A 67,119-nucleotide genomic window follows, 5' to 3' on the forward strand; every position below is an offset into this window, starting at 1 on the left:
GATCTCAGAGTCCTGGGCTCGAGCCCCACATCAGGCTCTCTGCTCAGCGGGGAACCTGCTTCCTCCTCTCTCTCTCTCTGCCTGCTGCTCTGCCTACTTGTGATCTCTCTCCCTCTGTCAAATAAATAAATAAAATCTTTAAAAAAAAATGTCCATACTATTCAAAGCAATCTACAGATTAAATACATCCCATCACAATACCACAACATTGTTCACATAACTAGAACAAACAATCCTAAAATTTGTATGGAACGACAAAAGATGTTAAATAGCAAAAACAATCCTGAAGAAGAAAAACAAAGTTGGAGATCTCACAATCCCAGATTTCAAGATGTACTACAAATCTGTAGTAATCAAAACAGTTTGTTACTGGCACTAAAACAGACATATCAACCAATGAAGATCAATGAAACAGAATAGAAAGCCCAGAAATAAACTCACAATTATATGATCAATTAATTTTCAACAAAGGTGACAAGAATATGCATTGGGAAAAAGTCTCTTCAAAAATGGTGTTGAAATAACTGGACAGCTACATGCAAAACAATAAAACTGTACCATTTTCTCACACCATGCACCAAAACAAGCTCAAAATGGATTAAGGACCTAAATGTGAGACCTGAAACAAGAAAACTCTTCTAGATGAGAGCATAGGCAGTAATTTCTCTGACATCAGCAGTTACTGATGTAGTCTTTCTAGATATGTCTCCTGAGCAAAGGGAAACAAAAGCAAAAACAAACTAGTGAGACTACATCAAAATAAAAGCCTTCTGTACAGCAAAGGAAACAACCAACAAAAGTAAAACAGAACATACCGAATAGAAGATATTTACAAATAATATATCCAATATGGGGTTAGTATCCAAATATATAAAGAAATTACATAACTCAACAGCAAAAAAAAAAAAAAAAAAAAAAAAAAAAACCACCCAAATAATCCAATAAAAATGGGCAGAAGACATGAACAGACATTTCTTCAAAGATGGCACATAGATGGCCAACAGACACATGAAAAGATGCTCATCACCACTAATCATGAGGGGAGTATAAATCAAAACCACAATAAGATATCAACTCACATCTGTCAGACTGGCGAAAATAAAAAACACAAGAAACAAGTGTTAGCAATGGATATGAGAAAAAGGAATCCTCCTGCCCTGTTGGTGGGAATGCAAACTGGTGCAACTGCTGTGTAAAACAGTATTGAGGTTCCTCCAAAAATTTAAAATATAATTACCCTATGATCGAGTAATTACATTATTTGATATTTACCCAAGCATTACGAAAACACTAATTCAAAAAGATACATGGCTTCCTGTTTATTGCAGCATTATTTACAATAGCAAATTATGGAAGCAGCCCAAGTGTTTATCAATAGATTAATGGATAAAGAAGTGGCAATATATATAGGGGAATATTATTCAGCCACAAAAAAGAATGAAATCTTGCCATTTGCAACAACATGAATGGATCTAGAAGCATAATCCTAAGTGAAATAAGCAAGTCAAAGAAAGACAAATACCATATGGTTTCATTCATAGGTAGAATTTAAGAAACAAAACAAATGAGCAAAGGGAGAAAAAAGAGACCAAAAAAAAAAAAAACCTTCTTAACTACAGAGAGCAAATGATGGTTACCAGAGGGGAGTTAGGTGGGGGATTGGATGAAAAAAGGGACTAAGATACATTTATCTTGATGAGCACTGAGTAATACATGGAATTGGTGAATCACTATACTGTATATCTGAACTTAATGTAACACCATATATTAACTATATTGAAATTAAAACTTAATTTTTTAAAAACAAAAAAGAGAAACTTTCAGCTAATCCATACAATTGTGAGAAATAATAAATTACTTTTTTTAAGCTACTATATTTGGTGTAGTTTTTTATGCAGTGGCATGTAGCTGAAACAGATGATATCTGGAGTGGGAGAAACAGAAAAACTATGGATGGGTTTTATTTATTTTTTAAAGATTTATTTTATTTGTTTATTTATTTATTTATTTGGCAGAGAGAGACAGTGAGAGAGAGTGAGCACAAGCAGGGGGAACAGCAGAGGGAGAGGGAAAAGCAGGCTCCCCACTGAGCAGAAAATCCCATATAGGGCTCAATCCCAGGAACCTGGGACTATGACCTGAGCCAAAGGCAGACACTTAAATGACTAAGCCATCCAGGTGCCCCTATGGATGGGTTTTAAATGCTTGGCTTTGGCATGGTTAAAAAATAGTGACACTGTGTTGTGGAATACTGAGTGGGGAAGAGTTTAGAGGTGAAAAATTAGTGTTGTTCACCTATGTTGAATTTGGAAATGTATGTTGGCCATGCATTTGAAGTGGAGTTTTATTTTATTTTATTTTTATATTGTGTTATGTTAGTCACAATACATCATTAGTTTCTGATGTACTGTTTCAAGAGTCATTGTTTACATTTAATATCCAGTGCTCCATGCAATATGTGTCCTCCTTAATACCCACCACCAAGCTCACCCATCCCCCAACTCCCATCCCCTCTAAAACCCTCAGTTTGTTTCTCAGAGTCCACAGTCTCTCACAGTTCATCTCCCCCTCCAATTTCCCCCGCTTCACTATTTCTTTCCTTCTCCTAATGTCCTTCATGTTATTCCTCATGTTCCACAAGTAAGTGAAACCTTATGATAATTGACTTTCTCTGCTTGACTTATAATCTCCAGTCCCATCCATGTTTTAAATGCTTGGCTTCAGCATGATTAAAAAATAGTGAGTTGAGGAAGACTAAGGGGGGAGGAGTTTAGAGGTGAAAAAATTACAAGTTTTGTTTCACTTATGTTGAATTTGGAAATGTCTGGTAGCTATGCATTTGAAGTGAAGAAGCCTACAATGGATATAATTTTGAAATCCACCAGCATATAAATAGCATTTAAAGCCATAGGAATAGATAAGATCCACTCAATACTACAATACAGATAATAAAGACTATAACTGAACTCTAGAATATTCTAACTTTTGAAGATTAAGCAGAAAAGGAAGAAATAAAAAGAACAAGACAGAGAAGCATCATCAAGTGGGGAAAGAGAATCCAGAAGGGAGATATAGTCCCATGAAAGCCAAGAGAAGATAGTGTTTCAAGATGAGCATATTAAAAAAAAAAAAAAAAGATGAGCATAATAAATGATGCTAAGAGGTAGCCAAGTGACCACAGGGTGTGTTAACATGGCAGTCATTGGAAGATAGGAGCATCTTCAATGGAGTGTAGACTGTCCTACAGACTATTCCTCTTAGGAGCATTGCCATGCCTGTGAGGAGCAGAGAAATGCTGCAGTTGCTGAAAAAAGCTAGGGAGACTTAAGTCAAGGAATTTTGTTTTGCTTGTTTTGTTTTGCCTTGTCTTCTTTTTAAACCCTTCTAACCCCTAGTCATGTCATGGAATCGTAAAGCTGAAAGTATCACACTTTCCTGTTATCCTGCTCAATTTACAGATTAAAAAACTAGAGAGACACAGAGAAGGCAATTACCCTGTCTATAATCACACAGTAAGCTACTGGCTGAATTGTAATTGACTACGTATTTTTTTGTTTGAATACGGACTGGATACTAGAGAATATCATCAAACTACTATTAATTTAACTGCAATAATGGAATGGTGGTAAGTTAGGAGACTGTGTGTCCTTTTTGAAATTTTTTTAGTGAATTTATACTTCCACCTCCTACCCCCTGCCTCTTGCAAGGACCAATCTGTCCTCTGTTTCTACAAGCTTGGTTTTTTTGGTGGTTTTTTTTGTTTTTTGTTTTTTGTTTTAAGATCCTAAGTTATAAGAGAAATCATATGGTATTTATCTTTCTCTGTTTGACTTATTTCACTTAACATAATGGCCTCAGATCCACTCATGTTGTAAATGGCAACATTTCATTCTTTTTGATGGCTGAGTAATACTCGTGTGTGTGTGTGTGTGATTGTGTGTGTGTGTATCACACCTTCTCTAGTCATTCATTTATCAATGAGCACAGGCTGTTTCCATTTTGGCTATTGTAAATAATTCTGCAATGGACATAGGGTACATACATCTTTTCAAGTTAGTATTTTCATTTTCTTTGGATAAATACCCAAAAGTGGAATTATTGGATCATATAGTAGTTCTATTTTAATTGTTTGAGGAAACTTCATACCATTTTTCATAGCAGCTACACCATTTACATTCTAAATTATGTGAGGGTTCCCTCTTCTCCATATCCTCACCAGCATTTGTTATTTGTCTATTTAATAATTGCCATTCTAACAGGTGCAAGATGATAATCTTATTGTGATTTTGACTTGCATTTCCCTGATGATTGATGAGGTTGAGAATCTTATCATGTACCTGTTGGCCATCTGCATATCTTCCTTGGAAAAATATCTATTCAAATCCTCTGCCCATTTTTGAACAAGATTTTGTTGTTGTTATTGAGCTGTGTCGGTTTATATATATATATTTTTAATATATATATTTTGAATACTAGCCTCTGATCAGATATTGATTTGATAATATTTTCTCCCATTCAGTAGTTAGCTTTTTCATTCTGTTGATTTTTTTTCTTCTGAGAAGAAGCTTTTCAGTATGATATTCTCAAATATTTATTTTGCTTGTATTGCTTTTGCTTTTAGTGTCATATTTTAAAAAATCATCGCCACAACCTATGTTAAGGAGCTTACTGCCTATGTTTTCCTTTAGAATTTTAATGGTTTCATGTCTTACATTCAAGTTGTTAATCTATTTTGTGTTAAGTTTGTGATCAAGTTTCATTCTTTTGCATATAGCTGTTCAGTTTTTCTAATACCATTTATTGAACAGACTGTCCTTTCCCCATTGTATATTCTTGGCTCTTTTATTGTAAATTAACTGGTTTATATTATGGGTTTATATCTAGGCTCTCCATTCTGTTTCATTGATAGGTATCCATTTTATGTATTTTATATTTTTATAGTTAACAGTCTTTTTCTCCCTATGTTCATCAGTTTTGTTTCTTAAATTCCACATATGAATAAAATCATATGGTATTTGTCTTTCTCTGACTTATTTTGATTACCACAGCAATCTCTAGCTCCATCTACATCATTGCAAATGGCAAGAATTAATTCTTTTTATGGCTGAGTAATATTCCATTGTGGTGTTTTTTTTGTTTTTTGTTTTTTCTTGTTGTATCCATGTCTTAAGTCAAGGTTTTGGTATCAGAGTAAGGCTGGGTTCATAAAATGAGTTTTGAAGAATTTCTTGCTGTTATACTTTTTAGAAAAGTTTGAGAAATCTGCTATTCTTTTTCTTTAAATGTTCAGTAGCATTCACCAGTGAAGCCATCCATTCTTAGACCTGTGATTCTTGGGAAGTTTTCGATTACTGATTCAATCTCCTTATGAGTAATTGGTCTGTTCAGATTTTCTATTTCACCATGACCTAGTCTTGGTAGGTTATGTTTCTAGAAATTTATCAATTTCTTCCAGGTTTTGCAATTTGTTGGTATATAATTGTTCATAGCAGTCTCTTACGATCCTGTGCATCCCTGAGGCAGAAGTTATAACATCTCTTTCATTCCCAAATTTGAGCCCTTTCTCTGTTTTTCTTGGTGAATCTAGCTAAGGGCTTGTCAATTTTGTTTATGTCTTCAAAGAACCAGCACTTAGTTTGATTTTATCTATTGTCCTTTAGTCTCTATTTCATTTATTTCTGCTCTGACCTTTGTTATTTTCTAACTAGATTTAGAATTTTCTGATTAGATTTCCCAGCAACTGTTCATTAAAAATTATTGATTCTCCCAAAAGAACCCATAACATACACCAAGTTCAATAATTACCTGCATAGTTACTGAATTATATACTTAAAGGAGCATAATGCTGCCCATTAACCATATAACGGAATCCTACAAATGCCTCTATAATCACATCTATGGTATATGAACTTTTCCACTGAAAGTATTATCTAGCAAAAGCCTATTAAAAGAAACAGCTGGCTCTCTCTGAAGTAGAGCTTTTTTACTTATTTTTATGTTTTTATTTAAATTCAATTAGCCAAAACATAGTTTTTTTCACATAACTGATTTTTATTATGTTCAGTTAGCGATGGTATAGTACATCATCATTAGTTTTTGATGTAGTGTTCAATGATTCATTAGTTTCATATGACACCCAGTGCTTATCACTGCACATGCCCTCCTTAATACCTATCACCTGGTTACCCCACTCCCCCACTTGCCCCCAAAACCCTCAGTTTGTTTCCCGGGGTCCATACCCTCTCATGGTTCATCTCCCTCTCTGATTTCTCCCCCTTCTGATTTTTCCTCCCTTCCCTTATGGTCCTCCAAGCTATTGCTTATGTTCCACATATGAGTGAAACCATAAGATAATTGTCTTTCTCTGCTTGACTTATTTCACTTAGCGTAATCCCCTCCAGTTCCACCCATGTTGATGCAAATGATGGGTATTCATCCTTTCTGATGGCTGAATAACATTCTATTGTACATATGTACTAATCTTCTTTAACCATTCATCTGTTGAAGGGCATCCTGGCTCCTTCCACAGTTTGGCTGTTGTGGACATTGCTCAATAAGCCAACATATAGTACATTAATAGTATTTGATATAACATAAAATGATTCATTAGTTATGTACAACACCCAGTGAAGTCGACTTTTTAAAAAGCGGCTGGAAACCTACTTTTCTTTTTCTAAATCACTGATGATTGTTAATCCTTAGTGGAAAGATAATTTTTATCTGCAGAGAAAAGCTAAGCACAATTATCTAAGAATAAAAGATGGATCCATTACAATAGGACAACGTTTCATTCTCTTTTCATCTATAGCCTTGACAAACTAAAGTACTACATGTCCTATAAGATATACATAAAATAAATATCTAAATAAGTCAAATAATAAATACTCTTACAGCACCCTTTAAGAACAAAACCTCTAGAAAAGGGTTCCACCTTTGGTGATATATGTGAGGCTGCTAGGCTAGAGAGCCCTGGATGCAGCCATGATATGCCTCTGCGGTTTCTGTTCTACAAGATTCTCTGCTCTCATTCCATCATATCTCCACAATAGCTATGTCAGACACAGCCAGTATCTTTCAAGGCTGAATGACCAGAATAGTAAACATGTCTGTCACAAAGAATACACAAGTCAATATTTCTTCCAAGTTTTCCTTAAGAGCCTGGGGTGCAAGGTTATACTAAAAAAACCAAACTCTAATCTTGCTACAACTAACATTAATTCAAAAAGCATTTACTAGGACTCTACTCTATGATATATGCTGCATGATACAAAATTTAGTAAAATAGGAAACCATCAGAATAAGCCCTTACATCTTCTTTGTTGTCCATACACAAGTGACATCCCTCCAGGGCTTGTACCAGGATCCTATTTGTTTCCACTTCCAACCCTTATTTCACCCTAACAGCAGCTTTCTTTTATACTCATCCTCAGCCACCCAAACATTTGTTTGTTTCTTCTTCCACAAATTTTTTAAAATAAATATTTTTTTCTGGATATGTTATCCTTTACATTTTTGTTTCATATTGTCTACCAAAGAGCAAAGAAAATCTTATTCAAGTTATTTTTAACCGTGTTAATTTTTTTAGAATTCAACATGATATAAAAAGATGATTGACCTTCAGACAAATAAACTGGTGGGTGTAATGTCAGCTCTTCCTTTCTTACTGACCTAAAGCAGATAACTTTTCTAAGCCTCAATGTCCTCTTCTACAGAGTAATAGAATAATAATACAGCAGTCCTCCCTTACCCGTGTTTCTGCTTTCCATGGTTTGTTACCCGTGGTCAACCATAGTCCAGAAGTACATGATCCTCCTTTTGATATATCATTAGAAGTTCAATAGGAGCCTAAAGCTATATTACAATGCCTATGTCATTTACCTCAGTTCCTCTCATCAGACTTTCTCACCTCACAGCATCACAAGAAGGATGAGTACAGTACAAGATATTTGCAGAAAGAGTCCACATTCATATAACCTTGATTATACTACACATTTATAATTGTTATATTTTATTACTATTATTATTAATCTCTTACTATACCTAATTTGTAGATAAAATTTTATCACTGACAATGTGTATATAGGAAAAGACATACCTAGGGTTCAATACTATCCATGGTTTCAAGCATTTACTGAGAGTCTTGGAACATTTCCCTCATGGATAAGGAGTGGGGGGGACCTACTGTACCTGTCTTATGGGACTTCAGGTATTAAATAATATGCATTAAAAATCTTGTACAGTGCTAGTATTCAATAAAAGTTTCATTCCAATCTCTTATTTTTGATGTGGCATTCTTACAGTTTTGGCAAGTGAACACCAACTATAACAATTATTATATAGCTTTACTTATTTCTTCCTTAGAAACAACTTCCAATACTTCTTTTTCATATACTAAACAAGTTCCATGCTTTTAGATATTTTCAGTGGGTCTCTTGGTAACTGGAGACTGGAGAAAGTTCTTGAGCCTATTGTGTTTGCCCTGCAGCCCTGCTTTTCCTAGGGAAACCCTGAAAAAATATTGCAATAGTAATTGTGAGATGCCTGACCATCTACTATGTGCCTGCAATCACTAACATGTTTGGTCCACGTCTTATCCCTTGGTTTGTGCTTCAAGGCAGGAAAGAGAGTCCCCTAGCTACCAAAAGCTTAGAATACTTTGGTAAAAGCCTTTGAACTATAGGTTAAATCTTCTGATCTTTATATAAATCTCTGTGCAGAGGAGTAACCAGATCAAAGCCCCAGTAATAATTTGTACATAAAGCAGATAAGCAGGTAAGTCCAGAGACAAACAGGTGGCATTAATTCAGGTGAGAGCTGTGCAATGTAAGTCTCGTGTTATGAAAAGGAAACAGTGCAGATATAATCACAATAGGGTTTAGCAACAGATAATATGCACTGACCAAGAAGCATTGGTAAGCCTCCTTCTTGATTCTAGAAATCATTCACTGGGGCACCCGGGTGGCCCAGTCATTAAGAGTCTGCCTTCGGCTCAGGTCGTGATCCCAGGGTCCTGGGATCCAGCCCCGCATTGGGTTCCCTGCTCAGCGGGAAGCCTGCTTTTCCCTCTCCCACTCTCCCTGCTTCTATTCCCTCTCTTGTTGTGTCTCTCTCTGTCAAATAAATAAAACCTTTAAAAAAAAAAAAAAAAGGTCATTCATTTCTGGTCCTTACACTTCAGATGATTTAGTTATGGAAGAAAGGAGCAGAAATTCCTTCCCCTTGCTTATTTTTATTTTCAGTAGTAATGATACATTTAGTTTAACTTCTTATGTTAAGTAGGTAAGGACAGAAGAAAAAATGTAGGAGTAGATAGATACATTTATATGTTTCCTGTTCATGGAATGTGGTTTGACTCATCAGACACATATTATAGCTCAGTGTCCTGCTATACAGAAAAGGATCTGCGGACAGTGATGGAGCCCTCAGGGTGAGGCAGGATACCCAGCTCTGGAGGAGACATAGTGACAAAGGCCAGGTGAAGAGTATCCACTCAATGGTAAGGTCAGAAAAGCTCCTTCATGAGCTAATTATGGTTTTTAAGGTCTCCAGCCAGTAAGAAAAGATGATCCATTTGCCCTCTTCTGCTTAATGGACCTCTATAAGGGAAAAGAAATTGGCCTCGCTAAGCTCTGGCTGCTCTTGTAAGGAAACAACATATCTTCTTTTCTCTAAGTTCACCTCCTTTTTTCTGTATATTTGTTATTTTTCTTTTACATAATGCTTCTATATGGTATCAAAGAAATCATCTACATAACTACTTATTCACCATTCTGAATTATTTTTCACTAGAGGATTTTTTCAAGAACAAAAAAGTGTCCCCATTCTTCTAGGAAAAGATTGATTGTTCTTTAGCTGTGGTAATAACCAGCAGAACTGATTTAACTTGTCTAATTGATCAATGACTACTTCAGTAAACAAATCTCTGAAAGCCAACCGTGTAGTGATATTCTCATGCTTTGAAGGTCAGCCAGTAAGCAGCCAACTTACTTCAGGATACACCTTTCTAACTCTGATGTCAACACACTGTCAACCCATTCTCTTGTGTAAACAACACAACCATGCCTCTTGGACTGATATCAGCTTTTTCTTTCTTCTGAAATCAACACACCCTAAACAGACTTTTCCTCAAGTCCATATATAACCTTAGCGATTTGCTGTACTTAATAAGACTGCCTGTTCCTTCTAACTCTTCCTTACTAGGTAAGCAATAAATTTAGCTTTGGTTTTTATTTTAGATTTTGAGTCATGGCCTCATCCATCCATAGTCTCCACTTGAAATGTTCCATAATGACACCTCTGTTAGGAAACCTACAGCCTTGAAAAGAGTGTTAGATTTGGTTATTGATGGTTTAAGGTTGTAGAATTTACAGTGGCAATAATTTGTTGTATAATGTTAGACACATCTTTCTCCCACAAACATGCTTCGTCATCTGAATACAAGATGACTCAACTTCCTTTTAGCTTAAATATTGCATGATTCTATTTCTTTCTTTTAATTTATTCATTTGAGAGAGAGAGAAAGAGAGAGCATGCACAAGCAGGGAGAGAGGGAGAGGGAGAAGCAGGTTCCCTGGTGAGCAGGGAGCCCCATGTGGGGATTGATTCCAGGACCCTGAGATCACGACCTGAGCCAAAGGCAGACACTTAACCATCTGAGCCACTCAGGTGCCCTGCATGATTCTATTTCTTATAAAGCCCAATAAGACTGGATTTTTTTCTCTACTCCTACATGCTTGTTTATAAAGGCTGATTTTAGATACCTTAACATCAACATACGTCAATAATGGACATCTTAAAGTAGTAGCAATAGCTCACACATATTGAATACTTATGTAATACTTACGTGTCAAACACTGTTCTAATTAAATACATTATATGTATTTACTCATTTTATTATTATAAAAACCTTTAAAAACTATAGTAATTATTCCCAATTTATAGATGAGGGAGTGGATACATAAATAAGAAACTTGCCCCAAAGCATGTAAGGAGTAACTGGTAAAATCAGGATTCAAGCCAAGCTATCTTGAATCTGTCTAGATTCAGAGCCAGATTTATTAAAACAACCTAAAGTATAAATATAGAGAATGGTGCTTAACTATAGCCTACAACAATATACATTTTTATTTTATAATTTTTCTGTTGAGCATTTTTGTCTGTTGTTCCCTGCTCTCTTCTTGAAAAATCAGTTAATGTCCACTATTATCACATATTAAGTTTATTATTTTGTATAATCTAATTTAACCTTTAAATACTTGATTTATTTAATAAGTTTATTCTTAAATTAAGACGTGTGTGTGTGTGTGTGTATAATTACATGGTCTCCAAACCAACTGCAGAAAAGAATGAACAACAACAAAAAGGCATTAACTGAAGAAATCAGTGTCTCTAGATTCCTTTTCAAAGCCTTCAAGCAACAGTTTAATATGTGAGGCAATTCATTCTGAAATAGCTTTTCTTTCTAGTTGTCTGTGCTACAGGAATGTGAAGTATAGCTAATTTGCTTTTAATGAATGGCATGATAACATGGGGAGAAAAAAAGTCAGCTTGCTGCAATAAAAATTTCACATCATGATCAGAGCACAGTATTCTTCCAACCTACTTCATTCTTCAATCAAAAGGTAGCTTTGAAAGTAGCACTAGAAGTTTAGTAAGATCAGTATATTCTGTCCCAACTCCTACCCTAGCTCATTTATAAATTTAGCTTGCTGTTTTCACTATTTCAGAGAAATCTTTTGGCAAACTTATTAATGATTTCTTCATGTAAATTATATAATAGGGCAATGCTATTTATTAAAATAATCACTATATAGAGAGAGGAAAATTAAACACTGTGGTTACAATAACTGAAACCTTGTTTCTCTCTTTATAACTCCTCTGAATTATCTCAACACCACGTATTCTTTTAAATTTCAAACAAAACTGCTAACCAGTACTATCCCAGATAGTTTTCTCTGTGACCTTAGAAATGCAAACTACATTCCCCATTAGCCTAAGCAAACAATGAACACAGGTGAAAACATAATATACACTTAAAAAAAAAATAGAAATTAGTCTAAGGGACTTCGTAAAACTTAAATTTAGCATGATAAGCCTGTGCAGAATGTATGTCAGATGATTTCTTTTTCTTAATCAGACATTTTAAAACACTGAAGTTAGTACATAATAAAGACCAGGTGTGTAACCTCCTGGGTTTATATCTGAAACTCAGTCTAAATAGAGTAGCACACTAGGGGGATGGAGTAACTCAGTGATGGGCATTAAGGAGGGCCCCTGAGGTAATGAGCACTAGGTATTATGTGCAAATGATTGATCACTGAACTCTTCCTTTGAAACGAATATACTGTATATTAATTAACTGAGTTTAAATGAAATAAAATTTAAATAATAAATAAAGTAGCATACTGAATTCATCGAATCTAAGATGCCATTGTCAAATATATTCCATCTTCAAGGACGTTAACATATACTTTTTAAGATGTATTTTAAAAATGGATGAAATCCAGAAAACAATGTGGATCATTCAAAGGGCTGGGACAAGTGTCACACTTACAAGATATTTCTATCAGATGGATCACTGCTGAGATAACTTCTTGATCTATTAGGAAATTATTCCATGGTTCTCCCTACTTAAAAGAGCTGTACCTTACCTGGGCCATAGTGATTATTACTATTATTTTATGAATGTCATGAATGATATAGCTTGCATTTCTCTCTTTAAGGAAAAAAAAAGTTAAGAACTGAGCATGTGCCCCAGCCTGTTGAACCCCTCTTTAGTAACCTCACATGTGCCTTGTGAACTATACTCACTTAATGACCTCCTTTGGCTTATATATCCTTTCATTCTTTTTTTTTTTCCTTGTGGCATCTTATGTCTTTGATATGCCTTCTGAAATCTTGTATTGTTACAACATGAGATATAAACAAAGACATACACACTAAGAATATATTTTACTTATAATGAATTGTAAATTTTGTGAAAAAGCCTCCAGATGCAAACATCAGAAATGAATGGAATAAATACATAAGCCATTATGAAAATGGAAACAAATGTTCTCGTTCATTTTCTATTCTATTATTTTCTACCTGTTTCCCTCCTTTTCAACACACACACAACCCAACACCCATACTTAGAAAAAGCAGCAAAAGCCAATTAGAAAATCCTATTTCTTAAGATTTTAACAGATGTAGAAGAATTAACTAAATTTTCTTCAGTAATTAGAGAGTTAAAAGCAATTAAATTGCTTAAAATCCTCCCCACAGGAAAAAACTTAAAAGATTCTCTGAATGTAAATAACTTTCTCAGCATGCAATTTATAGAACTGTAGAAATTCTTTCCATATGAAGATTCATAGATTAATCTGTATAATAATTTTTGCGTTTTATGTTCATCTGGAAAAAACTGGGAAATCAAAGAGTATGACATATAACTAACAAATATTGGATACATATAAGGTATGAATGTTTTACATACATAATTTAATTCCTCACATCAAGCCTATAGGGTTGTGACTATTGTTTTCATTTCACATATAAGGAAACAAGTGTTGAGGGATTAAGCAAAATTACATAGATCACATAGTTAGTGGGTAATTGTAAAACATTTCAAACCCATGCCTGTTTGACCCCAAATCTACATCCTTTGTTCTTCAGCACATATAGCCAGTACCATAACTGTGTCAACTTCCAGGAGGAATCTCTAATTTGGCTTCATTTTTCTTAAGAAACATACATTAAGGGGCGCCTGGGTGGCTCAGTGGGTTAAAGCCTTTGCCTTCGGCTCAGGTCATGATCCGAGGGTCCTGGAATCGAGCCCCACATCGGGGTCTCTGCTCAGCAGGGAGCCTGCTTCCTCCTCTCTCTGACTGCCTCTCTGCCTACTTGTAATCTCTGTCTGTCAAATAAATAAATAAAATCTTAAAAAAAAAAAAAAGAAACCTACATTAAGGCATAAACCATTAGTCGGCTAGCAGATCTTAGGAGATTTTGTTGATGTCACCGTGCCCGTAACGCTAAGAAAGTTCCTGGGCAAATTCTCAATTCTTTCCCAGCCCAGAAAGACAAAAATTCTCAGAGATGCTACAAACTGAATTCTGCTAGTTTCCTTGCAAGATCGGGGGGAAAGGAAAGGAAGATTATCACGAGAGACTAGATACCTTAGATTTCCATAGACCTTTGGCTTCTATCCTGAGTGACTTTCCATGTGATCATGCAGGCAAAGGGACAGAGAACTTTATTTCTTCTTAATTTTTTATTCTGAAATATACACATATAGGGGTGTCTGGGCAGCTCAGTGAGTTAAGTGTCTACCTTCTCAGGTCATGATCCCATGGTCCTGGGAAGGAGCCTGCTCTCCCAGAAGTCTGCTTCTCCATCTACCCCTCACCCTGCCCATTACCAGTATCTTATTTTCAGGGCTATAAGGTCATCACTGCTTTCAAACTCAGTCAAGCCAGATAAACAATCAAGATACCTATCTGTGAGCTTATATATTTTGCAACTACATCTGGCACCAAATCAATCAAGGATGAGCCCAGAAAAAAACAGGTGGAAATTTTTTTTTAAGCTGAAAGGAATTCACCACAGGGAATTGTTTGCATGAAGGGCTGGAATCACAGAAGTTAGGTGCTGCCATTGGACTATTGGTTTCAAAAACATACTACTATAAACTGCAATCTAGAAGTCATAAAACTACTATTTCTTCTGCCACCACTGCTACCTCTATAACTAGTTCTTATTCCACAAATCTAGTAAAGTAGCACTGAACTTCTTGAACTACTTGCAAGCACATATTAGTAATACATTGTTCACCTCACTCCCATATCCCATATCTTAGTAGTGTGTATCTAGTTGCAGCTGAGAATAGAAAATAGATTTTACCTTACCACCATCTCCAAGTAGAAGGATAAAATAGAAATTGAGAAAGTCAATCCAAATATCTATTATAGTCATTAAAAAAAGCAAAAATTCTTCAGTTTTCTCACCTTTACCTCTACTTTCAAGTGGCCACCTATGATTCCAAGCAAAACTCAGCAGAGAAATTCAAACATAATTAGCTGGAAATGCAATTTTAATAGAAAAGTTATTATGCAGATACATGGGTATTTGCAAACTGGCTTGAAGTTGCCCAGTTAAATGAAATTTTTTTCTAAGCTTATTTCCAAATTCATTTTAATATCAGACCTCTATGTAATGGATATCAGGTCTCTATATGGTTATTAATGTTATTTCTTGTTAGCTAAGATTTAGAAGATCCAAAGTTCTACCTATCATTCTATCACAATTGTTTTTGGCTCCATTTTGGAATATGAGAAATAAAATCTTTAAAAATTAATGGCAGCCTGGATAGGAGGCAAGGAAATGTAATTAACAATATTTTTTAACTTAACAAATTCAGATTTCTCTCCAGGCAGGTTATATCTTCTTGAATTATTTAATAATCATCTGGTAATAGTTTTTTTAACAACCAAATATCCAAATCTCTTCTCATTTTTTTTTACCTGACAAAAAGAAGGAAAGCATAAATAAAAAGTATTAGAAATGACAAGAGGAGTTTAACTGTAGACATGGCAGAAATTAAAATAGTAATAGAAAACCACCACAAATAAATTTACACCATTATATTGACAAACTGAAGTAAATTTGGAGAGATCTCAGAGAGATAACTTAGTGTGATAATGTAACCAGTGTTCACCAACACCCTTTTTTCTACTGCATAGAGGAGAAACATTTGTACTCCTTGAAGACAGACATGCCTATGTGACTACTATTACCTAATGAGTTATAAGCAGAAGAGGCACATCACTTTCAGGCTGAAGCATTTAACTGACACTGTTCTGCTCTCAATTTTTCTTATCTTCTGCCATAACAATCATGGAAATATACATAATACCCCAGGTAACCATGACAGGCAGAAACTCCTACCACCTGTGTTTGACTTGTAACAGGAATGAGAAACAGACCTTTGTTGATCCAAGACCCTAAGATTTAAAGGTTGCTTGTTGCCACTTCTAACCCATTTTGCCCAGAGTCAAATAATCCTGTTACACTTGAAGACATAAAATCACCTGTTAGATATTTCTCTGTATAACATTACACCTAGTATGTGTTCAAAGGAAAAAATCATTTCAATAAGTACAAACTTCTGCAAGGCATAATAAATTGGACAGTACTCCTCAATTTATTCTATGAGATGTCTAACCTCATACCCAAACCAAAAAGAACTAAACTTATCTCCCAACATCTAATGCAAACTCTTTCTCATCTTACTAAATGACATCCTCATTTTTCGTGAAAACTTTGGGTCACCAATAATCCTTCAGATAATATTATTAGACCTACCTTCAAAGGACATCAGATTCTGACTCGTTACCACCTCCGCTACACTGAATCTGGTCCAAGAAACCATCACTTTCACCTGGATTATTGCAGTAGTCTCCTTATTTTTTCCTTACTTCCAAACTTGGCCACCTCTTTCTACTCTATTCTACTCTAAACAGAACAGCCAGGGTGAGATTGTTAAAATATATGTAATATACTTGCTTCTGTATCCAAAGTCTGCAATATTTTCCAATTTACTCCAAGTAAAAGCCCTAATCATTATAGTGGCTTACTAGGCATGGGGCTATCTGTCCCCCCACCCCCTTGCCATTATGACTCTGAACTCAGCTTAAAATACTTCCATACCTCACTTAGTACCCTATACCAATCTACTCTTCCTCCAATACACCTTGCCTCAAGTCCCCTAGACTACTGACCCTTTCCCTAAATATATGTAACTCCTTCTTTCACTCTTTCAGTGTTTTACTCAATGAGGCCATCCTTATTTAAGCTTACAGACCCATACTCACTCTCTATGTCCCACTTCACCACTTTAGTTATCCCCTCAACACTTACTAGGTTCTATCATATACATATTTTATCTTGTTTATTGTTTCTCGCCTATGATTAGACTTTATGCTCACATGAGCTTTCTGTTTCATTTGTTGCTATATCCACAGCAATTAGAAAACTGCCCATCATGGATATGCATTCAATGACTGATGAATGAATGAAAAAGGAAAGCATTGAAAATAAAATTTCAGGCCAATCTCTTCCCTGCAAAAAAGAAAAATTCTAAATAAAACTTTAAAGAAACTTGTCAGTACTGTGTAAAGCTTGGATTTATTCCTGCAATGTAAGAGGGCTTGTCCTTAGAAAAAACAAGTCAATACTCTAGCAAAAAATATATAAATATATTTTATATTTATTTACATTTATATATTTTTATATTTTTAAAATATATATATATACACACATTTATGTATGGTTATCTAAGTAAAGACAGAAAAGCATTTGATTAAATTCAACAATAATCAATAATACACCAAAAAATCCTTTTAGAAAGCCAAGAGGAAATATATAATTTCTTTTTACATATAGAAAATCTCTCAGTTTTCTAAGAGTTTCCTAAGATAATTTTTGTATATTACAGATACATAATATATAAATATACATATAATATATATAATACAAATATAATCTGTTTGCTATTGACTGAATATTTGCCACCCCCCTACTGCCTTGAAACCATGTTGAAATCCTAATTCCAACTCCATATGAGTTCCAAATCCATAATGATATTTGCAGGTGGGACCTTCAATAGGTAATTAAATAATTAGGTAATGAAGGCAGAGCCTATATGAATGGGACTAGCTCTTTCTATGTATGAACACTAGAAGTTGGCAGTCTTCAACGCAAAACAGGGCTCTCACCAGAACCCAACCATGCTGGCACCCTGATCTCAGAGTTTCAGCCTCCAGAACTATGAGAAATAAATGTCTGTTGTTTATGAGCCAGCCAGCCTACTTTGGAATAGTAGCTAAATTTACAAAGAAAGAATAAAATTGTCAATAGATCCTCCAGGTGTCTACCTGCACATATTAGCTAAAAAAATTTATAATTATTTTTCAGTGTAAGCCTTCTACTCATGGGGTATATTCTGTGCTTGACCCTAACGCATGCTGGGAATGGCTACAGGTCAGCTGGCAGTGACAAGTGGCATCTGGTCTATGATGTGGAACTACATCTCATTTTAACACAGTCAGCCCAGTTAAAATCTTTAAAGTTCTTCAGGACAAAGAAAAACTTCTCAGATAGGGAGGATGTGCTCTGAAGGGAGACTCTGCAGGGTTGGGAAGTTGGGACACTCAAGTACAACTGAATTTTCAAAATTACCATCTTTCAATTCTTGGGCTCTCTCTCTTCCCTACTGATGTTACAATTTTCACATAAGAAGTCTGGCAAATTGCTGAATTCATCAGCAATGTGTAGGCTGAATTCATCGACTGCAGGATTAGATTCTGCCTCTGTCAACTCTGGAGCAAAAGGGATATGAGGTTCTTTCAGTGCAACTGTGGAGTCTCACCAGTACTTGAGATCATGCTTTGAATTTAAAACCTTAGCCTTGCCATTTTTTTCAAGTCCTCCAGGAGAGTTAGAAATACATCGGCCACCTACAGTCTTTGTATTCCTCATTCTTATCATAGCGATTCATCTCAGAAACCATTTATTCTGACAAGGCCAATTTTTTTTTTCAGTACCTACTTCATACCAGGTGTTTGAGTACATGCTTTACCACTGTATACTACAGTTTCTGGTGTCCCATCCTCGGATCCCAATAGTAAATGTAAGGCCTTCAAACACAACCAAATCAGAAAACTAGTTTTATATTCACATTTCCTTGAGACTTTGTGGCCTGCCCTATTCTTGATATGGATTATTACGTTTTCAGTGTTCCAACAGAAAGAGTTACGTTCACACTGAAAATGCTTACTGGTTAATAAGTGGCTTATATAATCACTGAGCTAATCAAAGAAACAGACTATAGGCTCACCTTCCAGGAATGAGAAGTCATAACACAAAACTGAACTGACAATGCAGAAAATCACTTCTCAAGTCCATCAGGAGGTTTTCACTATAGCCACCAGCTCCAGAACCAGGCCATCTTTGTACCACAAGGAAACCACATGCTAGATTAGAAAGCCAGCACCTCCAGAAATGTGCAGCCTGTTAAGAGCCACTGATAAAATAGATCTCTCCACTGACCTCAATTCTCAATTAAAGTCCCCTGTGAGCTCTTCTGAATTAGACACCCATACTGGAATTCTGGATGCAAGGAAAACTAGGAAATAAAATTGCCTTCCAAACTCTGCCAAACAAAAAGGCACCCTAAAAGGAAGATAAATAAAAGTCAAGCAAAAGGACCCATAGTATCTGCCCCTACAATTTAGGGGAAAGAACTATTTTAGGATATATGTCCAAAAATGCTCATAGCATTGTTGTTTATAATATCAAAAACTGGAGACAAACAGGAAAATTGTGTCTAAGAGTATGTCCAATTATGTTTGCAGACAGGAAAGATGAATACTCATATAGTAGTAAATCAATGAATTATAGCTACATGCAAATATGGATGATTCTTAGAACATAATATTAAGAGTAAAACAAGTTAAAACTACTATATACAGTATGATAAAAATTTTTATAAAACTCAAAAAAATTATATTATTTAAGCATACATACATACGCAGTATAACTCTAGTTTAAAAAGCAAATAAATGATAACCATCAAATTCATGAGAGACGGAAGAGACTGAAATTGAGAAGAACATATTAGCTTCAATGGAACTGGTAATATTCTAGTTGTTAGGTGGCTGTGAATTTACCAGTGTTCATTCTCTTATGTTTCAAACATGTTATATTCCATATTTATGTATCATATAGTTACGTGCTAAAATTTTTCAAGCTTATGCAAGCTTAGGTTGCATTAAAACCTATATATTTTCCAAAGAAAAGAAAAGAAAAGAATAGCTTTTCTACTTCAGCCGTCAACATATAATCTATAGTCACCTCAGGTGGTAAAGATTAAGTAGGACATTGGCAAGCTATATGGTCTTTACAATAGCGCTTCTCAACCTCGACTGCATGTTGGAGTCCTCTGGGAGCCTTAAAAAAATATTGATGTGAGTGTCCCTCCACTAGAGATAATAATTTAGAGGGTCTGGGATGCAGCCTGGGTCCCAAATTTCATAAAGCTCCCCAGGTTATTACACTTAAGTTGCAAGCTATCACTTCAGAGGAATATACCCAGGATTTGGTGGGTCCTCCAAAGAGGCAAAAAATGAGTGCTGAGCCTTAGAGAAGAGAATCGCTAGACTAGAGGACAACATTGGCAGAGCTGTTGTGTTAAGGGGTTGGAGTAGATTCATTCTACTTGAGACAGTCTGTAGCACCACCTTTCCATGTCTGATGTGTATCTCCAAAGAGAAGTCTCCTAAGAGATTTGAAGGTTCCTGAAGGCCATGTTTTCATGTATCTGGGGTCTTAAAGAAGCCAGATATGCTCAACATATTGAGTTATACATTTTTAAAATTTTACACAAGGATACAAGGAACTAGAATTCTTTTCAGGGCCAGTACCTCTTATCAGCCAGGAGAGCAGACATATGGAGAAAACTTATTACAAATGCAGAAAAAGAAGGGACCCAGCCCTGGGTGAATTTTCTCAAACACTGGCACTTTACCAACCGAACCTAAAGGCCTGGGAGTCTGTGTGTGATTACGAGTTATGCAAAATTTAGAAGACATGACAGTGTACCTGCAGAGAACTGGCAAACCTATGATATTATGTTCTCAAAAGTATCCTTAATGAAAAATATTTTGGGGGGCACCTGGGTGGCTCAGTGGGTTAAAGCCTCGGCCTTTGGCTCAGGTCATGATCCCAGAGTCCTGGGATCAAGGCCTGCATCAGGCTTTCTGCTAAAAGGCCTGCTCCCCCCTCTCTGTCTCTGCCTGCCTCTCTGCCTACTTGTGATCTCTGTCAAAAAAAAAAAAAAAAAATCTTAAAAAAAAATATTTTTGTTATCTTAACACCAGAATAACCTGATATGGTAAAGATATGACTCAGGATTCACTCCTTTCCTTGGACACCCACCTTGCACATATTTACATGCATGTAGATCATCTATATTTTCACTCAGAAAATAATATTAATAAAGTCTAGTCCCAGTCCTGGCTTCCAGGCCCATGTGGCTGTGTTAGAATTTACCTCAAACCTAGCAAATGTGAGCTTCAGACAATAAATAAGGGTAAGTAAAAAAGACAATGTAGTTGATTATTGCCAAACTATTCTCATTGCTGGGAAAGCATGGTAAATTATGTATCTGGTAGACATTGTGGTGGGAGAAGAGTATGACCAATGGACAAAGTCCCATGGTAGAAAGATGCATAAATGAAGCAAAGAAGGTCACAATTACATACTTTGAGGCTTTGGTCCCAAACTTGCGTGCACAAGTCTGATAAACTAAACTGGATCACATGGCTATCTCTGTTACCCAGCAAGTATGGCCAGCCCAAATGAACATTAGAACATGAAGCACGCTCTGCCAATTCCTCCTGCTGACTCCGGCCAAGCCTGAAATCTGACACTCGATGTGGTATTGTGTGGAAGTGCTGCTTCCTACCAGAAAATAGCAGGTGGGAACTAAGCCTAAAAGAGAGAGTAACAAGTTCATAACCCTACCTGTTATGGGGCCTCTTAGGTCAAGGTAAGAGGTCAAACAGGGAGTTTAAGCAGAGAAAAGGAGAAGCCTCCCATTTGTTCCTTATTCTTCCAGACTGAAGGACAGGGAGAGAGAGGCAATATTATACCTCACATGAGATTTTAGCCCCTTCGAAGTCTCTGCCTCGGAAAATGCAGCCTCATCAGAGTTCTTGAACTTGAGCAACTCCCCTCCTCCTTGTGGAATGAAACTTCTTTCTTTGTTTCTGATTTTTTTTTCTTTTTTTTTGTAGAAATGATAAGAGCAGGGGAAGAAAGGCCCTTAAATTCTATCACGTGATAGACATATTCTTTCAAGCATGAAGAACTAGGGGCGCCTGGGTAGCTCAGTCAGTTAAGTGTCTGCCTTCAGCTCAGGTCATGATCCCAGGGCCCTAGGATTGGGCCCCTCATCGGGCTCCCCACTCAGCTGGGAGCCTGCTTCTCCCTTTCCCTCTGCTTACCACCCCCTGCATGTGTTCTCTCCCTCTCTCCCTGTCAAAGAAAGAAAGAAAGAAAGAAAGAAAGAAAGAAAGAAAGAAAGAAAGAAAGAAAGAAAGAAAAGAAAGAAGCACTAATACAATCGGGTATGAACAGAACCATATTATGGGTTGTTTTAAGTCACAGCCTTAAAATAACCTTTAAAGGGGCACCTTTAAAGTGGCTCAGTGGGTTAAGGCCTCTGCCTTTGGCTCAGGTCATGATCCCAGGGTCCTGGGATGAGCCCCCCCCACCCCCCCACCCCCGCATCAGGATCTCTGCTCAGCAGGAAACCTGCTTCCTCCTCTTTCTGCCTGCCTCTCTGCTTACTTGTGATCTCTGTCTGTCAAATAAATAAATAAAATCCTTTAAAAAAAAATAACCTTTAAAGATTCTGTGCTGATATATCACAGCCAATACCAATTTGGGGGAGACAAGGGCAAGAAAATAAAATCTATTGAGAATCTACCTGGGAAGTGATAAGCACTTGCTAAGAGGTAAATTTAACCCTATGAAGCTTGTGCTCATTATACCTCATGTTGCAGATACAAATAGAGGCTCAGAAAAAAAATTGTTTTCCTCCCCATTAGACAGATACTAGCAAAACAAGGATTCAATCAAAGCATGCCTGACCTCAGCACCCAAGTTCTTTCTACTATAGCATGGTCTGCATTCCAAAGCTGAGGTCCTAGAAATAGGGCCAAATGTATGAATATGCCTAAGAGGAAGTAGTGACCTATTTGTCCAAAAGAAAGAGTCCAAAACAATCATAGCCAGAACCAAATCAGAATGTCCATCTCCCAGACACAGCGATCTCTCTTGCAGAGGGGAACAATGGGAGCAGTAGAAATGAAGTTCACTGTCAAAGGCCCACCTAGAGGAACAGATCTGAGACATGCATAGGAGTCAGGAAGAGTAATTTAGAAAATTATAATGTCAGTCATTGGAAGAGAATATATTTAATTTGAAAAAAAAAGTGGATTTAATACAGAAACATGGATGGACGTCCTTCCCTTTGAGCCCCCTGCATCTCACAAAGTCACAATGAAGAGCATATCGTCCCAATAGCTGCTTTTGTTAAAACTCCAACTTCATAAGGACAAGCTATGTGTCACCTTCTAGAAACTGCTATATCTAAAGAGCAGTTTAGAAATTTAGGTTTCTAAAGTGGTTTAGAAATAAACCTTCCAGGCCTTCTGATAGTCATGATTCACTCCGTATACATGAATTATACATGTTCCAACAGACATGGATGCTCTAGCTGCCCTGTTTCTCTTCAAGGCTCTATTTTCATCAAACTGTTCTTCAGGTCCTCTCATTACATTAGAAGGAAATCTTCAAGCATCTTTCGGCTGCCTTTAACAGATATCTTTAGCAACTGGTAGTCTCTCTTTCCATGAGAACATTATGCCAAAGGTACACAGTAAACTGCAGGCAATTGCAGAAGCGGTCAACTGGAGGCAGGAAGAAGAGCAAAAACAGCACCCGCAGGCTGGGAGGGAAGGCATCAACTAAGCTATGGATCCATAAACAAAAATTCCTCTGAATAGAGGATGTCATTTATAGAAAGAAGAAAGGATAGCTACATAATTCATGATAGAAGAAAAATGAAGCAGATTTTCTAAAACTTGAATTTATCCATTACATGTTCCTCTGCAGAACATTAGCTTCCTGAGAGCCCAGTTTGGAAACCTTGGACCTAGACGAGCTTTCAAATGCTCCTCCACATGTGTGATTTCAAGAGCACAGAATGATCCTTTACATTTGAAATTTATGAAGTTTTGTCATATTTGAACATTTATTATGCTGTTATTAAAATACACAGATCAAATCTCATGTGAAAAGTATTGTTATGTCATTTAGGAAAAAACTTTATTCAGATCTTTTGCCTTATCACTCCCACAGCATGACAGGGCGATTCCTCAAAAAACTACAAGCACATTAAATTGTATTTCTTACCCTCTGGAATAAGAATTATAATTCTCTTATTCCAGAGAATAAGAAATAAGATCCAGGAATATTTTTGACAAGATACTCTTTAAGAGCCACAGAGGCCAAAGTAAGACCCTCCACTTAGTTCTAGCGCTGTTGGTGACCACACATTTTAAAACTGCACTTGGTTCCACAGAGGACTCTTGGTAAATATGTTTTACTCCTTCCAACCAATCATCACCTTCTAGTTGTCACTAGCAAAATTTGCACCCAGGGCAAAGTATCAGATAGAAAAGCCAGGTGGAATTCTATAAACAGCATGCAATTCTTCTAGTTTCTAGTGGATAGGCACAAGGCCTTTATCACCAGTTTAAATCCCTCAGAACAATTCACAGTTATTTTCAGACTAAGAGCTCCAGAGCCTTCTACAATATCATATCTGAAAACCCCCTGGATGTCCACCAGCATCTCCAATTCAACAAGACTAAAATTAGCCCATCACCTTCTCACCAAACTCCCCACTTCCTCTGCCTCTGTAATAAATAATAACCTTATTATCTACCCGGTTTCCCAATCTAGAATATTCAGCACATTACTCCTTCCGTATTAAGTACAATAATTTCAGCCTCCAAAGTCTCCCCAATTTCGGCCCCCTTCCTTGTCCACTTCCTTAACCTTAGCCCTCATCCCGTCACCTGGACTATTACAATAGCCACGGAATCAAATAATCTTCCTAAACTGCTTTCTGCCTCCTGCCATCCACCCTCACAGCAACACAAAGACGTCTTTCTAAAACACAAATATGTTTGCACACCTCTCCTGCGTGAAAGCCTTGGTAGAGTCCCATTTTCTTCAGGATTAAGACAAATTCCTGTGCATGTTTGTGGAGCCCTTATAAGTTCATGTCAGTCTGCATTTATCTTCCTTTCCCAGAATTCCAACCCTACATACCTGATTTATGCTTCCCCACAAAAGACTTATTATTCCTCTAACATGCCTATATTTTAGCATGCGCTGTGATATCTGTATAAAGTGCTCCTCTCTGATTCTTTATGTGGCAAATACCTGCTTCCCTTTCAAGTTCTGCTTCTGCATAACTTTCCCTGAAAAATCTTGCCTCCTTCCCCAGGCTACTGGTTGCTCCCCTCTCTGTACCACTATCATGCCCTCTATCTACCTCTTATGGCCTGAATTGTGTCCCCAAAAATATATGTTTGTGACCTAACCCCTAGTACCTGTGAACTTAACCTTATTTGGAATGAGGTCTTGGCAGAGGCAGTTGAGTGGAAATAAGGTCATACTGGATTCAATGACTAATGTCCTTACAAGAAGGGGGAAGTTTGGACACAGACAGATACACACCAGGGTAATCATGTAAAAACTAAGATACAGATGGAGTGATGTGACTCCAAGCCAAGGAACACCAAAAATTTCTGACAAAAGCCAGAAGCTAGGAGACAGACATGAAGTAAATACACCCTCAGACACTCCAGAAGGAACTAACCCAGCTGACACCTTGATTTTGGACTTCTAGCCTTTATAGCAGCCCTAGGAATCCAATAGCTACCCAACCTTAGAGGTCTGTATGTCACTGTTTTTCACTTATACCTGTTTCTTCCCCCCCAAAATAGCAAATTCCTACAAAATAGAGCTTGTACCTTGTTTGTTTTGCACCTTACCCTCTGTTTCCAGCCCTTTCCCTTCCAGTTTGCCAAGCAAAGTTCCTGGCAGCTGGTAGGCTCCAAAAACCACAGAATAAAAGAAAAAAGGGGAAGGATGGGAAGGAGGCTAAGATAAGGCAGTATCATCATGGTAGATGGATTGAAGAAAATGACGTATCTTAACCATTCCATCAAATGCTTCCTGATGTCTTCATTAAATGTTTTTCTCTCAGAAATATTACGATGTTAAGCCTTCTATTTATGGATGACAAGTACTATCTGTCTATATTGATGGTAAAAACTAGTAACCAGGGGTGCCTGGTGGGTTCAGTTGGTTGAGTGTCTGTCTTTGGCTCAGGTCATGATCCCAGAGTCCTGAGATCAAGCCCCACATCAGGCGCCCTGCTCAGCGGAGAGCCAGCTTCTCTCTTCCCAGTTCCCCCTGCTTATTCTGCTTATTTCTCTCTCTTTCTCTCTCTCCCCCTGTCAAGTAAATAAATAAAATCTTTAAAAAACAACAACAAAAAGCTAGTAACCAGTGTTTGGGATCCAGCCTGCAGATATGATTTCTTCAGCCCTCAGAGTATTTGGACCACAAAAAGTTTTCTTTTTTTTTCAAGTTTTTATTAGTGTCTAACCTATTAAACCATACATAAAGTCCAAAGTTGGGGTTTCTTTAGCAAACAATCACTGGCAAACAATGGGTTCTCAGTCCCATGTGTCCACAGCTTCTAGCCTCTAAGTGGTGGTGTCCCCTCAGGTGACACTCACCTTCTCCTACACACCACAGGCCCCTGCACAATGCCACCTCTTTTCCTAGATCATCTTCCTGGAGTCTACAGCCCACCAACTGCCATAGGAACTAAGATGGTAAATGTGTCACAAAAAATTTTTTGAAGAAGTCTTTATTCCAAAATATGGTTAATATTTTCAAACAATAACTATAAAGAAAATGGAAGGATGAATGTGTGCTTTAAGATAAGTAAGTTCCTAGTGTTGTCCAGGAGATTCAGACTATGGGATTCTCATTAATGAAACTGTCATATCACCTTCTACAACCCTAGAGGGTATAACCGTTAGCCTTCTTTCACTCTTCACCACAGCGATCCAAAACTCTGAGGCAAATGAAAGGGTACAGATAGCACCATTGCTATTTTCATAACCTAAGTGGCCTCAAACTCAGGTTCACAGTAAATATTCTTGTGGTATTTATTTTATCATTTTGAAAATAAGTTCAAGAAGAAAAGTGAGTAAGTCTAAAAAGCCCTTTACATCACAGCATTAACTCACAGATACCACAGAAAAAGTCTGTTATAATTTAGATGCACTTTACTTAACTCCACCTTCTCTTCATCATTTCATATTCTTCTGGAGAAAGCAGAAGCACTGAACTAAAGGCTCAGGATGAAAATTAAAGAAAAGAAAACACTTCAAATTAAAAAAAATAGCACTTTCAGTTTTAGTTCCTGACAGGTATGTTTCTGGCATTGAACAGAATTGGTTTTGCCAATTTAAGATTCTTTCTCTATGTTGAGATAGCTCTCCACAAATGTGCACCATCATTGAATGGGGTCATCTCTTCACTTAGCCATTTTTAAGCGAATTTTTGTGGAATAAAAGATCCCCTGAAAAATCATCCTACTCCTGAGGAAATACTTTTGGGAATCAGGATCTCAAAAATCCCTTCATAGAGATGTGACTACTAAAGAAAGTGTTACCTGAGTTCATTGGAAATGCTTTTCATTGGGATGTTAGACCAAGAATCTCAACTTTTTGCACTGAATTGTTGATATAACTTTGTGGGCGTCTTTGAGATTTCCATTTCTTCAGAGAAAAATACAATGATAAGAGAAAGGGTGAATCATAAGAAGGAGGAAATACAGATTTTCAAAATTTGCATCTCAAATGTTTGGACAAGAGATCATTTATGTGTGCCATTCTAACTAAATCCTTTCCAATTTACCCAGTGCTAGTCCTTTCTAAGTATTACTTTCAGTAATGTGCTGATGAATTAAATGAAGCCTGGGGTGTGACTGCTTTATCTGACTTTTAAAGATCACAGTCTCGGGGGCGCCTGGGTGGCTCAGTGGGTTAAAGCCTCTGCCTTCAGCTCAGGTCATGATCTCAGGGTCCTGGGTTCGAGTCCCACATCAGGATCTCTGCTCAGCAGGGAGCCTGCTTCCTCCTCTCTCTACCTTCCTCTCTGCCTACTTCTGATCTGTCTCTGTCAAAGAAATAAATAAAATCTTTAAAAAAAAATAAAAAATAAAAAAAAATAAAGATCACAGTCTCTGTTTATTGAGTTCCCCCAACCAAAATACTCAATAAAAGTCCAATCTCTAATTCACTTTCAGGTATACACAGAAAAATGAAAAAATAAAGGAAATATCAACCCAAATTATTTAAAGCTTCTTTTGGCAAAAGATAACCGAATTTCAAGACATAGAACAGTTACATGAAAAGAAAGCTATTAAAGCATATGTACAGAAACCTGAATGGTGTATTCAGAAAACAGATCACAAGTGGTTATATACAGAAATATGTGCTTCTGGTTCTCTATAGTTTGTATAAACAATAAAGTATTTTTCATTGCCTAAATGACAACTCTTATCAGAGAGATTGTTTTATCTGAAGGAGATGGGGACAGGGATAATTTGCTATTCTCTTTTTATTTTTTATTAGTTTCAGAGGTAGAATTCAGTGACTCATCAGTTGTATACAACACCAGCATTCATTACATCAAGTGCCCTCCTTAAGTCCATCATCCAATTATCCCTTCCCCCACCTATACTCCCCCAAGTAATCCTTAGTTTGTTTCCTAGAGTTTATTCTTATGTTTTGCCTCCCTCTCAATTTTCATCTTACTTTATTTTTTTCCCCTTCCCCCCATGTTCATCTGTTTTCTTTCTTAAATTCCACATCAAATGAAATCATATGGTATTTGTCTTTCTCTGACTTCTTTTGCTTGTCATCCCACCTTCTAGTTCCACCCATGTTCTTGCAAGTGGCAAGATTTCATTCTTCTTGATAGCTGAGTAATAGTCCATTGTATATATACACCACATCTTCTTTATCCATTCATCCATCAGTGGACATCTGGGTTCTTCCATATATTGGCTATTCTAGACATTACTTTTATAAATATTGGGGTGCATGTGCCCCTTCAAATCACTATGTTGTTATCCTTCAGATAAATACCTCATAGTGCAATCGCTGGGTCTTAGGGTAGTTCTATTTTTAACTTTTTGAGGAACTCCCATATTGTTTTCCACAGTGGCTGCACTAGCTTGCATTCCCACCAACAGTGTAAAAGGGTTCCCTTTTCTCTGCATCCTTGCCAACATCTGTTGTTTCCCGAGTTGTTCATTTTAGCCATTCTGACTGGTATAAGGTAGTTTCTTATTGTGGTTTTCGTTTGTATTTCCCTGTTGCCAAGTGATGTTGAGCACTTTTTCATGTCTGTTGGCCATCTGTATGTTTTCTTTGGAGACATGTCTGTTCATTTCTTCTGCCCATTTCTTGATTGGATTATGTGGTTTGGGAGTGTTGAGTCTGATGAGTTCTTTATAGATTTTGGATACTAACCTTTTATCTGCTAAAATATTTGCAAATATCTTCTCCCATTCCATAGGTTGCCTTTAGTTTTGCTGACTGTTTTTTTTGATGTGCAAAAGTTTTTTATCTTGATCAAGTCCCAACAGTTTGTTTTTGCTTTCATTTCTCCTGGCATTTGGAGATGTGTCTGGCAAGGAGTTGCTGTGGCTGAGGTCAAAGAGGCCGCTACCTATGTTCTCCTCTAGGATTTTGATGAATTTCTCACATTTAGGTCTTTCATCCTTTCACTCTTCACAGATGACATGATACTCTATGTAGAAAACTCAAAAGCCTCCACCCAAAAATTGCTAGAACTGATACAAGAATTCAGCAAAGTCTCAGGATATAAAACCAATGCACAGAATTCAGTTGTATTTCTATACACTAACAATGAGACGGAAGAAAGAGAAATCAAGGAATCAGTCCCATTTAAAATTGCACCAAAAACCATAAGATACCTTGGAATAAAACTAACCAAAGAGATAAATGATCTGTACTCTGAAAAGTAAGAAAGAATATCCAATGGAAAAAAGACAGTCTCTTCAACAAATGGTGTTAGGAAACTTGGACAGCCACATGCAGAGGAATGAAACTGGAGCACTTCCTTACACCATACACAAAAATAAACTCAAAATGGATGATAATTTCCTATTTTTAAAGAACTTCATAGATTAGTCTAAATCATGTCTTTGCAACTGGCCTCGACAGAAATGCATCATAGCCTGGAGTGAGCCAGAGAAGTATGCCAATGGGGTGGAGGGCAGTAGAGAGAGATTTAGTCTATGATCTAAGAGTGGGGAGGGTAGGGCAAGGTCAGGCACAAGGGTTTTCTGAAAGACTTGGAAGCTGGGAGTCAAACACATGGCTAAGATTGGGCAGTAAAGAGTAGCAAGTAGCCAGAGGGAGTAGGTGAGGTAAGCAGAGACTGGAAAACAAATGCAAAGAGCAGTGACCAGAGACCCTGTGCAGAAAAACTATAAAAATAACACTGACCTCTAAGAAACGGTAAGATTTCCTTGATAATTGGTAGGATCTGTGATTTTGACAGGCTGTTGGCCTTGCTTGAGAATTTGCAGGGTCCCTGTAGTGAGAAGATGTATGAGCTCAAAAAGTCAACACTGGGGTAAATCTTACATAAATATATTGATTCATCTGTCAATATTAATGCCAGTGCCAAACTATTTGATTATTGAATCCCTATGGGACATCTTGTTGATAGTTTCCCCCTTACTATGCTTCTATTTCTTGAATTTCTTAGGTATTCATATTTTAATTCATATTTTTATGTTTTTAATTCATATTCATATGAATGATGTTCATATTTTTAATGATATTTAGGATAAATGAAGGCTGGAGAGTAACTCCTTTTTAAGACTTGTAAAGATCACTTTCCTATTAGAAATGGGAATTTAGGTCAAATTTCCCCTAAAAACTTCTACTGGAATTTTTCTTGGAATAGTATTCAACTTAGCAATTAACTTGGGAGAAGTTGACATGTTCACAATATTCTTTCTTTCAATTTAAATCTTATTTTATGTGTTTCACTGAAGTATTACTGGTTTTTGTTTTTGTTTTTTTTCAAAATTCTTACTGAAGTTATCTCTTAGTATTTATATTTCCTTTTGCTTTGTGGGTAGTGCTGATTCTTTCTTTTTGCTTTCTAATTGATTTTTAGCAAGTTTATATGAAAACTATTGATTTTTATATACTCACCTTATATATAGCTAGTTTACTGATGCCTTTTAGTCCAGTGAAATTTGAGTCTCTTGGGTTTTCTACATAGACTCTACAATAATGAACATTTTCTTGTCTTCAATAGCTGTACTTCTTACCACTACCCTAATTCATTGAAATTCACACTCTCTATGTTTTGGTGACTCTACTTTTTATATCTGGTCTGTTTCTCTCTCCTTTGTTGCTTTTCTTTATCTTCTGTCCCTTAACTGGATAAATCTGAAGCACATTCTAGCCTCTAGACTGTTGTGAGTCCCTCCATCTCCCTGGTGAATATTTGCTAAGTAATTAACTCTAATCTCTCACATATGCCATAGACTCATACTTCCAAACATTTAAAGATATTGATATGTGGCTGTCTCACCAGTTTCTCAAACCCAATACATTTGATATGGACTTCCTTTTCCAACCATCTTTGTTATTTTTATTGTTGGCAATATCTTCTTTATCCACTTATTCACTGATGGACACTTAGGTTGTTTCCATGTCTTGGCTATAGAAATAATGCTGCAATAAATTTATGATACAGATATCTTCTTGATATTATTTTGATTTCCTCTGAATATGTATCTAGAAATGATATGTCCTATTTTTAATTTTTGAGGAACTTCCATATTGTTTTCCATAGTGGCTCCACCCATTTACATTTCCATCAAGAACACACAAGGATTCCTTTTTCTCCACATCCTCATCAACACTTTTTACCTCTCATCTTTTTGATAACAGCCATTCTAACAAGTGTAAGGTGTAAGGATTTCATTGTCATTTTTGTTTGCATTTCCCTGATGATTAGTGATGTTGAGCACCTTTACATGTACCTGTTGGCCATCTATATGCCATCTTTAGAAAAATATCTGTTCAGGTTCTCTGCTCATTTTTTTTAGTCAGATTGTTTGGTTTTTTTGCTATTGAGTTGTGTGAGTTCTTTATATGTTTTGAATATTAACCTCTTATTTGATATATGGTTTACAAATACTTTCTCCCATTCTGTAGCCTGCTGTTTCATTTTGCTGATTGTTTCTTTTGCTGTGCTGAAGTTTTTAGTCAATAAAATATTTGTAAGCCAAATTTAACAGCACATTAAAAGGATCATACAGCATAACCAAATGGAATTTATCCCTGGGATGTAAGGATGGTCTGACATATGCAAATCAATAAATGTAATATACCATATTAATAGACCAAAAGATAAAAATCACACGATCGGGGCACCTGGGTGGCTCAGTTGTTAGCATCTGCCTCCAGCTGAGGTCATGATCCCAGGTTCCTGGGATGGATCCCTTCATAGGGCTCCCAGCTCAGCAGGAAGCCTGCTTCTCCCTCTCCCATTCCCCCTGCTTGTGTTCCCTCTCTCACTATTATTCTCTCTCTCTCTGTCAAATAATAAATAAATAAATCATTTTTTAAAAAATCACATGATCATCTTAATATATGACAAAAAAAGACATCTGACAAAATTCAATACCACATACTAAACCCCTCAAAAAATTGGGTACAGAAGGAACATAGCTCAAGATAATTGACACCATATGCAACAGACCCACAGCTAACATCATACTCAATGGCAAAAGATTGGAACTTCTTCCTCTAAGATCAGGAACAAGACAAGGATTCTCATTCTCACAATTATTATTCAACATAATACTGGAAATTCTAGATAGAGCAATTAGGGAAACAAAGACATAGAAGGCATTCAGATCAGAGGGAAAGAAGTAAAATTGTCATTATTGGCAGATGATATGAGCTTATATATAGAAAACACTAAAGACCCAACAACAACAACAAAAAAACTATTGGAACTAATCAGTGAATTCAGGAAAGTTGCAGGATATACAATGAACATACAGAAATCAGTTGTGTTTCTACACCCAAAAATAAAATATCTAAAAAAGAAATAAAAGAAAAATCCCATTCACAAGAATACCAAAAACAATAAAATACTTAGGAAAAAACTTAACGAAAGAAGTGGAAGTACAATGAAAACTACTTTGATAAAAGACACTGAATACAAATAAATGGAAAGATATCCCATGTTCATGGATTGAAAGAACATTGTTAAAACATCCAAACTACCAAAAACCATGTATAGACTCAATGCATTCTCTATCAAAATTCCAGTGACATTTTTGTCAGAAAGGGGAAAAAAAATCCCCAAATCTGTATGGAATCACAAAAGATCCCAAATAACAAAAGCAATCCTGAGAAAGAACAAAGCTGGAGGCATCATACTTTCTGCTTTCAAAACAAGTTAATTACAACAGTATGATACTGTCATAAACATAGACCAATGGAACAGAACTGAGAGCCCAGAAATGAACCCCCACAAAGATAGTCAACACAAACTTTACAAGGGAGTCAAGAACACTCAATGTGGAAAGAGTAGTCTCTTCAACAAAGGATGTTGGGAAAAGCGATTAATCACACACAGAAAAATGGAATTGGACCCCTATTTTACATTACTCACAAAAATTAACTCAAAATGGATTAAAGACTTAAACATAAGACCCGATACTATAAAACTTCTGGAAGAAAAAATAGGGAGGAAGCTATCTGACATTGGTCTTGGCAATGCTTTTTTGGGTGTGACACCAACAGCACCAGCAACAAAAGCAAAAATCAACAAATTTGTTGGGACTACATCAAACTAAAAAAGCTGCTTTATTCTTCTTAAAACACTCTCAACCTGCTGCTCTCCTACTCAAGATAAGTGATATGTCCCTACTTTCTCCAACATCAAGCCCAAAGTCCTACCCATACTGTAGTCTGTAAAATATGCAATACAAATAATACCTGTCTCATAGGGTTATGTGAAAATTAAATAAAGCAAATTTCATCAAGATTCTCTCAATGAATGCTTCTTTCTAACAAATTAAAAAATTCACCCTGGCTTTAGAGCCTCTCTCTAAATAGATACCCTGAGGCAAGGGAAACAAAAGCAAAAATAACTATTGAGACTATATCAAAATAAAATGGTTTTGCACAATAAAGAATACAATCAAAAAAACTAAAAGGCAACCTATGGAATGGGAGAAGATATTTGCGAATGTGTTAGTATAAATACTATAAATAAAGAGTTAGTATCCAAAGTATATAAAGAACTTATACAACTCAATATCCAAGAAACAAATAATCTAATTAAAAATTGTCAGAAGACATGAACAGACATTTCTTCAAAGAAGACATCTAGGTGGCCAACAGTAACCTGAAACATGTTCATTATCACTTATCATCAGGTCAAGTTCACATAGCTAGGTAGAATTTCACCATAGAACTGAGACACTTATCTGTCTCCAAAGCTCTTGATCTTAATCAGTCCTTTATTCTATTTTAGCATAGGAACTGGCAGGTATAATACAACTTTATTTTAAAACAGTATTTCAGTAGAACATAAGCCTTTTTTAAATTTAAATTCAATTAGCCAAGGTATAGTACATCATTAGTTTTCGATATAATGTTGAATGATTCATTAGTTGAATATAACATCATAAGCCTTTCCAAAATAGATATAAAATGGCTTCTTCATGAATCCTGCTAAGATGTAAAATTGTTTACATACAGAAGAAGGAATTATATTGTCATAAGATAGAGTAGAAAAGATTATATTGTATGAAGTATTTGATTAATAAAAATTAGCTTATATTTATGAAATTCAGTTGTCTGCTTGGTAAATAGTAATTAATTTTACAAAGTACAAAAGTCCCCTTTCCACTGTTTTTGTTGGGGGCACTATTCCCTTTACTTTATTCACACGTTACTATGGTACTGCTGCCTGGAGGTTGTACTTATTATTCTTTTTTTTTTTTTTTCAGCATAACAGTATTCATTATTTTTACACCACACCCAGTGCTCCATGCAATCCGTGCCCTCTACAATACCCACCACCTGATGCCCCCAACCTCCCACCCCCCACCCCTTCAAAATTCTCAGATCGTTTTTCAGAGTCCATAGTCTCTCATGGTTCACCTCCCCTTCCAATTTCCCTCAACTCCCTTCTCCTCTCCATCTCCCCTTGTCCTCCATGCTATTTGTTATGCTCCACAAATAAGTGAAACCATATGATAATTGACTCTCTCTGCTTGACTTATTTCACTCAGCATCATCTCTTCCAGTCCCGTCCATGTTGCTACAAAACTTGGGTATTCATCCTTTCTTTTTTCTTTTTTTTTTTTTTTTACAGCTTTATAAACATATATTTTTATCCCCAGGGGTACAGGTCTGTGAATCGCCAGGTTTACACACTTCACAGCACTCACCATAGCACATACCCTCCCTAATATCCATAACCCCACCCCCCTCTCCCAACCCCCTCCCCCCATCAACCCTCAGTTTGTTTTGTGAGATTAAGAGTCACTTATGGTTTGTCTCCCTCCCAATCCCATCTTGTTTCATTGTACTTATTATTCTTAATATGAATGTGGTCATTCTTCTTCCCCGTATGAAGAAAAAATTACCCCCAAAGGAAAAAGGGATGGAGACATTTCTTCACTGCTTACTCTAAGTTCTGAAACCAATACTAATAGAACTAGGTGTCCCAACTTGAGTGTCCCAACTGAGCTCTGATCAGGGGGAAAAAGCAGTTAAATGCATAATATTCCTGATATCCAGCTAGGGCAAAGTTACCAAGGGTTTAATTCATTCAACAAATATTTTCTGGGACCTATTCATTCCAAACATTGTGCTACAGGCCAGGGATGCAAAAGACTAAACATGTAAAATGTCCTCAGGAAAGTCCCCTCTACTGAGTAGTTTGACCTATAGGCTAGAGAGGGGGTGGAACATGTTTAAAATTTCCTTTTCATGCTTTATTTTTTATGTTGTATTGTGTTTGTGTGTCTTTTGTACATTGCAGATATTTTGAAGCAGGAAATAAAGGTGCTGATTGTTAACTCATTCTGTAATATTCCTACAGTGGCCAAATTAGAAAATAAATGACTATTTTTAAAGTTGTAGATGAGTTCCAGCTTAAAAATACACATAAACGCAAACATACATTACACATACCAAACACAAGGTTTTAATTTTAAATTGAGGAAAAAAGAGTAAACCAAATAGAGAGTACTGGAAAATATACTAACATGTGGAAAAATACAAGATATAAAAATGCAAAGTATATCTAAACATTTTCCATCTCCTTTGTTATCTTCTCTCCCCCATTCCAAATAATCTTTCCTATTTAGTTTTTTTAAATTAAATTTTTTCAAACTAAAACTTGCAATTCACTTACACTTAAGTCATTAATATTGTTTCATGAAAGCATTTTGATGTCTAAATTTTTGGTCATAAATGTTTTAAAAACATTCTCATTACATTTCCTTTCTCTAGAGAAGGAATGACAAACTCCAAAAGATTTTCATTTCCTCTTAAGTGAAAAAAATCCAGGTTTGGAAGTTGTCTCACCTTGGTAAAAGGTTATTCTTCAATCTTCAGTGGAATCCACAGAATGTCTGAATAGTCACCTAAACATTCATGACTTAACACACTGGGCAAGACACTTCCTTTTCTGTCTTGAAATGTGGTCTGTGATCTCCATGGAGTGGCTCAGATTTACTCTCCATGGAGTGGCTCAGATTTACTCTCTCTCCTTTGCACTGGTGTCCCATGGCTCACTCCACTATGACAACAGCCCTGGTGATTCCAATTAGGAACAGGAAGCAGGCGAGGAAACCCTCATCCTGCAGAATCCCTGCAAGATGATTAAAGAAGTCTTTGCAGACCTCCTGCCTTTGGTCTTCCCCAGAGCCATACACATAGGACTATAAAGGAGGCACAATATGTATTTTGCCAAGAACTAGTGCATCTCAGAAAAGCAGAATCACACAGGGCATGCAGAGACTCAGAGGAGGTGTCCCATGTGGCTATTCCTTCTCTCTCCAACACATCTTTGTTCCCCACCTCTCCGTTTAATTTCCTTTCCTTTCCACACAGTCCACTTCTACAAGTCTTTTGACCAATCCTCTCTCTCTATCCTAGGGAAACCCACACCTCACCACAGAAAGAAAAAGTTCTTCTCTCATCCTCTACCCTCAGTTCATTCCTAAACATTGAAAACTTGATTCTGTCAAGTAGTCAGATGCTAGTGGAGGTTTTCCCCTTTTCATTGATGAAGAATTCCCTTAGCTAAAGGTGAAAATGTTTCTTCTACTGCAAGGAGAACTGCTGCTGGTTTCCTTGCTAACAAGTTCACCCGCTGTTATGGGTTGAATTATTTGAAGAATTATTTGGACCATTTTTGGAAACAGGGTCTTCACAAAAGTAACCAGATTAAGATGGAATCATGAGGGTGAACCTAACTCAGTTTGACTGGGGTGATTATAAAAAGGGGAAATATGAACACAGATATACAACAGGGAAAATACTATGTGAAGACAGAGGCAGAGATCAGGGTATATCTACAGGTCAAGGAATACCAAAAATTGCCACCACAACACCAGAAGCTGAAAGAAAGGCAAGAAACAGCTTTCCTCGTTGCTTTGGAAGGAACCAGTTAAAGTATACCTTGATCTTTGAGCCTCTAGAATAGTGAGACAATAAACTTCTATTGTTTAAGCCACCCAGTTTCTGGTTCTTTGTTACAGCAGCCCTTGCAAACTAATACACCTGCCAAAGATAGTGTTCTTTCTTGAAGGCAGCACACCCTGATCTCAGTCTGATCTGTTAATTAGTCTGGTCCTGTCAATGAGTTTTTAAACCCTCACTGGACCCAGCTTATAAGAGGAATTTCCATACCAGCTGCAGAAGAACTCTTTGCTGTCTTAAAAGGCTGATGCCAGCTCTGATTTTTTTATTCCAAATCTCCTTTCATTCCATCAACCCCTATACTCACAATTTGACCTATCCCCCTACCAAGGTCTTTTTCCAACCAGACTCTACAATGGAAGCAGGGCATACCATCTCTTCATTTCAGACCCACAGTTCCCATTTTCCCCTCATCTTCCACCCTCCAGTTAGAAGGGAGTAAACTCTGAGAAAGTCTTCCCTTCATGTTTCTGGCCAAGATATTTTATCTGTACCTGAGATTCTTCTATCATAATGGGGTTTAAGATTCAGGAAAAAAATAGTTATGGAAGCTTTTGCTTCGCTCCTGATTTCCCCCCCACATAAATCTTCCCTATCCCTAAGTACAGAATGAGCTATAATTTAAACACAGGGATAAGAAGATAAAGTAATGGAGAAAAACTTACACCCTAAAATATTATCCTACAATTCAAAAAAAATTATAATAAACTGAAAAACACTATTGTTAGAAGTATAGTCATGGGATCATAAAATAGGGACATGAACCAAGACAGGCCAGGGGTCAGGAAGACCACTGTAGAAACCACCTTTAAAGGCAAGATGGTAATTCTTGTTAAGCAGGTGCCTTAGAGGCAGAAAGCAAGAAATGGCATTTCCATGGATGGCCAGAGACAAATCCCACAGCAGCAGCCACTGTTGCCACTTTGTCAACTTTTCTAGTAGATTCCCATGAGGACACTAAAATGTTTCCTCAAACAACTGGAATATGCCATTCCTTCCATTTGTGTTCTCACAAGTTTCTTTGTGATAACTGTGTTGAAAGAAATGGGTATCATGAGGTAAGAACTGTAGGGAGGACAGAACTACCCTCCTGTCTTGCTTTTTCAAATTTGTCATCTGTCTCTCACCACTCATTTTTGCTCAGCTGTGTGCTTTGGTCCTTTTCATCCCCGCATCCATGCCCCACCAAACTTATTGATAAAAGAATCTCAGGAGGAAAATGGACCTGCCTCCTTCACATACCCACAATGTTTCAAAGAATTTACTGAGGTCCAAAGGAGAAATTTGAAATTTTGCAACCATCTGGAACTGTCAAAATATATAAAATCAGCTACTAAAAAATGTGAAACATAAAGAGGTCTATCTGTTCTAGGATTATGTAAATAAATCTCAATATTTTTAAAGACGTAGACTAAAACAGACTCTCTATACTACCTCTGGAAGAGATCTACCATCACCATGTCTACCAACCTGCTTTGTTTTCCCCAAGTCATTTTATTTATGCTAGGCCATGTCCATCCCCATAAATCAGTGGTTCCCCAAAAAAACGGCTGCTCAAAAACTCACAGTACCCAGCCAAGAAGCACTGGATCTAAATCTCTGGATTTAAGTTCCTCTTGTAATTCTGAGTACTGATCAAGTTAGAGAACCGCTGCTAAAATGCCATTCCAGAAAATACCAATTAATCACACTATTTTTTCTGTCATGAACCAATCTAATTTCTAGCACTCTTTCAGCCACTCCACACCCATGCCCATCATTGAAGATACAGATCAGTGTCCTGGGAATCAAATAGGCACTAGAGTGCTTCTGTGGCTAGAAGCAATGTGGTCCCCAGCGTAGAAGTCCAGTTTTGGAATTGCTTTCTGATTCATCACACCAGCTTGGTTTGCATCAAGAGTAGCCCAGGCAGGAAGCCCAGAGCCTAAGGCAAGGCATTTCCCAGAGGCTGACTGTTAATCACCACAAAAAAGAAATAGCTGGTAGGTAAGAGGGAAATGGTAGCCACATGTGTTCTGGCATTTAGTAAGCAGTGCAACTTATACTGAGACTTGTTTCCAATATTCCCACTGGCATTTTTAACCAGCTGCCAAAATACCTCCACTTGTGGCTCTGAGCCAGTATAGGCCTGCTGCATGGCTGCTAGTACATTTGCCCTGGGCCATGTCTAAGGATAACTGAAAGGACAAACTTTCCTCACTCTAGCCCTAACTCAGGTTCACAGGGGTGGCTAAGGACAAAATGTACTAGCAGTTATCTGCCCCGTGAGGGTGCAATCATCTGATACGTTATATGTTATCAGTTATCTGCCAACATAACTGTAAATTACTTACCAGTAGCTGAAACATAAATATATCCAGAGGCCAGGTTATGGCTTAATAGTGATTATATAAATGGCAATCCAATGGTATTTGGAGCAATTCAAGCATAGTCATGGCTTTAGAGTATTGAGAGACCAATCTGCATATTAAATATGGCCCTGAACTAGAAATCATGATACACATTCAAATACTGCAGGAGAAGCAAAATGTTCTTGATCGTTCCAATCAAATGGTTGAAATAGTACTACATTAATCAGAGGAGAATTGGATTCTCTAAGTAGCTCTGCCAGAGAAGCAAAATTATTTCCTTTGTTAAGGTGCTTACCTCAGTGAAAAGGTTGAAGTGATCACAGAGGTACTCAAACTTTAGTTTGACTATTCCATGCTTTTATAAAATAAACCAGATTCCACCTCACAGATCACTTTAAAAAGCTGTATGCAAAAGACTAAAGATGCAAAAGATAAAGTATGCTAATCTACTTAAAACTGAGATCTCTTTCTATACCTGTTCTAGAATCAACTCCTACATTTTTTCACCATTTCAAAGAATATGGTAAATGAAGTCTTTTAATAACTTAATTCCTATGGCATTAAAAAAACATTAGCCTCTCAGAAAGAAATTTCCTTTCACATAGCATAGGCTGAATTCTCATGAATCTTTGATGCTTAAAATTAACCAAAGTCACCTTGTAATAGAAAGCTCAGTTCAACAGCCTGATAGAAAAATTATGGCTCTCAATACATACCAGTATTTCTAATTTCCTTTCAATCTGTTCATACTGATAAAATTAAGTACTCCTAATACCAATAGTCTTAAAAAGAACCATTTATGATAGCAACATTCAGAATGGTGATACAGTTCAGCTATCCTCTTCCCTTCCACATAACACTGGCCCCAGGGATTGGGACTTTTGAGGGATATTGCTACCTACTTTGGCCTGCTATCCCTTTAACATGAAAACAGTGACTATGATAAAAATGACTCTTCTCAGATTTATATGGAATTCCGGCCTATTTTTGGAACTTTGTATTTATTTTTCCAGGGAAGGCACCCACAGGCAGTCACATCTAAAATGATCACAAAACTCCCATCCTGGTAATCACCCTGAATTCTGGCTAGCCTTGGCCATGGTATTTAGCTTTCAGTGTTCTTGACAATAGAGATGAGAGAGTTCAGCCCTCGGGACATATGCAGGAATGAAGGATGGCCCCTCCTATGCTGCAATGCCTTTGGTTCCTCTGGTTTTTCACCAGATAATATCTGTGGATGAAGTTTTCAGCCCCTTTCATGTGTATTGGTCTAATGCTCCTTTTAGAGAAATTCCAAATGCCCTACATTGGAAACCCTGCTTTCTACTGTGTCCTGGCTCATCTCTTTCCACTTATCTTCTCTCCTTCACTTTCTTCCAGCATTAAAGTAAATTCGTCTCCTAGCTTCTGGCAGATCAGTTTATCTACCTTCTTTACTTGCCCTGTCACATGCAATATCTGTGTTTTTAGGTCTGACTTCTAACCCCAAGTGGCTTGCCAAGATATTTTCCCAAATAAAAAACAATTTCATAAAAAATTTAAAAAAAATTTTAAAGAAGATGTGGGAGATATATATATATATATATATATATATATATATATGTGTGTGTGTGTGTGTATATATACACACACATATATATTTTTTTCTAGATATATGTGTATACCTAGACACACACAATGGAATATTACTCAGCCATAAAAAAGAACAAAATCTTGCCATTTGCAACAATGTGGATGGAGCTAGAGAATACTGTGCTAAGCAAAATAATCCAGTCAGAGAAAGACCAATACCATTTGATTTCACTCATATATGGAATTTAAGAAACAGAACAAATGAGCAATGGGAAAAAGAGAGAGACAGACAAATCCAGAAACAGACTCTTAACTATAGAGAACAAACTGATGGTTACAGAGGGGAGGTGGGTGGGGGATGGGTTAAACAGGTGATGGGAATTAAGGCATGCACTTGTGACGAGCACTGGATGATATATGGAAGTGTTGAATCACTATATTGTACAACTGAAACTTAGATTACTCTGTATGTTACATAACTGGGATTTAAATAAAAACCTAAAAACAAAAATAATTTAAAAAATTAAAAATAAATAAAAAACAATTTCCTCCCTAAAATTAAATACTACCAAGATAACAAAATGTTAATCTTCATTTACGATTGGGTCAGATTCTGGAGCAGAGAATTCCCCTGTCACCCTGCAAGGTAGGGTAGAGAGAAGCATTCACTTTCAGATCTTCCATTTACAGTGGTTTCAATTGTCTTGCCCTAACATAGATATAGATACTCTATAATGATGAAGCAGAAGTGGGGAATAGGAGTCAGAGATATAGGATTAACCCACAGCTTTGCAACTCAAAGAAACAGAGTAGAGCTCCAAATCCTATACCAAATCAGTGAACTTTGGTGGCTTGAACCAGTATGGTAACACTATCATCAGACAAGAGCAGATAGATTTAAGATTAATTTTAGAAAACAAATGATAGAATTTGGGATTGGATTAAATATAAAAAATGAAAAAGAAGGGAGACTCCAGAATAATTTTGTTTTGGATAAATAAGTGGAGGTGAAAGTGCCATTTACCAAGATGGAGAAAATTAGGGTAATTTTGAGGCAAAAAAATTAGTCTGTTGGTTTTGGACACATCGTGTTTGAGATGTCCATAAGATATATAAGATATCAACTAAACAATTGGAACTTTAAAAAAAGGCAAAGTCCTGGAGTTGAAAGTAGCAGTCTGGACTCGAGATACAGATTTGGTGTTTCTCAGCATATGAATAGGATTTATAGCAAAGAGAATGGAAAAGATCTCCTAAGGAATATGTACTAGAAAAGAGCACCAAGGACATTTTTGAGAGAATTTGAAAAGGAGGAGAATTCAGCAAAGAAGACCAAAGGAAGCACCAAAAAGTTAGAAGAAAAATCAAGAATAATCTACTGTGCCAGTTACTGAATCACACACCATTACAAATCTAGTAGGTTTTTTATTATGCTCATGGATTCCATCAGCTAGGAATTCAGAAAGAGCACAGAAAGATGGCGTGTATCTGCCTAGTATCTGCAATCCAGCTGGAAGGAGTTGGAGGTTAGACTGACTAGAAGGCTGAGCACTGATCAGCTGGAATTATCTGAAACTCTTTTACTCATATGTCTGGTACCTGGGCTGAGAACACTCAAAGACAAGACCTGATGACAGGAGGATCTACATGTAGCCCCTCCATGGGGCCCAGCTTTCTCCCAGCCTGGTGGCTTCAATTAGTCCATCTTCTTAGCGAAAGCTTAGGCCTCTATGCCAAACTCCCAGATAACAGTGGAGAAACTGCTTTGCCCTATGTGACCCTGCCTGAAAATCAGGTAGCATCACTTCTGCTACATTCTATTGCTTAAACCAGGTCCGAAGCACACCTAGACCCAAAGGCAACGGAAGGAGACTCTACCACTTCACAGGGGAATGGCAAGGTTGCAGAAGAGCATGAGGTAGGAGCATGTGGCCTTGTTGCAGCCAACTTTGGAAAATACAATCTTCTCCCACCAACTATGTTATATGCTGAAGACAAGTCTAATAATATGAAGACTAAGGTGTCCAAAGGAATTTGCAACATCAGGTGTTGATGGCATTATAAGAGTCTTCCCTGACTTACTAAAAATAATTAATCTTGTCTTTTTTTTGTCCCTTATTTGATGACCTATTGCCATGTGATCTAAATGTTTCTCCTACTAAACTGGAAGCCATTTGTGAGTAGGAAAGAGGTCATCTCAAAATTATTAATATTTTTATTTTTGAGACTTAACACAGTGCCTTACACATAACAGAGGCTCAAATAGAGGACCAAAACCTCTCTCTTTTCTTACCTATCTTCCAGTCCCCTATTTCTTACTATTTCAAGGACAATTCTGGAAGGCCTTCCAGGCATCTCCTCAAACTCAAACAAATTAAGTCTCATGTTATTTATACTATCCCAAATTGTTAGATTAGCTTTGTCTGCATATAGCAAGAAAACTACCCCAAAACAATAAAAAAGAAAATGTTAATTCTTTATCATATGAAAGACATCCAGAGCTGGCATGGTGATTTTACAGTGGCATCAGGAAAATAGGCTCATATTTTTCTGTTCTGCCATCCTTATTATTTAACTTCCATCATTAAAGTCATTTTGGTCTAAGATAGCTGACATAGTCTAGATTAACAACAGAAGGAAAAAGGGGAGAATAAAAGGAACACCTCTCAGCTGAGCCAACTACCTTTAAGGAGCCTTTCTTCAAGTACCATAGAAATTTTCCATTTATGATTTCATGGTCCAAACTTAGTCAATAACCCACTCCTTTTTTTTTTTTTTAAAGATTTTATTTATTTATTTGAGAGAGAATGAGTGAGAGAGAACATGAGAGAGGAGAAGGTCAGAGGGAGAAGCAGACTCCCCAAGGAGCTGGGAGCCCGATGCGGGACTCGATCCTGGAAGTCCGGGATCATGACCTGAGCCGAAGGCAGTCGCTCAACCAACTGAGCCACCCAGGCGCCCCAATAACCCACTCCTTACCAGAAAGGAAGATAAGATGTATCTTCATTCTGACAAAAAAACAAACAAAACAAACCAACAGACAAAAAAATGCCCAACTAACACAGAATGTTATTCTGTGGGGATTATTTTTAGAGGTATTATTAAAGACAAAGTGGATATTCTTGTGTCTCTGAATTTCTTACCCAGAATTTCTATTTTTGTTTATGCCATTATGTTAATTTTTGGACTTCACTTGATCTTTATTTGCACTTTAGAAAAAGAACTCTAGTAGCTGGAAGGAAAATGAACTGGAAGTGGAACAGAGGGGAGACATGAATACCAGTAAGTTATAAGGCTATTACAGAAATCCAAGGCAGGAAAGATAAATGCCTAAACCACAGCAGTGATGGCAGGGGTAAAGAAGAAAGGCTGTGGAAGAGCATAAAAGGAACAAAGATTTGCAAGGCTGCTGACAATCTGAACTTTTAAATCAAACTGAAGAAAGAATGTATGATACTTACTAGCAGTAGTTGTACCAACACAAAACATCATAGCACCAGCAGAAAGCCAATTAGTTAGATGGATTATTCAAGAATAAGTAGGAAAAGAAAATTGTGAAAACATTTTGGAATTTATTAAGGGACCTTGAAAAATACTTGGGCCTATTACCTATTTACCTGTATCAAATTTGCCCTATTAACAGAGCTAATTCCTCTTAATGGGTTACAGTAGTTCTAAATTCAGTATTTGTGAGATGGCATGTGTGTATTAGTATAGCATGATGTATATGTGTACAACATTGTAATTCATAAATATGTGTCCAGTGATGCTTTTTACCACACTGCCCTTTAAGGTTTTGTGTGAATGAAATTACATTTACAAATACAAGGAAATGTGAGATAAGTAGAAAGTTTAGGGCAGAGAAAAAAATACAAGGTCTTCTGTCTTTCTTGTCAACTTTTCAATCAAAGAGTGAATTTAGGGGTGACTGGGTGGCTCAGTGGGTTAAAGCCTCTGCCTTCGGCTAGGTCATGATCCCAGGGTCCTGGGATCAAGCTCCCACATTGATTGGGCTCTCTGCTCAGCAGGGAGCCTGCTTCCTCCTCTCTCTCTGCCTACCTCTCTGCCTACTTGTGATCTCTGTCTGTCAAATAAAAAAATCTCATAAAAAAAAAAAGAGTGAGTTTACTTGCTGCAGGGATGTAGGAAAGTGAAAAATGTTTTGTAATATGAGATTTTTATTGTGAAAACAGAGATCTTTTAAATTAAGAACATCAATTTCATCTACCGTGTACTATAAAGGAAAAAACAATATCCTCTTATTTAAACATATTAAGTTTAAGAACAGAATTAAAGGGATGGCAAAATATTCCCCTAATTGACCCTAATTCAATTGACTCCTAGCATCAGAGTTAATTCAGTCTCTAACTAAAGGTTCAGCCTTAGTTTCTGAGTTCACTCATTCATTCACTTATTCATCCCACATACTTACTTGGTGTCTACTTTGTGCCGAGCACTATTGTAAGTACTGAGGATAAAGTAGAGATTGAAATAGACACTTCCTCATAGTATAAATTTGATTTACATTTCTAATCTCCCCTGCAGTTAGGTGAGGCCATGAGATCAAGTTCATAGAGTGTCCTCCAATAAACCTCTTTCATAATCTTCCATGTTCTTTTTCTCTTTTTATCCATTACCTGAATAGAAAACATTCTACAGTCCGGGGGTTGGTAGTGTGAAGAACAACAGGATGGAAGGAGCCTGTCTCTCAAATGACGGTGTGGAACAAAGCCAGTGCTCCCTGATCCTGACCATCTCCAAACCATAGTAGGCTATAAACTGCATAAGAAACAAATTCTCATTGAGTTTAAATGCTATTGATACTGACATTTTGGAGCTCTTTGTTAATGTACCCTTTTATACAGACCTTGAGACTGCAGATACGTGGCATATTGACAGGACAAGTCAGTGTAACCATATCAAAAGAGGGAAGAGTAGGAGATGATGTCTGTGAAGTAAAAACCAGGTATTTAAGTCTCTTATAAAAGCTATGGTCTTAGGGGCGCCTGGGTGGCTCAGTGGGTTAAAGCCTCTGCCTTCGGCTTGGGTCATGGTCCCAGGGTCCTGGGATTGAGCCCCACGTCGGGCTCTCTGCTCAGCAGGGAGCCTGCTTCCTCCTCTCTCTCTCTCTGCCTGCCTCTCTGCCTACTTGTGATCTCTGTCTGTAAAATGAATAAATAAAATCTTTAAAAAAAAAAAAAAAGCTATGGTCTTAGATTTTAATCTCACTGAGGCAAGGAAGACACTGCAGGCTTTGAGGAGAGTGACATGATTGGATTCAGAATTTTAAAAGTACTTCTTTGTCTACATGTTGAAATATGGGCAAATGTGGTTAACAGTTAAGAGGCTATTGCAATAACCAAGTGAGCAATATTGCTTGGACTTAGGAGGCAGCAGTAAAAGTGATTTTCTTAAACTATACTTTGAATACCTTTTGAAGAGAAGGCCAAGACTGCTAATGGGGCACTATCAGTATTTACATCTTGAATATCCAACTGGAGATACAGAATAGACAATTAGGTTGATGAATCAATTGTTCCCAGGAGAGGTCAACTATAAATTGGAGCTATACATTTTGAAGTTGTCAGAAAATAAATAATACTGAAAGCTATGAGATTAAATAAGATCAACAAGGAAGGAAGACTAAGCAGAGAAAATAAATCCATGGATTGAACCTTGGAACACACCAAAGTTGGACAGATAGAAAATGAAAAGGAACCAGAAGAGGAAGCTAAGGATCAACAAGATCACCAAGATAGCCTGGAGCTGGCCTCATTTCAAAGCAATTCAAAGCATTTCAAGCAATTCAAAGAGGAGGAAATGATCACTAATGTCAGTTACTCCTTGGGGTCCATGACAGTTGAGGGCAGAGAACAGCCCATTCGACAAAACAGAGGTCACTGAATGTTATACCAACAGTTTCAGTGGTGGAGATAAAATCCTGACAAGAATGAGTTTTTAAAAGAATAGTGAAAGTAGAGGCAGAAAACATAAAGCTTGCCTTTGAGAAATTTTCCTGTGAAGTTAGCCTGTCACCAACATTTGTAAGGCCGAGGACAACAATTCGAATGGAGTCTCCAGGCCTTAGGAGGCTGCTGAGTCCTTAGGCTCACTTCCCTCTTCTTCCCATTCCCTATCCCACACCACACACATGCATGAGAGCATCCCTGCATCTCACTCAGTTTTGCCCCCTCTTGAACGGAGTTGTGTTACAACCACTCCTCAGGCCTAGGTATATACATACTTGTTATGCCAAGAGGACTGACCAGGGAAGAAGCTCAAAGAAGCAAAATCAGAGCCATTGGGTACAGTAAATTTTGGAGTCTCAAGTACCCAGAACATGGGCAAGGAGAAGAGGAGTATGACAAAGGGCATGAGTGGAGAAAGACAAAGCAGAACTCTAAACTGCAGGGTTTCCAGTTGCCCAGTCTAAGTACAACATAGGGAATTTTCATTTTGTATGCTAGTGCTAGACGACGAAAATGAGTATGCAACCTGAAACCATGCAAAATGATCTTAACAATCATGGGAAAACTATGATTGTTGCATGACCTTTAAAAATATTTGTCAGAACATTAAAAACTCTCCTACTGGTTATAAATATATAAATAGTAAACTAATATTTATTTAGTATGTTGTATTTTAAAATATTGGAAACATTGAGAGTTAAACTATTTTATTTCTTTAAAAAAAAAAAACTTACCATGAGTAGATTCAACAACAACAAAAAGTAGATTGAAGAGAACTTGTCTTCTTCTCATTGTATAACCTACTACATGGAGCAAGCATCTTTTCTATATGAACTGTCATACTCCTTTCTAAATTTGGATCAACTTCCAATACTTATGTGCTTTCAAAGTCATGAAATGTCTCCAAGAGTTCTTTGAACATGAAGTGTTTGCCAGCATCACTTCCTCTGGGACACCTTCATTCACAACCATTTTCCTTATTTATGTTGGTAAGTTTACTTTTACTGATTTCCTCTAGTTGCGAATCTAGATTCTCTTAAACAACACAAGTGTCAGCATGTGCGTGGTCAGCTATTTCTTCTATAATTCCTGTGAATGTCCAATTGAAATTACATTTTCAGCATTAGCACTTTTTTAAATTTTTCAAGTCTTTAGTGAAATTTTAGTATTAGTTTCAGGAGTAGAATTTAGTGATTCATCATTTGCATATAACACTCAGTGCTCATCAAAACTGCCCTCCTTAATACCTGTTACCCATTTAGTCCATTCCCCCCACCTCCCTTCCAGCCACCTCAGTTTGTTCTCTATAGTTAACAGTCTCTTAGGCTTTGTCTCCTTCTCTTTTTTTTTTCCTTTTTCCTATGTTCATCTGCTTTGTTTCTTAAATTCCACATATGAATGAAATCATGTGGTATTCCACATATGAATGAAATCTTTCACTGACTGACTTATTTCACTTAACATAATACACTAGCTCCATCCAAAGCATTGCAAATGAAAAGATTTCATTTTTTGATGGCTGAGTAATATTCTAATGTGTGTGTGTGTGTGTGTGTGTATAAAAATATATATATTCATCTCTTCCACCTCTTCCATAATTTGGCTGTTGTAGATAATGCTGCTATAAACATCAGGGTGTATGTAGATGCCATTTCACACCTGTCAGAAAGTCTAAACAACACAAGAAACAACAGATGTTGGCAAGGATGTGGAGAAAGGGGAACCCTCATGCACTGCTGGTGGGAATGCAAACTGGTACAGCCACTCTGGAAAACAGCATGGAGGTCCCTCAAAAAGTTAAAAATAAAACTACCACTTTTTCTTTCTTTGCTGTGATTTCATCTTCATTAGCTAATATCCGATTTTAGTCTCTCCATTTTTATAAAATGCTACTGGAGTTTATTAATGGAAGGCATCAGAACTACACTTTGCTATAAGTATGAACTGAGATGAGTGACCAATCACCAACATATGCAGAGAAGTGACATTGGTCACTAATAATGATGCACACATTTACATGGTGATCTGTGAACTGAAGAGCTAGCAGCCAAATTTATAGTTTATGCCATTACTCAGCTAACATACTGTAGGAGCTGAAACTTGAACCGTGTTGAAACACAGGTATTATTAATTAAACTGTGGTAACTGAAATCTATGCCTATTGGAATCCTGCAAGGCAAGAATTGTTACTTATTGGTTTGAAAAATTGCAAAAAAAAAAACCCAAAAAACAAAAAACGAAACAAAAACTAAAAACAACAACAAAAACACAAGTGGTAGTTAGAGGATACATTTAGGGTAAATATAGGATTTTTTTTAAGCGGGAAAAACTACAGCCTGTTTGTATAAAGATAGAATCCTCCTCAAGGGAGGAATAAATGGGTGACTGAGAAGAAGAATATATTTAAAAGGGTAACAACACCTTTCCATAGGCAAAAGGAAATGGAATCTAATGCATAAGTGGAGGGTTGATTTTAGACAGAAACACAAAAAGTTTATCCATTTTTAAATGCAAAGTAGAATACATTATTGTTGAAAACAAGTTCTCTCTTGATTGCTACTATTTTCTCAGTGGAATAAAAAGCCAAGTCTTCAAGAAGGAATAGGAAATAGCAAAGATTTGAGGAAAGAAGAAAATGCAAAATAATTGTCTTGGAGAGAGGGAGAGTGATTTCTGAACCCTGTAAGAGCCACTCAAGATTAGTGATTGAAAAGCACCCTGTTGGTTTATTGTTTTTCTCCAACCATTTTCGTTTTGTCTGGACCTTATGTTGTGTGATTTAAGAAACAAGCTCATGTTCCTGCCCTAATTTGCAGCCAAACCCTACCCACCCAGTAGGTCTATCACTGGAGATTCTGGTTTTTTTTTGTTTTTTTTTTTTGTGTTTTTTTTTTTTATAAAGATTTTTTTTATTTATTTATTTGACAGAGAGAAATCACAAGTAAGCAGAGAGGCAGGCAGAGAGAGGAGGAAGCAGGCTCCCTGCTGAGCAGAAAGCCCGATGCGGGGCTCGAACCCAGGACCTGGGATCATGACCTGAGCCGAAGGCAGCGGCTTAACCCACTGAGCCACCCAGGCGCCCCTGGAGATTCTGTTTTGAGAAAATCAAATAGACCACTAGGTTGCACCTAGGACAGCTCCTAGGACAGGATTTCTCTGTTATCCTCACTAAGTATGTAACAGTCCAAGAAATAAAAAGCACTACTCAAGAAAAGTAAATTAAAATTATAACAGTAAATACTTCATCGATTTGCCTTTTTCTAATTATTTAACACAGAGATAATAAAAATGTTTCTTAGAGAATTTTAAAGCAAGATACCCACAAATGAAATAATAATTTCTTTGTTCTTTCACCTAAATTTCTATGGTTTTCTGACTTCATTTTCCATACTGTGACTTTCACATAGATTTAGAAATTCATAGTGACTGAGTAGAGTTTGAGTTAAAGACAAAATGAAGTAAAATAAGTCAAATAAAAGAAAATTCAGAAGTCAGACTAGTCCAGTGCATAGACCACATGGCAAAGGTCAATAAAAAAAGTTATTCCTCCCTTTCATGCAACTGTAATAACAAAAACATTAAAAATGCAGTAGACTTTGATGTCCTAACAAAAAAGTTACATTTTTTCTTTCTGAGAGAAAAGTGGGGTCTAAATAAAACAATGAACCTAATCAAAGAAGTTGACTAACAATCGTTCATCTATATACAAAACAAAAATTCACTTTTCCGATTTCCACCTACCTCTTTTATTCCATGCCACACTTTTTTTTTTTTCCACTTCAAACTTTTTTTTTTTTAGCATCCCTAAGGGAAGCCCAAGGTCATGGTCACCTTACCATTTCTTAGCAAACTCTTAAGGTTCCTGCACACCCTGCCCTCTCTGACTGCAACACTTTGTCCAATTTGTTATTTTAGCTGGCACTTATACAACTTTCAGATCTCACCTTAAATGTTATTGCACCCAAGACCCTTGCTTCATTCTCTAGCTAGTTTACATTTCCCTATCCTCTCTCTAAAAACCCTTTATCCTTTTACTTCTTAGAACATACCACAATTTGTAATCATATTTATTTAACACCTCTACCTATCCCCACCCTGATTATAAACTACATGAAGGTAGGATTAAGTATGATTTATTCACCATAGAATGGACAATAGAGGGCTCAGTGCCTGGAACATAGTAGTCAGCAATAATTATTCATGGATTAAGAATGGTATTCATAAATAAGTACAGTACCTTTCACAGAAGACCAGAATCTGGGGCAGGGTAGTGTTTCATGTGTTTGAAGACTCTGAAGAGCAAAAAATAAGGAGAGAAAGAATGAAAGTCACTCAACTACTGCTTAAGAATAAAAAGTTAGCATGGGGTCCCGAGAAAGAGCTAGAAGACATGGCTGGGAGTCGAAGGACCTCATATTTATAGCTAATGGCCCTGACACTTAGTCATTTTGACTCTCATAAAGGGATACCTTTCTTGACCTCAAGTCTTACTGATGTGGGAAACAGAGGCAGAAGAAAAATTATTAAATTTCCTTACCTACTGACAAGCCCTTAAAACAGTCAGAGTGACTCTTCTGTAGGGACTCAACTACCCCCACCTTAAGGCTTTTCTAAGAGCAAAGGGCAATCCTAGACTGAACAACCCCACACCCCTAATCAGGATCCTGTAAGTCTACTTTAACAATTCTTTTGGAAACTTTATCTGTAAACCTTCAAGATAGTGTTGACAATCATTCCCAAGCATATGGCCCACTGATATACATCTAAAGGTTTTATTATTGGTAATGAATAACCTTTTCCCCAGACAATAGCTAGCCCCTCAAGGTCCTAGAAACCTTGCTTCCAAGATTCCTTAGAGACTTACATCATCCCTAATCCCCTCCCCAATTTACAGGTATATAAAAGACCACTCCTCACATCCCTGGGGCAACAGCTCTTCTTGACCATGGGTCCTGTCCCCGTGCTTTAATAAACCACCATTCTGCACCAAAGATGTCTCAAGAATTCTTTCTTGGTCATCGGCTCCAGACCTCACCCCACGGAACCTCACCTATATTCTAGAAGTTCATCATTACCATCTGAAAAATGAGAGAGGACATCAGATAACATCTATACAGAAGATACTATGTAGCATCTCCCTCTCGTTTCTTTTTTTTTTAAGATTTTATTTATTTATTTATTTAACAGAGCATGTGAGAGAGAGCATGAGTGGGTGGAGAAGGTGGGAGCAGCAGGGGGAGAGAGAGAAGCAGGTTCTCTGCTTAGCAGGGAGCCCAAAGTGGGCTCAATCCCAGGACCCCAGGATCAGGACCTGAGCCAAAGGCAGACAACTAAGCCCACTTAACTGACTGAGGCCACCTAGTGCCACTCCCCTATCATTTTTTAGGTGCAAATTGTCAGAGAATAGTTTAACAGCTCTTGTGCTTTGAGGGTCAGAGAAATGTGATTTACACAGGCACAGAGACAATAATTTTTCAGAAAATCTCAGAATTGGGGGCACCTGAGTGGCTCAGTGGGTTAAAGCCTCTGCCTTCGGCTCAGGTCATGATCCCAGGGTCCTGGGATAGAGCCCCGCATCGCGCTCTCTGCTGGGCAGGAAGCCTGCTTCCCTTCCTCTCTCTCTCTGCCTGCCTCTCTGCCTACTTGTGATCTCTGAGTGTCAAATAAATAATAAAATCTTTAAAAAAAAAAAAGAAAATCTCAGAATTTTCACTTGATTATTAAGAGCCTCTGGCTTTATCTTAGATAGCTAAGCTACCCATCTGGCTGCATCTTAAGTTGTTTGAATACTGAGTTTCCCGTTCTATCCTTTTATTTCATGTCTTAATGAGGTTTTTCTATGAAAACATAGAAAGTTACACAAGTGCAAAGGCAAACACAAGCTCTTTTATTATGTGGCATTATTAAAGAGGGGCTATGAATTTTGCTTCATAGCAAATCAAAAAGTGTTTTAATTTTTAAAACATGTCTTGTCCTTCCTAATCAAAATTTCAGAATGCACATTTCTAATGAGCCAGGCTTAATCAGTATTTATGCTTGGGTTTTCTTCTGTATTGAGTACCAGACTTAGTTGTGAAAAGTTACATAGGCAAAGTTTCTTAGAATTGGTCATGAAGAGAGCAATACAATGCCATGTCACTTTTTTACACACCACATTCAAAAACCAAATAAAATCTAAAAGGATCAAATCTCTACCAACAGTTCTTTGAGAGAACATCTTGTCATGTAAAAATCCATGAATTTGGGGTCAGTAAACCTGGGCTTGAATCTTAGCTTTGTCATTTAATAAATATACCACCTTGGGCCAGTTCATTAATTTTTCTGAACTCCAATTTTCTCAACTTTAAATGAAGGAGACTGGAGTAAAGAAACTCTTAAACTAATTTTAAAGATGTGGCAACATCTCTGTTGCCCAGAAAATGTGCTCTAGTATCCAAAGGGCAACCTGATACCCAGTTGTGTCTCCACCCCACGTGTTGGATTTTACCCTAGACCTATTGTGTCAGAAATTCCTGGGGAAGAAGACCAGACCATCTAGATCTTGTAAAAGCTCAACAGGCTCTTCTGTTGTACCTAGTACTAGAACTACTGTACTAGGAAGGCAGTGGCCAGAGGAGTGTTGTGAAGCCCCATAAACTGGGGTTTCAAAATTGAGAAGAAATCTTCCAAGACAGGCTGCCTCTTCTAGGGCAGTGCCTAAGAATAAGTAAGGGAAGTTCAAAAGACAGCTTACTTTCAAGTGAAGGTTAGAACCAAGATGACAATAGAGATAGAATCAAGTTAAAAAAAAAAAAAAAGATTGGGGTGCCTGGCTGATTCATTGGCAGAGCATGTGACTCTTGATCTCTGGGTTGTAAGTTTGAATACCACATTGGGCGTAGAGATTACTTAAAAATAAAATCTTTCTAAAAAAAAAAAAAAGCTAGAAAATCACAAGATTCAAATATAAAACATCCACCAAGACTGTAGGCTCTCTGAGGGCAGGACCATCAGAGCTGGGACCACAGTACTTCTGAATACCTGTTGGCCATAGCAAGAACAAAATGGTGATTCAAAACCTTATTATCATTATTAATTATTACATTTCATGTGCTGTAAATATTGTACTACAAGTTTATCTTAGTGGTGGACTCTGTTTTGCAGGACTGGTATGGTGAAATCTGAATAGAAACCTATAGTGTCTCTCCCTTATCCTTGACATAACTTTGGATTTTGGTGGAGCAATCCAAATGCAGATACTCTAGGCTCAACACTAATAATGTAAAAGGATTATTCTATGGGAAGAATGTGGCACCCCTTCAATTAATTTTTAAATTTCTGGTTTTCTCATCATAAAAATCCTAGAAGAGAACACAGGCAGTAACTTCTCTGACACTGGCCATAGCAACTTTTTCTAGATAGGTCCACTAAGGCAAGGGAAACAAAAACAAAAGTAAACTGTTGGAACTTCATCAAAATAAAAAGTTTCCACACAGCAAAGGAAACAATCAACACAACTAAAAGGCAACTTATGGAATGGGAGAAGATATTTGTAAATGACACATCCGATAAAGAGTTACTATCCAAAACATAAAAAACTTATAAAACTTGGGGGACCTGGGTGGCTTGGTCAATTAAGTATCTGCTTTGGCTGAGGCCCTGATCCCTAGGGTTCTGTGACTGAGCCCTGAATGGAACTCCCTGCTCAGTGGGGAGTCTGCTTCTCCCTCTCCCTTGGCCCCTTCCCCCTGCTATTGCACACTCTCTCTCTGCTCTCTCTCTCTAATAAATAAAAGCTTTTTTTTTTTAATTTAAAAAAAATTTTAAAAACTTATAAAATGTAACTCCCAAAACACAAGTAATCCACTTAAAAAATTGGGCATGATATCCTCTAGTTCCATCCACATCATCACCAATGACAAGATTTCATTTCTTTTGATGGCTGCATAGTATTCCATTGTGTATATATACCACATCTTCTTTATCCATTCATCTGTTGATGGACATCTGGGTTCTTTCCATAGTTTGGCTATTGTAGACATTGCTGCTATAGCGAAATAAGTCAATCGGAGAAAGGCAACTATCATATGATCTCCCTGATATGAGGAAGTGAAGATGCAACATGGGGGGTTAAGGAGGTAGGAGAAGAATAAATGAAACAAGATGGGATTGGGAGGGAGACAAACCATAAGTGACTTTTAATCTCACAAAACAAACTGAGGGTTGCTGGGGGGAGGGGGGTTGAAAAAGGGGGGTGGGGTTATGGACATTGGGGACAGTATGTGCTATGGTGAGTGCTGTGAAGTGTGTAAACCTGGCGATTCACAGACCTGTACCCCTGGGGATAAAAATATATTATATGTTTATAAAAAATTAAAATTTTTTTAAAAATCTTAAAAATTTTTTTTAAAAATGATAATGCTTTCAGCTTCTCACAGAATTGTAACAGTATGCTAAATAAAGAGGCACAGATTAAGATCATGATTAAAAGAAGTGGCAAAAAAAAAAAATGGGCAGAAGACATAAACAGACATTTCTCCAAAGAAGACATACAGATGACCAATAGACACATAAAAAAGATGTTCATTATCACTTATCATCAGGGAAATACAAATCAAATATACAATGCAATATCACCTCACACCTGTCAGAATGGCTAAAATCAACAACACAAGAAGCAACAGGTGTAGGTGATGACCTGGAAAAAATGGAACCTTCAGGTACTGTTTTGGGAAGGCAAACTAGTGCAGCCACTATGGAAAACAGTATAGAAGTTCCTCAAAAAGTTAAAAATACAATTACCCTATGATCTAGCGATTGAACTACTGGGTATTTACCCAAATAACATAAAACACAAACTCAAAGTGATACATGAAACCCTATGTTATAACAGCATTATTTATAATAGCCAAGATATGGAAGAAGCCCAAGTGTCCATTAACTGATGAATGGATAAAGAAGCGATATTATACACACACCTGCGCATGCGCGCGCGCACACACACACACACACACATACACACACAGAGGAATATTATGCAACCATAAAGAAGAATGAAATCCTGCCATTTTCAATGGCATAGATGGAGCTAGAGCATACAATACTAAGTGAAATAAGTCAGAGAAAGTCAAATACCATTATTTCATTCATATGTGGAATTTAAGAAACAAAATAAAACAAGCAAAGGGGGAAAAAAAGAGAGAGGCAAACCAAGAAACAGATTCTTTATTGTAGAGGAAAAAAGTAATAGCTATTAGAGGAGAGGATGAGTGGGGCAATGGGTTAAATAGGTGGTAGAGATTAAAGAGCACAGTTGTTGCAATCCTCACTGAGTGATGTATGGAAATGTTGAATTACTATACTGTACACCTGAAAATAACATAACACTGTATGTTAACTAACTGGAATTAAAATAAGAACTTTTAAAAAAGGGTATCATTAAGAGAGTGAAAGGCAAGGCACAAAATAGAAGAAAATACTTGAAATACATTTGTCCAACAAAGTTCTCCTAGCTACAATATATAAAACTCCTACAACTCTTCACAGTGCTGTGAAGTGTGTAAACCTGGTGATTCACAGACCTGTACCTCTGGGGATAAAAATATATTATATGTTTATAAAAAATAAAATTAATAAAAAATTAAAAAAAAAACCTCCTACAACTCAATTAAAAAAAATAAGCAAACTGAGCACATGAGTGACTCAGTTAGTTAAGCATCCAACTCTTGGTTTTGGCTCAGGTCATGATCTCAGGGTCATGAGATCGAGCCCCACATCAAGCTCTGTGTTCAGTGCAGAGTATGCTCAAGATTCTCTCTCCCTCTCCCTACTTCACCCCCTCTACCTCTCCATGTGCTCTCTCTCTCTCTCTCATATAAATGAAGAAATAAGATGCTTTTTAAAAATAAGCAAACAATCTAATAAAAAATGGGTACATCACAAATGAAGATATCTAACTTATCAGTAAACATGAAAATGTATCCAACTTTATTAGTTATCAGGGAAATTAACATTAAAACTATGAAGAACTTCATTATGTACTCCACAATAGTTAAAATTCAAAAGTCATCCCAGGTATTAAGTAGGATGTGGGGCAACGGAAACTTCCATATGCTGTTGAAAGTGGGAGGTGAGCAGAAACTGGACAACCAAGTTAAAAAAAAAAAAACTGTTTGGCAGTTATCAAAGCAGAACATAGGTTCAGCAATTGATGGATTGCAGGAAACCCTGCAATCCAGCAACTGCATTCTGCTTATATATCAACAGAAATGCATACACATGTTCACCAATAGACATATACAAGGATTTTCACAGCAGTATTACCTTGCAATAGCCTTAAATTTAAAAAAAAAATCCCATCAATACTCATCAATATATTCACCATTGTAATACCACAGAGCAATGAGAATGAACAAATTAAAGGCTGTTCAGAAAAGGCACTTTTCGTTTCACTGGAAACAAAAATTTGGTTTTCCCTGGCAAGCCTAAAGATGTGACATTAGAGCCATCATAATCATGAGGACAAATGGAAGGAAGACAGCCCCAAATGTGGTCAAAGCTCAGGGAGAGAGGCAGTCAATGTGGGTCCCAGGGACAAGGCTGGCCATGAGTGTTAAGTACAGTAATATTTGACACAGAGCTTAAAATTTTCTTTCCTAGGTTGCAATTCCCTTCTGATACCCTTACAGAATTCTAAATTTTGAAACCCAAAGTAATGTGTGCTTCTTGGAGATGGGCTCCAAGTTGTCACCTATAACATTGTAACTATGAAGAGATAGCAATATATGAACAAATTGTTGTTAGAATTAAGAAGTGACAATCAAGCAAATGTCAACATCCCCAAGAGTTATCAGAACTATGTAGGTTATCAGTTATCAGAAATATATATATATTATATATTTACTGCAGAAGCATGGGCTGCAGGCTCTTTTATTTGGACATTGAAGCAAAAACTAATCCTGGGTATATGCAGAAAAACTTAGCGGTACTCTGGACTACCTTGGTATTTCCTGTGCCTTAGCACATAAGGAGTACTGAAAATACTAGAAGGTTTAACAGTTAAGCACAGGGGTTATGGAGATAGATTTAAGTTTGAATCCCAGCTTTGCCAATCACCTTGAACAAGTGACTGAACATCTGGAAGCCTCTGTTTCTTCCTGTATAAAATGAAGATAAGAAGAATTGAGTGAAATGATACATGTAAAGTATCTGGCATATAGTAAGTACTCAAGAAGCATTTTGCTTTGGCATTTCATTTTATCTTAATTTAAGTGAGAGAATGGTATTAGGTGTATTATCTGAAATGTTATAAGATGCATCAGTGTACCTAAATTTCTGATCAAAAAGCCAGGGACAGGGCCATAGGATGTGGCTAATAACCAATTTCCCTCAACATGTTCTAAAGGATCTCTCTTTGTTTCTGATAAACAGCTGGGGCTGCTGGGATATGATGACTTCCTCCATTTTCCCTGCTACTTCTAGACAGGATAGCATTTAAACTACCCCCATAGTGCCTTTTATCTATTCTTACAGCTCACTAGGGGGAAAAGATTCAATCCTTTTTTTCAGGCACTGTAACCTTCCTTTTCAGAAAGATCTATTTTTTTTTAATCAAGTTCAATTAGCCAGCATATAGTACATCATTAGTTTTTGATGAACTATTTTATTTTTAAGTTAACGCCTATGTTTATGTAAAGAAAAATATTGTAGTAAGAGTTCTGAACAGATTGTGCCTTGCCAATCACCTTTTATTTTATTCAAGACTCTTTCAAGACAAGGGATAGAAAGTCAACTCAAATCACAGCAAGAAAAAATGGGGAAATGTTGGCTTGTGTAATGAAAAGTCCAGCAGCTGGTCTATGTTCAGACACAATAGGAGCAGATGTTTAAAACAGAGTCCTTAAAGATATCTCTCTCTCTTTCTATCTTTTGTTCTGCTTCCCTCTGTGTTAATGTGAGTCTCTGGGATGTGCTTGCCTTACAGCATATGACCTCCTCAGAAGGATAGGGACACTTCTCTCTTTTCAATGTCCACATCAGACCAAATAACAAATATCCTATACTCCACTCCTTTCCACGTAGTTCCCAACTAAGGGAGGCAGATCTAAGAAACAATAGTCAAATAAGAAACAAAATGCCATATTAACATTAAAACTATGAAGTTTTATTGGTGACTTCCAATAAAGTAAGATAAAGTTCTCTGGTAAAATCTGAGTCGGAGGATACAGCTCAGTCCTAAAGGCCTTAAAGGCCTTAGTAAGATTTTCTGCTTTTCCGCTCCAAATGAAGATGGTGAGCCATGGCTAACTGACCCATTGGTGAGGGATGGAAGCAGAAAAATGTTCACCTATAGCCCAGAAGACTAACCTGTAGCCTACATAGTTCTGATATGGATCAATACGTGCTGGTTGCCACATTCTTTTTTTTTTTTTAAAGATTTTATTTATTTATTTATTTATTTATTTATTTGACACAGAGAGAGAGATCACAAGTAGGCAGAGAGGCAGACAGAGAGAGGGGGAAGTAGGCTCCCCGCCGAGCAGAGAGCCCGACGTGGGGCTCGATCCCAGGACCCCGGGACCACGACCCGAGCCGAAGGCAGGGGCCCAACCCACCGAGCCACCCAGGCGCCCCTGGTTGCCACATTCTTAAAGGATCTCATGACTGCCTATAAACCTCCCCCACAGTTAATCTTGTACTGAATGATAAGCACCAGAGAAATCTTACAAAAGTAGTTTTATGAGTAGAAATTTAAAAAAAAATTTATGATCTAATATTCCCTACACATCTCCTCCCCCTTGAGCACTAAGCATACAACCACCAGCTTCATGCAGCAAAAGTGCAGCACCTTCTGCCCATGGGTCCTGTCCCTGTACTACTTAAGTATACCTACTAAAATGCACTATACAACATCTCAAGAATTCTTTCTTGACCATTACATTCCATGACCCTACAACACAATCATTCCCAGAGACAGAAGAGGGAGAAGAAATATTGGGGGCTACCTCTAGTAAGGAAATATTATACACAGTGACCCTACAAATTATAAAGTGGGGCCTAAGGATCAATCTCATAGTACCTGGGGCAGGGAGGTGAGCAGAACTGAGAAGCAAGAGAAGAAGCATGGCACATAGCCCCCTCAACATGTATGCATCTCCTCCAGGGCTCAACATGATTTTGACTTGGTACTAGGATATCCAAGTTTGAACTGCTTGAGACTACACAGTAAGAAAAGGAACAGGGTGGGGCGGCACCTGGGTGGCTCAGTGGGTTAAGCCTCTGCCTTCGGCTCAGGTCATGATCTCAGGGTCCTAGGATTGAGCCCCACATCGGGCTCTCTGCTCAGCAGGGAGCCTGCTTCCCTTCCTCTCTCTCTGTCTGCCTCTCTGCCTACTTGTGATCTCTATCTGTCAAATAAATAAATAAATAAGTTAAAAAAAAAAAAAAAAAGGAACAGAGGGAATCCCCTTCTTGCAGAACAGAATTTGAACCATCCATGCTGGAAGGATTGCCTTCCACAAGCTCCCCACCAAATGAAGACCGTCCTAGTGCTAAACCCCATCACAGTTCACTTCCCACTTTGTTATAACTCAGCTTTCAAAGGAAGTAATTTGTTCTCTGGATCCCAAACTCTGTAGTCACTGCCTGCAGAAACATCCCATCATCTAATCTTGTGTTGATTTAATTCATTAGCTTCAGAAATGGCATTTCTACATCAATAAGTAAACCGGCAGATCTCCATTTTCTCACTGTTTGGAATCTATAATAAAACTACGTGAGGCATATCTATGAAATGCACATTTCCTAATATACTTCTTGTTTCTTATCCCCATTTTTTATTTTTAATTTTCACACCATAACTTCTGTGACTGATAGTGCCCACCTCGTCCAATTTGTAATCTGACCTCTCCTATCTGATTTCTGTTCAATGGCCATCCCTAGCAGAGAGTCTCAACCAAAGGTTTTTATTCCAACATTTGTTATTCTTTATACCCACACCCAGTCCTCTCCCTCTCAGCAATAACCTTGCTGTCTTCTTTTTGGAATAGATAGGTGCCATTTACCCAATATAAACCCTTGATTTCTTTTTCCTTTGTCTTAGAATTTGACTAAATTCTCCATGTGTCTGATTCTAAACTGTAGAACTACTGTGGGGAGGAGCAAGATGGCAGAGGAGTAGGAGGCCTAAATTTTGTCTAGTCTCAGGAATTCAGCTAGATAGTTACCAAAGCATTCTGAACACCTACAATCTCCACAGGAGACTGAAGAAAAGAAGAGCAGCAATTTTATGAACAGAAGAGTGACCACTTTCTGGAAGGTAGGACGTGTGGAGAAGTGAATCCAAGGTGATTATCCAAGTTAGATAGACTGTGGGGAGGGAGCCTCCATCAGCTGGCTACTGGCAAGTGATAGAGCAGCAGAGCACAAATTCAGAAATTTTAGAAGTCTACTCTGCAGAGGGACATCACTTCAATGGTTAAGTGGGGTTGGGGGGTGGAGCCCTCACTGGGACGGTGTGGTCTCTGGACCCTCAGGGTCACAGAAAGACCAGGGATGACTGAGTGTGGCAGAGCTCCCAGGTAATGGAGGGGGAAGCTGGCCACATAGACAGAGCTGAGTGGGCTCTCAGCTCAGGGTTGCTACAAACCATGATCCCTGGCAGAGTTGGACCACTTCTCTTTGAGCAAGGACCCCACAAGTGGCAGATACAGGGAGACCCCTCCATTCTTCCACCAAGAGTGGCGGCACAGGAGCATGCTGCAGGAATCTGCTGGGTTTGGAGACTCTAAGTGGGGCTATGTGCCAGAGATAGAAATGCTTGGTCACAGATTGGGTGAGCATGGCGTGTGGCTAGAGACCAGAGAGACAGGAGAAATTTAATGCTTTTCTCTGAGGGCTCACTGAAGAGGGGACCTGAGTTTTCAGCTCCTCCAAGGCTGAAGATTAGGAGGCCACCATTTTCATTCTCATCCTCCAAAGCTCTATGGAAAGCTTTTAGGGAACAAAAGCTACCAAGAGCAAACCTGAGCAGATTGCTTAGCCTGGCCCCTGGCAAGGGTGGTGCAATTCTGCCTCAGGCAAAGACATTTGAGAATCACTGACACAGGCCCCTCCCCAAGAAGATCAACAAGAACATCCAGCCAAGACCAAGTTCACTGATCAGTGAGTAGTATAAAATTCCAGAGCTAAGGGAATACAGCACATAGAATTCATGGCTTTTTCCCCATGATTCTTTAGTCTTTCAGGGTTATCTTTTTTTTTTTTAAAGATTTTTATTTATTTATTTGACAGAAAGAGATCACAAGTAGGCAGAGAGGCAGGCAGAGAGAGAGGAGGAAGCAGGCTCCCTGCTGAGCAGAGAGCCCGATGTGGGGCTCAATCCCAGGACCCTGAGATCATGACCTGAGCCGAAGGCAGAGGCTTTAACCCACTGAGCCACCCAGGCGCCCCAGGGTTATCTTTTTTTAATCTTTTTTTCTTTTTTTTTTTAATTTTTCTGCTTTCATTTTTCAACGAACATCTTATCAATTCCTTTTTTAAATTCTTTTTTTAATTTTCACCTTTACAGTCATATTCCATCCTTTCATTGTATTTAGCTTTATTTTGTATATACATAGTTTTTCTTTCTTTAAAAATTTGGGAGGCAGTTTCTTCTAACAGACAAAATACACCCAAAATCTAGGGTGTGGCTCTGTTCTATTCACCAGCCTGATCATATTCTTTTTTTTTTCTTTCTTTTCTCCCTGATTTCAGGTATCTTCTGAATTATCTAGTGTATATTTTTCTGGGGTCGTTTTTACCCTGTTAGTATTTTTTTCTCTCATTCATCTAATCTCTGGACAAAATGACAAAACAGGAAAATCTCAACTCAGAAAAAGAACAGGAGGCAGTACAGACATTAATAAGATGTTGGAACTAGAGTTCAGAAGGACGATTATAAAAATACTACCTGGGCTTGAAAAAAGCATAGAAGATATTAGAGAATCCCTTTCTGGAGAAATAAAAGAACTAAAATCTCACCAAGTCAAAATGAAAAAGGCTATTAATGAGGTTCAATAAAAAATGGAGGTTTTAACTGCTAGGACAATGAGGCAGAAGAGAGAATTAGTGATATAGGAGACCAAATGATGGAGAATAAAGAAGCTGAGAGAAAGAGAGATAAACAACTACTGGACCACAAGGAGAGAATTCAAGGGATAAGTGATACCATAAGACCAAACAATATTAGAATAATTGGGATCCCAGAAGAAAAATAAAGAGAGACAGGGGCAGAAGGTATATTGGAGCAAATTATAGTGGAGAACTTCCCTAATTCAGGGAAGGAAACGGGCATCAAAATCCAGGAGGCACAGGAAACCCCCCCTCAAAATCAATAAAAATAGGTCAACACTCCATCATCTAATAGTAAAACTTACAAGTCTCAGAGACAAAGAAAAAATCCTGAAAGCAGCTTGGAACAAGAGGTCTGTAATCTACAAAGTTAGAAATATTAGATTGGCCGCAGACCAATCTATAGACACCTGGCAGGCCAGAGAGTATTCAGAGTACTAAATGAGAAAAATATGCAGCCAAGAATACTATATCCAGGTAGGCTGTCATATAAATAAACTTATATGTTTAAAAGATAAAAACTTATCTTATAAAAAGATAAAAAGAGATAAAAAGCTTCCAGGACAAACAAAAACTGAAAGAATCTGTAAACACCAAACCTGTCCTACAGGAAATATTAAAAGGGGTCCTCTAAGCAAAGAGAGAGCTTAAAAGTAACAGAGCAGAAAGGAACAGAGACAATATACAGTAACCGTCACCTTAAAGTCAATACAATGGCACTAAATTTATATCTTTTAATAGTTACCCTGAATGTAAATGGGCTAAATGCCCCAATGAAAAGACACAAGGTATCAGACTGGATTAAAAAAAAAAAAATGGGACCCATTAATATGCTGTCTGCAAGAGACTCATTTTAGGCCCAAAGATACCTCCAGATTTAAATTGAGGGGTAGAAAACCATTTACCATCAAAAGAAAACTAGAGTGGCAATCCATATATCAGAAAAATTAGACTGTAAACCAAAGACCCAAAGACTACAATAAGCAATGAGGAAGGATACTTTATCATACTTAAAGTGTTATCCAATATGAAGATCTAACAATTTTAAATATTTATGCCCCTAACATGGGAGCAGCCAATTATATAAGCCAATCCATAACAAAATCAAAGAAACACATTAACAATAATACAATAATAGTAGAGGACTTTAACAATCCCCTCACTGAAATGCACAGATCATCAAGCAAAAAATCAACAAGGTCATAAAGGCTTTAAATGACACACTGGACCAGAGGGACATGACAGATATTTTCAGAATATTCCATCCCAAAGTAATAGAATACACATTCTTCTCTAGTGCACATGGAACATTCTCAAGAGTAGATCTCATCCTGGGTCACAAATTAGGTCTCAACCGGTACCAAAAGTTTGGGATCATTCCCTGCATGTTTTCAGATCATAATGTTTTGAAACTAGAATGCAACCACAAGAGGAAAGCTGGAAAGAATTCAAATACATGGAAACTAAAGAACATCCTTCTAAAGAATGAATGGGTCAACCAGGAAATTAAGGAATAAAAAAATTTCATGGAAACACATGAAAAGGAAAACACAACTGTTTAAAATCTCTGGGACGCAGCAAAGATAGTCCTAAGAGAAAAGTATATATCTATAGAAGCCTTTCTCAAGAAACAAGAAAGTTCTCAAGTACACAACCTAACCCTACACCTAAAGGAGCTAGAGAAAGAACTGCAAAGAAAGCCTAATCCCAGCAGAAGAGAAATAATAAAGATCGAAACAGAAAACAGATCAACGAAACCAGGAGCTGGTTCTTTGAAAGAATTAATAAGATTGATAAACCCCTGGCCAGACTAATCAAAAAGAAAAGAGAAAGGACCCAAATTAATAAAATCATTAATGAAAGAGTAGAGATCACAAACAACATCAAAGAAATACAAATAATTATAAGAATATATTATGAGGGCACCTAGGGGCTAAGTGGGTTAAGCCTCTGCCTTCAGTTCAGGTCATGATCTCAGGGTCCTGGGATCAAGCCCCGAATCAGGCTCTGCTCAGCAGGGAGCCTGCTTCTCCTTCTCTCTCTCTCTGCCTGCTTCTCTGCCTACTTGTGATCTCCATCTGTCAAATAAATAAATAAAATCTTTAAAAAAAAAAAAAAGAAGAAGAATCAATACCCTTTTCTCCCAAAACTCTTCCAAAAATAGAAATGGAAGAAAAACTTCCAGACTCATTCTATGAGGCCACCATTACCTTGGTCTCAAAACCAGACAAAGACCCCATCAAAAAGGAGAATTATAGACCAATATCCCTGATGAATATGAATGTAAAAATTCTCACCAAAATATTAGCCAATAGGATCCAACAGTACATTAAAAAGATTATTCACCACAACCAAGTGGGATTTATTCCTGGGCTGCAAGTTTGGTTCAACATCCACAAATCAATCAATAGGATACAATACATTAGTAAAAGAACAAGAACCATATGATAAGCTCAATAGATTCAGAAAAGGCATGTGACAATGTACAGCATCCTTTCTTGATCAAAACTTTTCAGGGACGCCTGGGTGGCTCAGTGGGTTAAGCCTCTGCCTTCGGCTCAGGTCGTGATCTCAGGGTCCTGGGATCGAGTCCCGCATCAGGCTCTCTGCTCAGTGGGGAGCCTGCTTCCCTTCCTTTCTCTCTGCCTGCCTCTCTGCCTACTTGTGATCTCTCTCTGTCAAATAAATAAAAATAAAAATCTTTAAATAAAAAAAAAACTTTTCAGTGTAGTGTAGGATAGAGGGTACATATCTCAATATCACAAAAGCCATCTATGAAAAGCCCACAACAAGTATCATTCTCAATGGGGAAAAAGTGAGAGCTTTTCCCCTAAGGTCAGGGAAATGGCAGGGGTGTCCACTATCACCACTGCTATTCAACATAGTACTAGAAGTCCAAGCCACAGCAATCAGACAACAAAAAGACATAAAAGGCATCCGAATTGGCAAAGTAGTCAAACTCTCACTCTTTGCAGGTGATATAATTCTTTATGTGGAAATCCCAACAAAAGACTCCACCCCAAAGCTTCTAGAACTCATGTAGGAATTCAGTAAATTGTCAGGATATGAAATCAATGCACAGAAATCAGCTGCATTTCTATACACCAAAAAGACAGAAGAAAGAGAAATTAAAGAGTCAATCCCCTTTACAATTGCATCCAAAACCATCAGATACCTAAGAATAAATCTAACCAAAAAGGCAAAGAATCTGTACTCAGAAAACTATAGAACGCTCATGAGAGAAATTGAGGAAGACACAAAGATATGGAAAAATGTTCCATGTTCATGGATTGAAAGAAAAAGTATTGTGAAAATGTCTATGCTCCCTAGAGCAATCTACACATTTAAAGCAATTCCTATCAAAATACCATCAACACTTTTCAAAGAAAAGGAACAAATAATCCTAAAATTTGTATGGAACCAGAAGAGACCCCAAATAGCCAGAGGAATGTTGGAAAAAAAACAAAAACAAAAACAAAACAAAACAAAACCAAAAAACAAAGCTGGCGGCATCCCAATTCCGGACATAAACTCTATTACAAAGCTGTAGTTATCAAGACAGTATGGTACTGGCACAGAACCAGACACATAGATCAATGGCACAGAATAGAGAGCCCAGAAATGGACCCTCAACTCTATGGT

The 67,119-nt window shown here is 37.3% G+C and overlaps 1 long non-coding RNA gene across 1 annotated transcript; it reads right to left on the reverse strand.

Annotated features, from left to right (window-relative positions):
• Positions 1 to 32,182: 32,182 nt before the first annotated feature.
• LOC125094339 (uncharacterized) lies at positions 32,183 to 52,036 on the reverse strand. The gene is made up of 3 exons (XR_007125470.1): positions 51,880 to 52,036; positions 48,331 to 48,333; positions 32,183 to 32,200 (listed from the first exon to the last, which is right to left on the reverse strand). It is a non-coding gene; the product is annotated as an uncharacterized LOC125094339 (long non-coding RNA).
• Between the last annotated feature and the right edge of the window lie 15,083 nt (positions 52,037 to 67,119).

The sequence above is a fragment of the Lutra lutra genome, chromosome 2, assembly GCF_902655055.1.
Source record: "Lutra lutra chromosome 2, mLutLut1.2, whole genome shotgun sequence".
Taxonomy (NCBI): Eukaryota; Metazoa; Chordata; class Mammalia; order Carnivora; family Mustelidae; genus Lutra; species Lutra lutra.